Below are 62,061 nucleotides of genomic sequence, written 5' to 3'. Positions count from 1 at the left end.
TCTCAATATTCAATCATTGTAAGAACAACTTTAAGAGATTTATCAGCTTTTATAATGTGTTTCGTGCAGCTGATAAGCCTGTTTATAAGATTGAAACTGATTTTAATAAAACTCAACAGAATCCACATTTGGTGGGTTTATGCAGCAGCCTGTTTGAGGTAGGAATGAACAGAACAAGTTACATGGGTTTTATGAAATTAAGAGAGCTTTGAACACAGAACATTAGCTTGTTCTGTTAATACAGGACCCTTGGGGTACATACACAGATTCTCTTGAATCTCTCCGCACACAATAACACTCCCTGCAGATTTTCTTTCAGTTTCAATCCTTTGGTCTTGCTTACAATTTTAAAGAGCTCAGTCAAGTTAACATAACTGTGTTGAAATCAATGGGTATTCAAAAGCGATTTTTTTTTTTTCTCTTCCCACTGTGTTTTTCAGTTCTATGATCTTAGGTTATTTAGGCTGATAGCCACATAAGCTGTCACTAATCGTTGAAGGGCAACCTATCCTCCAGTAAGCGTATTACATCCAATTTCAGTGCAGATAAAATTAGATTCCTCTAATTCTAGGATTTCATTGTGAAAAAATGCTTAGCGTGTTGTAGAAAAAATCTACATATTCACTCAGTATCTCACCATCCTCCTCAAATGTGTCAACCTCCACTCAGAATTTACAGCTAAGCAAATCTTATTTCACAGGACCTCCGAGTGTCTGGTGCTCGGAAGCCGTGGCGAAACCAGGGCGACCAACTGCCCCGACGGGACCCGGGAGCCAGCGCCGGCGTGGCCTGCCCCCGGCAAAGCTCCCACCCGCCCCGAGCCTCACAAGCAGCCAGCGGGATCCGCCACGGGCCGCTGCCCTTCCCGTGGGGACCCCACCCCAGGCGCGCCCCGAAGCCAGAGCACGAACCCCGCCACTCGCAGCTGCCGTGGGCACGGCCACCGCACCCAACGGCCGTGATCGCTGCCCTCCCAACGCACCCAGACCGAGCAGGGGCGCCTGCTGACGCAGTGCAAGGGCCCCCCACTTTTGGATATTAATAATATACCCCCGAACTCCGCCACAGCCCCCGGGACGGGGCGGGGGGGGGGGGGAGGATCACAGCCGCAGCCATTCGCCGGGCCGGGGGCAGGCCTGTCCTCTGGAGCGGGTCCCCTCCGAGAGCACCGCAAACGCCCCCGCCGCGGCGGCTAGCCCGGCCCTCCCAGCCCAGGGCTCCCCATCGACGCCCCAGGCGGGGGACGCGCAGGCCCAACGCCCTGTCGGGGGCCGCCACGGGCGGGCGACCCCCGGCGGGGAGACGGTACCGGCCGCCCCAGCGCCCGCCGCGGTGTGGGGCGTGTTCCGCGTTGCCGTGACGACGGCCCCGCCCCCGCCGCCAGCTCTCGCGATAGCAGGGGCGGGGCTGGCGGCCCGCGCCCCTCCCCGGGGCGGTGGGAGGGCTCGGTGGTGACGGCGGTGGGAGGTGCGCGCCGCGCGGCGCTGCGAGGGAGGCGGCGCGGAGGCCTCCCTGGCCCCCCCAGCACCCCCCTCCCCACCCGGCTGCTGCTGGGTCGGCTCGGCGCGGCGCCGCCGGTGCGCTCCCGGGGCGTGCAGGGGGAGCGGTGCGGCGCTCCGCTGTGCTCTGCCGGCTCCTGAGGGGCGGCCTCCGCACCCGCCCGCCCGCCTCCCCTCGTCCGCCTCCCCTCGTCCGCCTCCCCTCGTCCGCCGCGCTGCCCCGGGGCCCGCCCGGGCCCGCCTCAGCCCGCCCCGGGGAGGGGCCTGTCCGCGGCGGCCCGGACGCGCTGCGCCGCCGCACGTCCGCGAAGCCCGCAGCTCTGCCTCGCCTCGGCCGCCGGAGCCCCGTGGCAGGTCGGAGGTGAGCCGCGCCCCGGCCCTCAGCCGGCGGGGTGACGCTGGGACCGCTGCCGTGCCGGGGGGGGCGGCCCGCCGCGCCGCCTGCTGTGCCGCCGGCGGGGTCCGGGGCGGGCGGCGGAGTCGCTCCGCGTCCCTCGGAGCGGCCGTTGCCTCCCGCCGCTGTCCCGCCCGCGGGGAGGGAGGGTGGGAGTAGCAGGGGCGGCTGAGGCGCTCGTGGCTCTGCCTGCCCGAGGTCTCCTGAAATCTCCTCGCCCTCCGAGCGCTGTTCGGCGCCAGAACGCTTTCGTTTGTCCCCAGGTAACATGACTGTTTTCTGCTCCGATGTGGAGCTCTTCCTGTTCCTCCGCTCGCGTATTTCATCACCTCTTCGATGTAAAAGTGGCAGAGGGTCAGGTCCCTGATACAGGGAGACAAAAGGCAGGAGACTGTTTTTTTCCGTCGCTGTTGAGGGTATTTTGTCAGTCTGGCAGGTTCTGTCAGTGTTGTGTTTCCTTCTTTTATGCTGTCTTTGCAGAATTGTGGCCTTGCAGTATAGAGGCCTCTGGGGCAGAAAACTTGGAACTACAGAAATGTTTGTACATTTTTTCCATAGAGCTGTTTAACTGTAAAACCTCTAAGGTTTAAGTGACATCTCAGTGGAAGTAACGCAGTTTGCTTTGATGCTAGCAGGGTACAAAACAACTTACTGGTAGCTTTTGTGTTTAAGGTAATTGTAGTGTCCTTATGGCAGGAATGAGGGGATGGAAATCTTCATCCAAAACATGAAAGTGTACGCTCGTGGCTCCTGTACTTGACTGTGATTTGCATGTCAAATTCAGTCAGCTGTATGCTTTGGAAGCCTTTGTCAAGGTTCGGAGCTTGCTGCTTTGTACGCACACACTTAAGTGCAACTGTTCAAATGACTAGAGTGCTGCAGGCACGCTCAGGCTGCCTGACTGGGAGCGGGAGGGTGTAAGAGCCTTCATCTTGCAGCAGTCCTTTCCATCTCCCCCTTGCCCCAGCAACTTCAGCCTTCTGTTTCGTAAGCAACTGTACGGTGAGAAAATCTTCAGGAAAGTAAATGAATTTTTTTCAGGGAAAATATGCCAAATTTAGTCCTAGAAACAATCCACACATCAGAATCATAAATTAATGTATTATCTCACTAGATAATTTGGTTTTATGTCAGAGTCCATTCCCAGTGCAAGTCAGAATGCATACTGCTTCACGCATTCATCCAGATGTGCGCATTGACTGTCTTCTGAAGTCCTTCTGAAGTTCCCTTGAGAGGAGGGAAGAACAAATAGGATGCTCTAAATACCTGATACAAAGTTAAGCTTCAGGCAGGCAAAAGCCTTCTTTTTTAACTGTTGTTTTAAACTGAGGCTAAAATTATTCTTGCGTTTCATCTCTTCAGGGTATCTGTCAAATCTGGTATGCATGCAGGTCGCACAAAACTAAAGGCTCTGTGTCAGTTCTGGATGAAAGAACACCCTCTTGGTTAATTTCTGTTTAACTTAAGAAATTCAAGCCATTTTAATCCTCCAGAGCTCTGAATCTTAGCAATGGTTTTTGTTACTATTAAAAATAAGAAAAGTTAATGAACGTACTTAATTGAAGTTGCTTAACTTTGCATGGACTTGAGGGCATTTATAAAAATTACCAAATTAAAAAAAAATCAATTCCTTCCAAGAAGGGAATATACTAAAATCTGAATTATGTTTTGTATTCACAAGGTAGTGCATGGGACACAGGAAGAGTCTGAATATAACTTAAGACCATGGCAGCACGCTGGAGAAGAATCCTGGTCATATTTGTGGCAGCTCAAGTACTATTTGTGGTAAATACCTTTGAGGAAGAGGAGGTACCCGAAGAATGGATTCTTCTTCATGTTGTTCAAGGTCAGATTGGAGCAGGAAACTACAGCTATTTGAGACTAAATCACGAGGGAAAGATAGTACTTCAGATGCAGAGTTTAAAAGGTGATGCGGACTTGTATGTATCTGACATGACGCTTCACCCCAGCTTTGACGAGTATGAGTTACAGTCTGTAACCTGCGGCCAAGATGTTGTCCACGTGCCCGCGCACTTCCGCCGCCCGGTGGGAATAGGGATTTACGGTCATCCCTCTCACCTGGAGAGTGAGTTTGAAATGAAAGTATACTACGATCGAACAGTTGTGCAGTATCCGTTTGGCGAGGCTTCCTACAACCCCGAGGAGATGGAGGCAAACCAGAAATACTCAGAGTCTGCAGAAGACGAATCTCAGGACAAGGAGTCTGTTTTCTGGACTATACTTATTGGAATCTTGAAATTAATACTTGAAATTCTTTTTTAAATTAATACACACTGGACTAAGTCACACTTCAGCCTGTGAAATTGAACATGGATGACTTGGTGTAATATTTAATACTCTTCGTTATGTTTCCTGAAGAAGTATTCAGGTTACTTTTCCTAAACCAGAAAGGAAGTGGGGGGAAAAAGCCATATTTAATTTTATAGTGTAAATCCTCCCCTATGTGTAAAATGAGCAGCGAGCACAGTATTTGCAGCGTTCTTCAAAGAACAGGGCTTAAAAATGAATGTACAGTTGGAATCTTGTTAAATTCACTTTAAACAGGTGCTTAGGAAAATCAACTCCAATTCAGTATTTTCTATTGTTTTTTATAAAGAAAAGTGAAATCAACTGCTGCACTTCAGTGCCCCCTCTCAATTTAGAGCATACTTAAAAATAAAATCTACTTCTTTTCTGAGCAAGTATCTCCAGTAAACTAATTAGCAATGGGTTTGGAGTGTATTCAAGTTGAGGAGCCTAGGGTGAAGGAAGGAAAAACAGATCAATCACCTAAGGGGATAGACGATCTATATTTTGACTGCTTGTGCTCTATGTTATGTCAACCATCTGTCAAGCAGAGGGCTGTCCAGTCACTCATCACCTCTGCAGATCCATGACCTGAATCAAGTGCATGTTACTCCTTCGCTGCCACTGCAGGGAGAGTAAGCCTTCAGCTGTTGTTACTTGTCAGTATGACATTTTCATTCCTCATTAAAAGCAATGCAGCATATAATATCTTGAACTTGAGAGGTGTTTTCTTACACCTCCCTTTATAGCTTTTTGTGATTGATTTTTTTTTTTTTTTAGTACATCTTTATGAATAAGTCATTAGCTTGCAAAGAAAACTTCTGCCGAAAGGAATTCACAGCATATTCTAAGAAGGTCAGGGCATGCCTACTCTTCCTTCAAAGTTAGTTTTTCCAGGAGTATTTTTTGCTTTGATTGAGACTTTCAAAATAACCAGCTGCTATGCAAATAGTGTATATTTAAATTGCTCTGTAATTTTCTTTTCACAGAGCTTACTGATGAGTGCACTGAAATAAACAAGTACATTACTATAATTTTATACAAATGGTGCATGTACAATTTAAATTTCATTACTGAAAGCCTTCTTGAGTGGGAATTTGGCTTCTCTATCTAGACACCTGACAGGACATGATTAGTGACTTGTATCAGAAAAAAATCATTATATAGCCAAAATTAAAAGTTTATTTGGTAAAAAGGAAATAAAAAGTGGTATTGTTCCTCTTAGAGTGGTTGGTTAAATAGCACCAAAGTATCACTTTAATTTGTGCAGTTAAGTTTTGGACAGCAAGTTTTTTGGGGTTTTTAGCCCTCCTTGCTGTTTTTCCCCCTTCTTCCTCCTCTTCTGGGTACGGGAGGGTCTTTCTGACAACAATCACAAATCCAGCGACCTAAGAAAAGAAAGTTATCAATTATTGGGAAACTAACTTCGCTACTCACTCACCTAGTTAGGCAGCTTTCACCATTCTAATAGGTGCTCATCTATTTGCAGTAACTTCCCTTAATGTAAACAACCAGTGCTCTTTAAAGTGTAAGCATCTTTTCTAAAAGGTATGGAAAGCAGCATATAAAATTCACCCTCTCTTGCAGACTCCTTACATGTAACAGCTGGCTACACTAACCCTTACGGACCTTAGGAAGTGCCAGCACTGCTAAGGAGGTGGTTATGGGAAGCGATGCTGGAGTTTGCAAGTTACATTTTCACGTGAATTATGACAGCTTGAGGTTATGGGCGGTTACTCGGAGCAGAAATGAACAGCTCTTCTGCCACAGGTGCAGGGTCCCATTCCCCAGAGCAGTGTCCGTTATTTTGGTGCAGTCAGGCAGCACAGATTAAACTGCTGGCAGGGGTTCCATCACCAGACCTTTCACTAAAACTCATTTACTGAGGGAACAATAAAGAGTTGAGCAAAGAGGAGAAGCATTTAACTGCTTATATTACAACAGCTGGAATCATAAAGGCTTCTTTGGTAATTTAATAGGTTTGTAGGCATATAATCTATTTTGTTTAGATTCTGTCCTTAGGTCAGCCTGAAAGTTAAATCTGCCCCAGAACCTGTACTAAAGTGACAGCTAGCACCAGCGCTTCCCCAAATGGGAATAAACAGTATCTCTGAAGTACTGTAATTAGAGGGAATACTGTCACTGCAGAACACGCAGCCTCTGAATACTTACTCATGAACTTGCTTAGCATGGATTTAGTATTACATGAAAAGCAACAGCACTACCAGTTATTTGCTTTACACTGCCATGAGTTGGCCAGGTGATACAAGTGACCAGGTAATTTAAAGGTGCAGGCTGCCTGACACTGAGGTACTTCACTTCCAGCTTTGACGTTTAAGAAAAAAATGGGAAGGTGTTTAAAAAGGTGTTTACAAATATTAAATTGAGCATACTTTTTAATTTAGAAACTGAAATAATAGCACAAACACTTTATTAATGTGAAAGCTATATTCCAGCAATATTCAGCAATACAGCCTCTTTACAAGTTTCTTTTATGAAAAGAGGTAATTATTCTCAGTATTCTATGGGTGTGGAAAAGAAAAACCACCTAGTTCTGAGTGAGCCTGTTCAGATTCTGTTGTAAAAGCCAATTATATTTCCTATACAGGAATTGCCAGGTTAAACTCTGCACAACCAAATATAGAGAAATAAAGCTTATTAAAAAAATGGGGTCCTACAGTGTGAATGCTTTCCTACTGTATTTCTTACTCCTACCCTTCACACTTGTTTTAAACTATTCTTTCAAAAGCAACGCATACATTAATTCTGACAGAAAGCCCAGGACTCAGAGGAGGTGGGAAGGGAACAATTAACTCTGATTTTATTACCTGAAGGGATAGCGTCAAGCCCCACACAAAAAGTGTGATAACCACGGTCACATACATCACAGAACATCATTTCTTCTTCATGGTGAGGCTGCCCACATATAATGCATGTTTTACACTCCATACATTGCCAAGGGTAAGTCTTAATCATAGCAACAAGCTCCGGGGTCATATCAAGGCAAGAAGGGTGGCCTAGATTAAAACCAATATTATTACTTTTATGTCTGAAAGGAAGTTTAAAGTTAGACTGTTTGCTTTTACAGAAGCTGAAGCTTAGCTTGCCTCCTGATGAGATCCCACAGTGCACTGAATGTGCTACTACATGTAAGATTAAATAGAGATGGACTTAATGAAGGACAGAAAAGGCAACTGAACTGTTGGTACACAAGTGTAGTACACTAAATATTTCCACAAAATGATCTGTCAGACAAACTCCCTTAGGAATCTGCCTAGTGTATGCAGATACTCACCACTGTTGTCACACTGGGAGCAACGTATAAGAGCTTCAGCTTTTCCTTTCTTGTTGGACTCCTTACCCTTCAGACAAATTCCACATATAGCATTTGGAATGACCTTTGGCTGGAAGGGTAGAAGAGGGCTATAAATTCATTCCAGAAGAATTTACAGGTTTAAAAGGAAATGGCATATATCTCCTTAACTCTTAAAATTAATGAACTATCTGTTTGTTATGATGTGTGAACCTTAAAACACATGACCATACCTGACAAGCAGCAGCACTGAAAGAAATTGTAGATTAACTGCATAAAATTTTGCATTTGACACATGTAGTGAGTTATACGTAAACCAAATTGGAGCAAAAGCGTGTATTTGCTTCTTCCTATGAGTTCATCGGCTAACGTTCCCCTCAATGTAAATTAAATGTGACCCAACATTAAAAATGTCAGTATTTTTTCAATATACTTCTTTATGAATCTTCATGCAGATTTCCTGTTTATCTAAGAAATTAAATACAGTTTTCCATTTGCATGACATTTGTCCCTAATATAGAAAATCAATTACAAAAGCAAAAAACTTCATTTTTGTATCTTTAGTTTCAAAATATTTGGTTAGGTAGGCTGTACGTGGCTGTTTTACCATGCTTTCTTGTATCCAGTCACGATGGCTGTAAGAAGTACATACCCTTGCATTTAACTACAGTTTTACATTCATCATCTTTCTAAGTGATCACCTGGAGTGTATCTGGGTCCATGAGATTCGTTTGAAAGGTAAGAGAGAAATAGCAGACTCTTACAGTGAGTAACATTTGTGTGTGTATGCTGTGTCCCAACCCAAGAGAGGCACCAACACAGTTTTATGCCAGCGAGGACCAAGGAAGAAGTAAGGCTTTAAGAACTTCAGAAACATATCAGTAGTTACATTGTTGATCTTTGACCACTTCATAATGAAATTAGTGAGAAATGTGGTTTAAAATTAATATACTACTCACTGATGTTAAATTGACCAGTGCAAGAGTTTTAAAAAAAATGTTGCTGCAAAGACGCAGCTAGTAACAGGAGTTCAAGGCATATCCTGTTTTCTAAGGAACTAAATGGCTTGTCAGGGAACAAGAAGAATCCCAATCAACTACCAACCCATGTGGCAAGAAGAATTAAGTTTAATTTTAAAAGTGAAAACAGAACTATATATATATATATATATATAAAAAAATTACCGAGACCTTGTGCAATACAACTTATCTTTAAGTTTGTCTACTTCCCCAGCCAGTTTTTTCTACCACCTAGCAAGATAATTAATAACTCATTTTTAGGGTAGTCAGGATGCATTGCTTAAAGTTTTCTCAAGTCTTCAATCTGCTTTTTAAGTTAAAACATGGCTACAGTCTGCTTCAAATTGTCTGGTCTAAAGAGTTTTATTTCAGAAAAGAAAACACCATACCGGATGTTTATAGGTAACTTCCTTCAAAAGATGACAGAGGCATTCATACAGACTTTTTTTTGCTTATTTATTTTAAAAAAGCAGAGTCAACCTGTTTTATACATAAATATAATAAAACAATAAGTCTAACATTCACAAACATCTCTACAAAATAATAAATATAATGAAAGCAAAACCACACATAAACTCTTTTACTGTTAACTATACTAGGTGTCCTACATGTATACCTTTATACCCTGCTCCTCCCAACAAAAGTGGCACATGCTTAAACCTCGTCAGTGTTGCAGCATTTACCCTTCCGTTGTTTAGGCTACATTCTAACCTTTTTTTTTTTTTTATTGTGTTTTTATCTATTTCTAAGTAAACCAAGCCTTTCTAGAATAGCAAGTGCACTTTTCTAATCAGACTTCTAGTTTGTTATGGATTTGTGGTTTACTGCCTTTAATGTACAGCAGCATACTCCCTGGTCCTTCACCAAAACTAAAGTGAGCTGCTTCTCAGTGAGTGTATCTGCCTTAGGGTATGTGTGCGGTTAACACTCTGATACACATTAACTCTGAAGTTAGACATGGATATAGATGCATTTATTAACAATGCTTCCATCTAGTCTTATTTCACTAAATTGTGTTCATTAGAAATCGTGCATGCTGGGGGGATGAGAATCACAGCGTATTAATAATAAAGTTCCAACAGTATGGAAGTATTTTTACAAAAATGAAAAAAAAAAGAAAATGCAGGACTATTCACATTTCAAATCAGTTCAAGTTCTACCACCATAAATGGCTTTTAGAAATGCTATGAAAAAAGCCTATCAAATCCAAATGGGAAGTCACAATATCCCATCTGATTAGAGTAAATTTTGCTTTCTACATCCTCATCTTATTGGCATGAGGAATGGAGAGAAAATGAATGCAGGGTCAAAACGATGACTGCCTGCTCTGTAGGTCTGCACATCCATGCTGCTGTGCTGCAGCTCTCAAAGTAAGCATTCCAACTACACCATTTTTATCAGGTCCTATTCTGAATGCAAAGCAGCCCATTTCCATATAGTGATCTGAAACAGAAGTGTTGTAAAATATAGTTTCTCAATACATTTCAGTTTTATGTGCAAAAAAATCTCCTGTACTTTTAACAGTACCCTGTGTGTGCAACTGTAGTAGCCAGTCCTGCAGCAACAAAGAGTCGCTACTTGTAACATGACAAAGTGTAAAACACGCTAACTGTTCTTTGTTAAAGAACTGACAATAAAAATGGCTCCATATAAAATACATTATTTCTTTTACTCAAAAATAACTCAGCGGAAATGTGTGAATCCTGTAATACTCATACTGTGGCTATAACTATACATTTGCATGTTGATGCCATAGCAATTATCCTTCAGTTTTAACTACATGTAACCAAAAGATTACTGTCCTACAAAAATAGTCAAATATTAGAGAACAATACAGAACAAAAGTATTACAAAGATTTGGAATTCACAGGGACAACATTTTAAATCAGTTAAGCCTTCAGCTCAAAGTGCCTTACCATTTAGGCACATATGGTATATCATTATCTGGTGTTTTTATAGACTAAAAACAAGAACCTTTCCATCTTACCAGTTAAAACCACTCGTGTTATTGGGTTTACTGAAAGCGTTTAAATGTTCCCACAAACAAGCAAGCCAATCCTCTCTCTCACCCTCCCAACACAACATCACCACCTGTGACTTATTAATGGCCTGATGGCTGATGCAGGCAGGGTACGCTGACATTGCAAAGATGTGGCACTGTAAGTTTACAGTAATACCTCGTAACTAACACAATCCATGATTTTGAACCAGTAAGTAATTGCTATGGGAATCCATTTTCAAAATGCAATGCTGTAGACTACCATTCTACAGTTAGAAGTTCAGAACTTTGCAGAAAGTTCTGCTCCATCAGTTCTCTCTCTATGCATTCACAGGGCCATTCAATAGATTGGACTAAGCAAACACTCAGGCATCTCATAGCTAAGTTAAACTGTAAACCAGTGGCACACGATCTCTAAAGTCAAGTTAAACAAAGCTAAAAAAAAGATTTCAAGCTCCATCTTTGGATTTCATGTTCATGGGAATATTGGTATGCATTCTGTGCCTACAACAATTTGCAAAGTTACATATAAAAAAATATACATATGGTACCACAGTCTAAATCTCCATAGTTTGCATATTTCTTAGTAAGTTCCTGAAAACAGAAAACGCAACTGGAACCTGCTATCTGTTATGAACTTGTACAGATACTGTATGTAGAGAAAATTTATCAAAACTGTCCAATTCTTGCTGGAAATTAGCTTCTTAACATAAGTTATAGTTTATCTACTATTAACTTGGTAAATACAGGTAGTAAGTATTTATGAATATAAAATGCAAGCCATCAACAGCTCACTTTTGCTGAGACATTTTCTCAGTATGTACGATCTAGTCACTGACAAAAGTCTTCCTTTTTCCATAACCTCTCTTCACAAGCATTCCTGATTGCTAAATACTAAGCCCTATCTGAATGTAGTGTTTTCCCTCTTTATGGGTCTGCTCCTGCTCCCACGTAAGTCAATGTAAAATTCTCATTGTTTTCAGTGGAATGGGACTAGGCAATAATGTGCTTTAGAAGTGTACATTATATTCAGATCCTCTGTCAGTATGCAGAATAACACCACATAAATAATGCATGTCAATTCCCATTTCTTCTGAAATGTATTTTAATCTTAATCTTATTTTTACCTTAATTTTTGAAATTATTATACAGTAATACTGAAGATTTGGGTCTTCGGTTTGCCAATCACTGCTTGACTGCTGCAATGTCTTAACATCCTCACCAAGTTTTTAGCTTGAATAAAAGCATATTGCCCACAAACATTTCTACATAGTATGAACTACATAAAAAGCTTTTTTCCATATACTGTTAAAGTGGTTACGTAGTGTTGCCTGTACAACTGCAGTAAGCTTCTTGCCTTCCATCCTATACATCATAACATTTCAGGATGAAAGGCTGTATTTAAAATGAACGTCATAACAATATGTTCCGCCACACAGCTGTACTTTACAGCACTGATCTCTTGGTATGCTGCCATACTAAATAGTAGAAAAAAAATAATGGATTCTGAAAGCTAATTTTGAACTGGCAGTTCTGACTGCTATGTTAAGGCAGATAGAAAGATGTAGAGTTCCAGTGATAAATCCACAATGGATTTTTCTGGTGTTACTGCCTGGAAATCTGAGAAGTTAACAGAAACAGAGGCCACTGTATAGGCTAGGGTAAAGGAAAGCCCCACATGAAATAAAAGCAAAAAGGAAGCAAGGAAGCAAACAGATGGAGCACACAACAGGAGAGCAGCTAGTGAAGTACAGCAAGCAGAAGTTCCATATTATTGAAAAACCAAGTATTTCAGGGAGAGGCTGGTCAGTAAAGTTCAGTCAGGGGCTTTTTTCTTCTACCTTGTACCCAGGAACTGATTTGGATAATACAGAACGTTTGGAAGCATCTTTTCGTGGAGTAGCACTTTTGTCTCTTGTTTTTTGTCTTCCCTGAAAAGAATCCTCCTGGTTGTCTGTGGCGCAATCACCTTCAGATACATTGCCAGATGAATTGTCCTATAATAAAAATACCATAGCTATATTTTTTATTTTTTGGATAGACAGACAAGTCTTTCCTATGCCCCTTAGAGCCAGCTAAGGTAAGAGAAGGATACATCCTTCCTCCTGCAAAAGCATGGGGTACATCACAATCTAGAACACCTTTGCTCATAACCTTCATTATCTTTTTTTTCTCTTGCTAGGAGACTGGCATCAACAATTGCAGTCATGTTTTCCAGTTGGTCTTGATACCAGAGTGGGGAGCACAACAGCATAATTCTTTGAACCGTTTTCCTTTAAAAGTCAGCAAGAAATTCACTATATGCAACTATAAAGATGTTGTTTACAAAGTAGAGGGCCAGCAAAAAGTTAAAGTGCCCTTGCCACGCATTTAAAGTCTCCTACCAGATAGTACTGCCTTGAATTAAATATGTGAAGGTTTTTTTCTGCCACCCTCATCTACTGTTTTCACCAGGAGCAATCTAAATATTTAATTTGGATTGCAGCAGAATGCCATCAAAGGCAAAACACACTTCAATATTTAATACAGAACCAAGCAACAGAATTTATGCTGCAGTTAAAGTTGGGGGGGTTTTTTGACGAATGAGGAGGCAAGAAAGAGGGAAGAGGTTCAAAGAGGCTGAGAGATCAACATAAGCATAATTAAGAACAGCAGCACAAGATTTTCCTCAGGAAAGTGTTAATAAAGGCCTCCAGAAACTCCAGAAGAAAGCAATATGATTAATCACATTTATTACAATAAAAACCAAAAGGCCAAATAACAATGATGCCCTACAGTAAAAGGCACTCTGTACAAACATAACAGTAATCAGCCTACGGTCCAGAGCCTGAAATCAAAACAGACAAAACAAACAGGGCAAAGGGAGGAGTATAACACAAAAGCAAAGCAAACTATGCAGCAACAAGAAATGGTATGTTTCACCGCTATTTTAGGGGAAGGGTTATTTAGGACAGGCCCATTAAAACACTACAGAACAGGAAAACTGCTACCTGACTCCAACAATGGGGAGGGTGAAAAAGGAAAAAGCATAAAGCATATTGTAGGACTCACCAGGGAGATCTGACAAATGGTAGGTAGTCCAAAACTAAGGGAAAGAGGCCTGACAACTGTCCAACTCTGTGTTCAACAGTTATTTTTCCCCCAACAACATGCCCCAATGAGTAGCAAAGAATCCCTGCTCCCATAGCCAAACCCACTGCACAGGAATCTCATTTTAAATTTTCCCTACGCTTTTTCCAACACAATGACATTTTCCCTTCTGCATTCTGTCATCAAAGACTTCTGAACTTCTGTGAAAAATAAAAGGATAGTCTGCTTGGTCCAGTTACTTTACCATTACGGGGAATGGAAGTCAGTGGACTGGGAAGACATGGTTAAAGACCAACTGTAAAAAAGCTGGAGCGTGATTAAATGGAAACTAAGTTGACATTTAGCACACTAAATTTATATGATTTCTTTTTCTCCAAAAAAATGCAAGCAGAAAGGGTGTACTAACAGTTAATTCTCCCTTGTTAGCCTACAAGCTGACCCTGTCCTTTTGTCTTCAGTTATGAATATTCAAACAAATGTTTAGGTGTCAAAATTTAGCATTACATATATCCACCATCTAGCATGTTTGTCAACTGAACTAGAAACTGTTAAATGCACCTGTGATTTTACATACTATTTCTCTTAAAATTAGGGTTAAATTTCTGGAAAGTGGTTGTCACCATACTAGCTACACCAATATACCAGTGGTTCAGTTGCACTCAGACAGCTCATCTGAAGCTCAGCTGCTCTTGAGCACTTAAAACACTATCAAGGTAGGTATCTGAAAGTTTCCCTTAACTTTCAGTAACAGTTAACTGTGTTTTCATAGAGTGAACATAACCATCTTTTTAAAGATGTATTGTAAAGCAAAAAAAACCCAGTGCTTTTTCCCTTCTCTTCAAATTGGAATAAAGTAACTGTTTCTGTATTGAATACTTCCTGTTCGATGTCACAAGAATAAAAAGTTATCAGGCTATCAACACCTTTGCTTTAGTGACAGATTCTGTGGGACTTAAATAGCAAAATATGCTGTGACCTGAACTACAATGTTCCTTCCCCTCGGAAATGCTAGCAACTTCCCCTGGGGGAAAAGGACATAATGAAGAGCTGTGGTTGGGAAGATTCTTCAAGATTTCTTTAAAAAGAAGGAAGAACAGGCCTGAAATTTCAAATATTTGATTGTTTTACTTTAAAAATGGATCAAAATGGAAAGCTGAAGAGCAGTGTTATAAAATTAAAGAGAAACACTAAAAAAGGGAGTACACTTTATGATTCTCCTTCATTTTGCAAATGTTAAAGATTCTACTAAGAAACTACTGAAACTAACAGAAGTGAAGGGAAAGGATTTTTTTGTTGAAGAATATTTTCAATTTGTCTCACCGAATTGCCTTTGGTTTTCCGTTTTTCATCACCTCGCCCTTCATCTGCATCATCTGAATCTCCATCACTGTCTAACGCAGGCAGCTCTGGATCCAAAGGAGGTTCATAAAGAGCTGTGTTTAATGGCAAGTAACGAAGTTCATCTGGAGAGTATCTAAAGTTAACAAATAAATAAAATTAATTCATATGTACTTTATGCATAAATATTAAGTCACACAGCATACAAGGACTTCAATGAGGAAAAAGTAAAAGCTCCCTTTTTTTCAGGCAGGCACATAAAAACATGCAGTTCTGAAAACATAGGAAACATATTTATTTCTCCTCCCAAATTTGATACCAGCTAGTAATTGTCTTCTTTGTATAGCAAGTATTTGTGGAACACAGGAGGAGTGTATTTGCAATGTTCCAAACCTACATCATCATAAAAGATACAGAACCCTGAAAAATTTTTAGCCAATCCACACTACTATGCGCAGCAGCCTATACGCTTTGTTTATAAATGTACAGTGCCCCACATAGCTTGTGCACAATAATTCTAACCCAGGGCACACAAACAGTTAAGAGTCCAAAGCAAAGTAAGTAAAGAATCTAGCTCTATGTCTGAGGTCCTTGATTACTGAAGGAGAACAAAAAATGCATATTAAAATATAATTTCAGAAGAATGTGAAGATCTAATCACATTGCTTATAGACAGATACAGCTGAACATGGGAGATCTACCCTTTTTTTTCTAAACCTTAAATACTAAGAACAAAGTGAAAGTCCTCTTACTGTTAACAACAAGCATTGTAAGGAATAGAATATTACTTTGATGCATATTTGAAAGGTTGTGTCCTTCATTAAGAAGAAGAATCAGCTTCACTTGCAGCTTATAAGTGCAAAATAAACAAGATATCTAGCATTTTAAATTCAATTAATGTAATAAAATTCAAGTCATTCAAGAACGTCCTGTAACATGCAAATTTGCGGTGGGCTGTATGCACACACACTGGAATGAGCAAGGCATATGCAGATAAAGGCCTTCTCTAAAGAAAACTGTGCATGTATAGGATGAGTACCATCTCTGTTGTACAGATGATAAGGCTTAGGCAACAATTTTCAAATCAGTATGTATTTGTCAAATGGGAGCATGTCACTGGTAATAAGTCTTAAATGCGTATAGACAGTCAAGTACACATTTTTCACGAAATATAAAGATCCAACTAGCAATATCTTTCTCACTTACAAATCCAACATTAAACTTAACCCACAAGACCAATCCATTTTTTTTTTTTTAAATTAAAAGCTTTCTAAAAATTTAACAAAGGACAGTTAGAATGTCACAGAGAAAACATGTGATCACAAGCCAGCATTACAACACTGTGATATAGCAACATTAATCTTAGCACACATGCAGAGGCAGATGATAAGTAAACACATGAGGGTGGCAGGAGTGGAATCAATGTCTCCTTTTACCACAGTAAATATCTGAGCAGGCCAAATCTCAGGCACAGCAGTACATCAGTAAAGACAATACTCTTGCAGCCAGTACTGTTTTGTTGACAAAAGCTGTCGTGCTATGCATCGATTAGACTAGCAAGTGTCTCAAACATAAAATGATTTCAAAATACACTGAAATGTTTTCCATCTGTTAGAAGCAGAAAAGTAGATCAGTGCAACAGAATCAGCAGCTGGGATGCTTTTAAAATACCTTTTGTAGTACTCCTGGAACTGGCCGGGTATGAGAGCCACTGGATAAGGACTAACCTTTGTTCTCTCTGTAGGTAAGATTTTGTATTTTCCTTGAGGCACCTGGATAATCTGTATTGTTTAATACAAAACAATGCCATTTTTGTTTCAAGTACAAACTTTTGATCCTCCCTCACCATCTACCCTCCCAAATATTTTTTAACTAGCCAGTTTTATTAGGTTGGAACAGCCACCTGAGTTCTCCCCTGAGTAATCCAAATAATTAAGACAGTAAGAGATCCCACTCACAAAATAGTATTATCAATTAAGTCGAATCACTAAACATCCAGTGAACTGAATATTAGGTAAGACTACTTCTAACAGTATATTATGTAACATAATTGAAAAATTAAAACCTAACAATCAAAACAGTAAACGTTAACTTTTGTGACTGGCATCTTTAGCATGAATTATTATTGTTGGTTCATACTGGTGGAAGGTAGCAAGAACATGTCCATGTAATTCTGAAACCAGACTGAACTATAAAAAAATTCCCATTTAATAATACAAATATATGGAAAGGAGAAACTTGCACAGAAGCCCTCTTTCCCTTAGAAAGAAATAAAACTAATTATGTACTACCTTGACTCTAACATGCATCAATACCAGAAAAATGTAAACTCTCCATAATAGACTGTCATGTAATAATTCGCAGAGAAAATTTTTGCTTTCCCGTCTTTGCACAAGCAGAACAGTCCTGCTCCAAAATGCCGGGGGGTTTTTTGCCTTTTTTTTTTTTTTTAAATCAGGCACAGAAACATGAAATATATCTAATACAAAAATAATGTAACACCTAACAAAAACAAGGGCACCACACTGACAGGCAGCACTCTTTTAGAGGATAATTTACTTTTTTACTCTAGTTACTGCTCATGCAAAATTTTGGAGGTATTCCAAAAGAGAATCAGGCATTTATGTGAACAGATACAATAGCAACAGAAGCTTCTTAACCTAAATCCCTCTTAGTTTTATGCTACTACCAGCAGATTAAAGACATTAGAATGAAGTAGCACTGCAATTTTTAAAGCTTCCTAAGACAAGTATTTTCAAGTTAAAATAAGTTTTCACCTTAAAGATATTTGATATTATTATTTTTACCAGTATTACTCATTTAACAGCAAAACTGTTTAAGTCCCTACATGACTGAAACAAGACTAATCAAAACTCTTGACAATAAATTAGTTAAAATGGTACCAAAGCCAACTTTACTAAAACAAGCAAGGAGCTACCTATTGACATTGATAAGAAATTTAAATCTGCCTACATGTGTCTGTAGATCGAAATAGGCTCTTCTTTCTTCCATCCGCTCTCGGTTTAAATTGCTGTTGAATTCTGCAGCTTTCTTGGCAGCCTTTTTTATATATTCTGGAACTTTACTTGCTTCTACTTTTTGTGTGTTCTGCTGCTGCATTTGCTGGAACAAAAACAATTTTATTAATTCACATACATTTCACTATAGTTTGAGAACAGCCTTTTCTTATACTCCACAGAGTTACAGATCTCGTTCACTTATATGCTAGTTACTTACAGAGTACTCTTTATAATGATCTGTTATTCGCTGACGTTCTTTCTCTTGCAGTATAACGGAATACTCAGCATGTTTGGCAGGGTATTCTTTAATCATAAGATCAATTACTTCATCACTACGCAAAGCTGTTAGACCTAAAATAGATAAAAGCAATAATGATGCTATCTGGCAAAATTAACTGTAGGTTGTTTATATCCCACAATGATCAACTCAAGTTTTTGAGCAGCTAAAGACAACAACCTGCTGTGCACAATGCTTCTCTCTCAAGTAGAAGTGAACTTGTGCTGTTTAGCTTGCAAGGCTGATTAGGAGTTTGCTTCTACACAAGGAGGCAAGGCTCATTTCTTCCTTACAGCTACAGACCCCTTCACATTAACTCAGCCACCTACGAAACTCCCCTGTGAGGCAGAACCTTTGTTCTAAACGGGACCTGGTGAACCGTCGGTTTCAGTTTCCAATATTGGTGAAGTGTTAGTTTCATTAACTTGCAGAAACTTAACTGAAATTACAAAGTTTACATAGCCTCTCTATACAAATCAAGAAAGAATCACTGTGATGGCAATTCAGAGCAGCAAACTGCACACAGACTCCTGGCTCATAATTAAAGCATTTGAAGTTCAGAAGTCAGACTGCCTCTGTTTGCAGCTACAATGCAGAACTCCTCATTTAAAGGTTTCAACACAACTAATCTCCAAACATTGACAAGAGAATGGAGGTTGATTTATGCTACTACCACTGATAATAAATATAACCTCAAAAAACAGCGATAGTTAACTCAGCACACATCTCTACTGGATATATGAAGCAGAATATAGCATTTTGCTTCTATTGATAAGAATTAGGTACTGTCCTCTCCCACATATTTAAGTTTAAAAAAAAATAATCAAGAGTGCTGACAGGTGAGAAATAAAAGTGGTATACCAAAAATTGTTAGCATATAAAATGACATTACATTTGCACAGACCCACGATGTACAGAAAAAAATGCAACAGGAATCATTTAATCTCCAACATGTTCCAAGTCACATGTATTAGCAGAGGAAGAAAACAAATACTTCAAGCTCTTTCAATACAAGTCACATCAATGACATCATTCCATTTCAAGTACATTAAAGTGCTCTAGTACACACCCCTCTAACTTCTAAAACGTTAAACTGTGTCAGATACACTAACGTTTGCCGAGTTCCAACTAACTTGCACAACAAGACTGATGTACATTTTAATTTGAAAAATTATGTTCTCTTTTCTAGAGGAAGAAGGTTCTAAAAGTTAATTTACAACATAGAAGGGATTTTGCTAAGTAATTAGAAAAGATCAAAATTATTCTTTTTTTTTTACAACAAATCTGGAATACTCATACCTCACCGTTAATTTACACAAATTAATAACAAACTGGTTTTCATTTCAGAACGTATGTTTTTAGTTGAGAGTGATGCAATTCTCTATCAAACTGAATCACATTTTCAGTGTGTCATATTTTTAATACTGTAACAAGGAATCTAACAATTTGTCTCCTTACCTAGTGTGCACTGAGTCTCTGTGATAACATTTAGTTCTCTGAGGTAGAGTTTCTCCTTGTGAGATAGATCTCGTCTTTCTAAATCTCCAAAGAAAACAAAAAAGAGCAATAAAAATGTGTGCAGTTACTCAAACTCCCCCATAAACAGTGTCAAAGCATTCTGACAATTTTATTTCCAGGTAGTGAGAGTCTGTATTATTTTACTGTTCTTACAAACATGGTAATTTTATAAATTAATTTTAATATAGACTGTAGGGACATGGTCAGTTTTTCTGAGTATTCTGCCTGTAGTTATGATTTACAGAAATACTGAAGAAACTTGACATATGAGCTCAGATGCAGAAAGCACTATTAAGCACTTTTTTCTTTTAATATGCCTTTTAAAAATAAATTCTGTGACAGAAGAACCAGATTTGACAATTCTGAATAATGAAGGCTCAAATCCTAGAACCTCCCCAACTCATTTTTTAAAATTCTTCCACAGCGTAGAAATGTGGCCCCAATTCAGGGACAAAGAATACAGAAATATATCTATATAGTAAGAAATCACCAACAAAATACTTAAAAATAAAATTGAGGTCAATTTTCAAAAGGTACTTGCTGATCTAACCCCCAAATCAGACTTGTTTACAGATTTTCAGTAGCAATAACACAAAGTCTTAAGTTACTTTTAAAACCATAGGATACATTTTTAATACGTCAGTAACAAAAATAAAGTACAACATACATAATTCAGGCCTGCCTTTTCCAGAGTCTTTTTTTAATCAGTTGGCTCATGCTATAGTCAAAGAGACGCAGATTACATCCAAACTGTACGAAGACAAAGATTTTTAGAAGAAAAATTTTAAAAATAAATACCTGGATATTTTCTTTTAAAGGAAGTCACACCCAAATATTCACTGACTTGCTCCTGAAGCATATAGTACTCTCCTGTTTCATCCGGCGGCCACTTGTATTCTATCAAGTTTTCAGCAGGAAAATAGCTGTATCTAAGAACAATGTTAGAACAAATGAAAGAATCCCGAAGAGGGATACTTACATTTCTAGAAATTCAAATTCCTATTTATATGTCAATGAACAACATTTATGAAGTTGGACAAGCACTTTACAAGACTGCATCCTGTTAACCCATTTCAGAGTCACCTTGTTACACTCCACTTCACACATATTTCTTCAAACCAGCATTAATCAATATGAACATGAACATGAAGAAAGGGATATCCATGATAGCGGGCAGGACACCAGGAAAAGCAGGTACTACAGTGTCAGAATTAATTCAAACAATATGTAATGTTTTAAAAACATGTAAGCTGTGCTTCTGATTGTAAATTAGTTGCAGCACATTTTGTGTCATTTTAAAATAAAATGTCTTAAAATGTGCTGAGAGAAAATGACAGCTAGATACTCATGGGACATTGCCTCAATTTAGAAAGATACGTGAAGAATACACAAGCAAAGAAAAAAGATCTAATACTTAAGCATATCAAACAATACAGTAAGACTAGCAATGAGAAAGTGGGAACTGTAAAAAATGGTATTACCCAAGGTCTTGACTAGAAGTTTCACAGCTCCTAGAGCTGTCCCCTGAGCCCATACGTCGTCTTTTGGATGGCTGGCTGCCGTCATTGGAGTTTTCTTCTGTGTCATCCTGAAATGAAGATGAATGTTTTAAAAATTAAGAGTATTCAGCAGATAACATAAAACATCAAAAAATATTGCAAGGCAATCCACAATTTAAAAGTACCTGAACTACTGAGCTATTTAATAACACTCTTCACAAAAACTCATAGGACAGTTTACGTAGCAAGTAACTCTTTGCTATAAACTAGCTGCATGACACACAGTGGCACAGGGCGCGAACTGGGTCATTTCTCACCTGTTGCATAGGTGGAGCACTGAACAGACAGAGCTGTGGCTCTGACCACCAAGTTCATCATTCTTGATGTAAACTACCTATGGCATCGGCAGGGCTAGACAGCTGCAGACACAGCAAACTTCCCTCACTGGTGACAGTCAGGGACAAGACTAATTCACTTAATCAGCCTAGCTCTCAAAAGCAAAAGCAAGGGCAGAGCAAAAACACCAAGCCCTTGCTGAGAGCTGATGCTTATAAAATCAAGGATAGTATTACCAAAAGCAACACAGGAGTTTACAGACATAGTTAAAATAAAAGTAATGGTATACAGTTTACAAAAATATACAATTACAGCAAGTAAGAAAGACTTGTCTTTTGTGGGGAAAAAAATAATTAAAAGAAAAAAAACCTGAAGTTGTATTGCAACAGATACAGAAGAGAACAAAGCTATTATAAGGGAACATTTACAAGTTAATTGACAGGTGTCACTATTCAGATTTCGTGAGATGTATATAAAGAAAGGGAATAAAGGGTGAAGAGGAGGGGAAAAAAAACAGTGCCATAAAATCTAGCACACCAACGATTCAGTTGGATTTTTGTGTTTTTCACTGCTTTGTTGTCCAGTAATGCTATACAACTCTTACCTACTCATGAACAACTCTCAAAGCAATTAGTGACCACCCTTGCATGATTACAGAGAAACAGAAGGCAGAAGTGTTCAAGTGAATCGCCTACTGTCACCAGTAGTAGAGCCAAGAATAAGACAGCTCTGTAAGTAATCGAAACTCTGGAGTAGTATGAAAGAATCGCGTTTCATAACTTTTGTGAAAAGTTTAAGAAAGAATAATTAACCTGTCAGAAATAAACGGATCAAGCCCAACTATACTTATTAAATAATTACAAGAACTACCTGAACTAATGCCTTTCATTCTAGTATGTTTTACATACCATATCACTTGAAATACCATTAAAAAAGATTCCAACAAATGAGAATACATTACTTGTGTTATATAACATTTCACAGCACTATAATCAAGACAGGCCACAGGGAAAAAGCATTTGTCTCCTGTATTTTTGGTTTATTTCATGTTTCTCACAATTCTCTACACTTTTTTTGTTCTTTCTTGTAGAGTCACAAGAACAGTATCTATCATACAGTAACAAAAACTGAAGAGCAAATTTAATGAAACTGTGCTTTCTTAATGCAGCTATGCTTAAAGAATCAGGTAAAGCAGCATCTCCGCTAGCATTACTAGTAACACTACTTCCTAGTATTGCTGAGAATACCCTGTATAAACTCAATTAGATAAAACAAATAGCAGTCCCCAATCAAAACATCACACTATTTTGTAACACAACTATGTCTCATCACTACTTCATCCCTACTTCCCACACGGAACATTAATGCACTCCAAACCTTTTCAACTACTAGACAAAAACATAAACAGGGCCAAAGCCAAGCTACCAAGAGACTTCAAAACATTTTAAAAAGATAGATCTCAACCTGACAGTTAAGAGAAAGTGCCTCACATCAGTTTCTCCTTTTGAGATTTTCTTTTATTATAAAAAAATCCAGTACTGTTAAAAAATATGAGCACCTATACCACAGCAGAAATGAATGTCCCCCATTTCCATCGTTGCGTTCTTATTTGCTGAAAACTTCAGCAAATTCAATCACAGAGGCTCACAGCCTAAAATGCTCCAGGAAATGAGAGCATGTTGCAGAGAGCTTTGAAGAAAAAAGTGAAAACATTTGCAGGGCAATTTAAGACAAGCTGTAGTTCAACCACTGTTACTGTACCAAAAATGATAATCAGGGACAGTCTTGTGGCTTTCTTTACATGGAAAGTCAAACATTGCCAAAACCAGCCCCTTCTTCCCTTGAAAACGCACGTTTCTGTAAAACGCTTGCTAGTCCTTACAAAGTAAGGTTACATTACGAATTCCTGGTACGTCTATCAGTTATAAGATCTACGTAACGATCCTTTATTATGTAATCGGAAAGCCTAAATTACCAAGATGTCTTTCAAAAAGTAACTGCCACTCTGCATCCGAGCGTGGGTGCCGAACCCGCAGCACGCACCCGGTGCCACCAGCCCGGGCAGCGCGGGGGAGGCGCGGGCACAGCCCGGCCGGCCTTGGCGCAGCAGCCTGCCGCTCCCGCCAAACTTTGCCGGAACGAGCCGCCGAACCGCGCCCGGGAAGGCGCCTCAGGACTTTCAGGAAGGAGGACGGCCCCCGGGCACCCAGCGGGGCCTCGCTCCCCCTCCTCTCCCAGCTCCGCACCCGAAGTTCGGCGCGGGGCGCCGGAGGGCGCCAACTCCCCGCCAAGAGGCCGCCCGCCGCCGCCCGGCTCCCCCGGGGGGGTGGGGTGGGGTCACGGCGCCCACGCCCGGGGGGGGGGACGGGACAGGCGAGGCCTCCCGCCGAGGCGGCTGTTGCGCCGCAGCCCCAGGCCGCCGCGCTGGGCCCGCAGCCCCACGGCCGCCGCCCGCTCTCACCTTCAAGGATTGGGCGCCGGGCGTGGCCGGGTCGCTGTCGCAGAGGCGCGGGGACAGGACGGCCGCCATGACGGCCGCGGGGGCCGCCGCCGCCGCCGCCGGCTGGGCGAGGAGAAGCGCCGCCGCGCGACCCGGCCTCGCGCCGCGCCCGGCTCCGCCCCCCCTCCCCCTGCGGGGGGTGGCAACGGCCCCTACCGGCCAGCTCGCGCACGAGCGCGGCAGCTCGCGCAGCTCCTGCTCCGCCCCCCTCCGGGCAGCCCGCGGCGACCCCGGCCCGCGCCGCCGGACCGGCACCCGGCCCGCCCCGCCAACGCCGCCGCGCGGGCCCGGCGCCGGCGCCCCGCCGCCACCGCTGCTGCTGCTGCTGCCGCCGCCGCCGCCGCCGCGCCCTCCTCCTCCTCCCCCTGCCGCCGCCGCTCGGGCGGCCGCGCGGCCCGGCCGCGAGCGCGGAGCCGAGCCGCCTCGGTAGCGCTTGGGCAGCAGCGCGGGGCGGAGGGGCAGCATCCCCCCGCGGAGGTTGGCGCCGAGCGCCGCCGCCGCCGCCCGGCGCGGGAGCTGGCACCCAGCAGGGCTGGGCTGCTCCGCCGCCAGGCTCCCGTCTCCGGGAACGTCAGCCGGGGACGAGCTACGTTTGTGAACCATCAGCCCCCGCAGGAGGGGGGTACGGGGGGCGGGGGGCGCACTCGGAGGAGCCGGCACGAGCGCGCTCGCCCCTCCGAGGAGGGCGCTGGAAGCCGGCCCCGCCGCTGCGCCGAAGCGCCCAGACCGCTGCGCGCCGGGAGCCGCCGCCGCCGCGTCCCGCTCGCTCCCGCCGCGTCCCGCTCCCGCCGTTAGGGCCGGGCGAAGGCGGAGCGCGGCCCTCCCCGCCAGGAGAGACCCTCGTCCCGCCGCCGCCGGGCCCGGGGCGGCGCGCGCGCCCGCACGCGCGCCGCCGGGCCCCACGGCCGCGCGCTGCCCCCGCGCCGGAGAACAAAGCACGAAGCCGCGCCCCGGCGGGGGGGGGAAGGAGGAGGCCCGGCCGCCCCCCGGGCCGCGGGCTTTGCCCGGACGCGGCTCCCAACGGTCCGCGGACCGAGCAGCCGCCGGGGCGTTGGGTAGCAGCACCCACCCCGCCGGCCGCGTGCTCGCACACGTTCATTGTCAGCTGTGAACAATACCGCGGGCATGGCGAAGGCATCAGCGCTCCCTTCCCACACACGGCAGTTCCCACAGCAGATGTCCACGCGCTTCACGCCTCAGCCAGAGCCCTATTTTTCAAGATACACCATTGCTGTCCTTGCCTCAGTAGCCTCGTTACCGACCCCATCGTCCTCCTGCGTCAGAGGCCACCCGCCTGAAATGCTGACCCTCGCCCAAGGCCGGGCTTGGCCACCAGCCAGAATGCAGTTGGCATTTAACAGGAGTGTAAGGCCCGGGGAAGCTCATGACTGAACTCACACTTCAGTCAAGGCCCACGACTGGAAATTTGCAGAGATTCCTAAGAGCGCAAAGCACGGCTTCCCACCTGGCCAGGTTGCTACATGGACTGGCATTTTATCAAAGATACAACTAGGAAAAACCGAACACCACCTTTTCTTACAAAGCACGATACCTGCAATTTATTGTAAACATTCATTAACAACTCTAGGCATGCAACAGACAAGAACATTCAAAATTTTGCAAAGTTTGGCCTTACACCAGCTGCTTCAACTTCCACAGCAGAGCGTTACGACAGATGAAGCCCATATGTACTCAACCATACACATTTCAAAAGCGTTTTTTTGGGTTTGGGTTTTTTTTAACAGAGAAAAATGAGCAAAGTTATCTCAACTATACGTGCCAGGACAAAAATTAGTACTAAAATAATGACATTCTGAAAATTTTAAAATATACCACGTACTGTGATGCACAAAACCAGGTGTGGCTTTGAGAGTATTAATCGTAATAACAAGCCATTACCAAAGCCAGTGCAATAAATGTTTCAGTTTCATATTTAGCTGAAACCCAAGTGTCTCTTTGAGCATCCCAGACCCATCTGCTGGCAACCTAAAGGAAAGAAAAGAAAAAGCCATTTGTGAATCTATAAACAACACAGTTTGTATAATTTTTCTTAAAAGAACACACAGCATTATATAAATACTGATATAATTGCACTACGAGAATTACAAGTAGTAACATCTGCAAAATTACAGTGAAAATGAACAAGCCGTGTTCAATGTTAAAATACGTGTTCTTGCTCCCGTCCCATCAGGTCCAAAACCTCAATTCTCTGTCATAGTCACTTGTTGGCACTTTAGCGTATTGTAACAGCACCCCTTCAAAAGCAAGGTGAATAGACATCACTTTGGGGAGGCAACTAAGTAGTCACGTCCCCTGCCCCTCCACCTCCAGCTTATTCCAGTCTACTTGTGAGCATTACCAGGCTCTCAGCTTTTTTGGTAAGACTGTTTTCAAAGATAAAATGTGTGAATTGACTGCTGGAATAAATGTACCTCAGGAGAAAAAAGTCCATTTCAGTCATCCGTTCTAACCTACGGCCCCACAGCCAAAGTACAACCTCAGAGGCAGCGGACTGGGAGATAGCACGAGAAAAGCGGGTGGATGCAGGCCCCTCAGAGTGGCTTCATTTCTGAAGCCAACAACCTTCACCGTTTCACATAACCCACTAAAAACAGGTATGGTTTCGTCAGGTTTTAAGAGCTGATGATCAACAGTCCTAAATAGAAGTGCTCTCTGACACTCGGCAAGATACCTAAAAGTGTTCTGAATGCCAACGGCAGGTTGCATTACATGTAAATTTATATACAACACAGGAAAGTCTAGAATACTTTTCTTTGGGATGTGACAAGTTCAGCTCACTAATGTTAATTTGTAGTCCCAGGAGCATGGTCGGTGGCAGCTACAGTTGAAACGGTTTCCATCCCTTTCCCTGCCACCCATTCCTTCCCATGTCACCCCACACTATAACTGCACAGTATTTAGCGCCAAATGTGACAACCCGACTGGAGATCAAAATACACTGGAAAAAGAAAATTCACTTCAGTGCACAGCACACAGCGGAAATAACTGGTTGACAGGGAAGAGCAGCATGGGCTGCTTACTCGTTATTGACCTCAAAAAGACGACAGCCTTCACAGGGTTAAGTAGAATCACAGCAGTACCTTAAACTGTCACCTGGCATTCTACTCCCCATAAAGAACCTAAAGGCTTCAAGACCACCTCAAAGTAGTTAAGCTGATGAATGCAGAGGAATGCCTTGGAGACAACATACAGTTCTAAAAATTATTTTCCATTTACAAAAGATATTATGAATAATTTGTTTGCTCACATTTATTGCCTGACCTGCCTTTTCCACAATTAGTACTGATACCACGTACTTATAACGGTCAAAGTCCAATTCCTTCACAGCCTTTAATATTTCTTCAGAGATTGAAGCACACAAGGAGGGACTGGAAACTCCATCATATTTGTCTTGCTGAAGTTTATTCTATCAAAAATAATTTTGAGAGATCTTAGTTTTCATCCTGGTAGTCTTTTGCCAAAAGTTAAACAGTCATTTTCATCACAAGAACATTAGAAGAACCAATGAGTAGAACAGTCAATATAGATGATGCTTTCAAACACCAAAGGCTGCTCTATTTTTACTCTAAAATGTTTTATCTGTATTTTGAAAGTGACAAACATGTCCAGCTAATCTCCATTTAACAAACAGGAGTGTATTCTCATTCATTTGGGCTCAGTTCACTGGAAAATAGTGCTACAAACACCTGCTCCAAATATCCAAGGCACGTCTTCCAGGCAGCAGAATTACAAGAGTTGGTTGTAACTATTCAAGGTATCACTAACGGCTACATATTATCTCAACAGATTATTTTCCTTCATTTTTGCCTAATTTTTGTATATGGCAGTCAGACTGTCAAGAACACCATGTATATTTTATGCAGGTCATGTGATGTTAGTAGAACTAATTGAAGGAGTACTTTGCGAAACAGAGCACACTCTCATTACATTTGTGCGCCAAAACCCGAAGTCTGCAAAAATTTATCATGTTTAGTTTATGCAACCTACACTGTTCACTGTTCAATTAATAAAGTCTTTGCAAGACAAGCTACTTTTGCAATAAAATTAGACAATTAATTGTAAAAAATACTATACCATTAGTATCGCTTGAGCTCTGTCTCTTACTAAATAATCCCGAAATTTATTATGTGACTCTAGTCTGTATGTATTGGCATATCTTATCTTCGCCCTATTAGCTTTGAATGCCAGTTGCTTAGCTTTCACTGAATCAGTAAAATACTCTTCTTCCACTGGAGCCATACCTAAAGCTTCGTAATTTGATTGAGTCCTTTTTCCTTTCATCTGTGCAAAATAATAAAAAGTAGTTCAAATCGCAGGTCAGTATTTTAGCATTTAACAGTCTCTAAATAATACTTTTGAGTGTACAGTTAAGAGGAAAAAAACAATTAGTATAGGAACATGTTACGAAAAAAGCAGAAAAGCTAGAAAATCAGTATCTTTCCTTGCGGCTGTTTTGACACTACCACTTTGACTGAAAAAGAGAACAGTTGTTAACTTCCACTCAATTTTAATTTCTTTTCCACCGAAATCCAAATGAAATGATTCTGTGATTCTATGATGATTCTAAGTTCGCATTCAAACTCAGTCAGACACACCATATTAGCACTCTGAATCCACTCCATTTTCCAAGTAAAAACACACCGATATTAACACATGCCCAAGATTGTTAACCACAACTTCAAGCTTTTCATTCAAACAGCCTACACAAACCCAAAATATATGCTTGGTTCATTTACTATGTAATTTTACTTGTCCCCATTCCTTGTGAAGCTACTAAACAAATGCCTTATGTATTAATGACTTAATTTGCTCGTTAATAAAAAAAGAAAAAATACGCTCCAATCTGCAAGCTTTGTATTTTTGCTTGGAACTTAAAAATAGGGTAGTACTTCTTATTGGTCATCAGAACTCCGAAGATCCAAGTTTTCTCCCCCTCCAGCTTGTGTGCTATCATTCTCTTCAACACACATCACAAAATTTGGCCCTCTGTGAATGCAAGCAGCAAGTCTGATGATGCACATAAAAATGTCACCTGCTGTCCTCCATAGTTGACTTACAATAGAACTGTAAAATGATAACGAAACAATATGGAAAAGCACGTGGAACCCATGAGATCATAACAAATGCTACAGACAGTGGTCTTCCATTCCAGCTACCTCCTAACGAACCACTTTGAGGTTTTGCTGACTCTTCAGTCCCTTGCTCCGCTTCCTGACTACAGCTAGAACTTAGGTGAGAGAAAATCATCAGTTCCTTCTCAGAAGAGCACAAAGGTGATATAACACCACAGCGCAAGGCTTACACTAAAAAGTATAGAAAAAGATAATACACTTCAGAGATAATACAAAAGTCTAATGAGAATTAGTTGGAAAGATGTGCTACTCAGGCACTCACAAATATTTCAGTCAGAGGAGTTTGAGAATAAGGGAAGCAATGCAGTTTCTTCTCTATGAAATCACTTACATGTTGGCCCTGTCAACACTGCGGATGTTACCTGCACCTCACCTCTGGTTCCTTACTGTTAGATAATTCTGTTAAAAAACAGGGATGTTGGTAGCCCTAGTGCAAGTTGGTAGCAGGTGTTTGCTGATACCATGTCAACAATGCAAACTCTAAATAATACTTAAACACACTAAAAACGCAAGGAGCAAACACATTTGCACTTAGGCTGTGGACACTCACTATCATCTAACTGAAACTCAGATCTATAACGACTATAGCCCCTACCTCCTCATCCCAGGTCTCCTAACAGAATAAAACCCACCTCAAGTCTGCCAGCTGAGCTGCTCAAATGAGCATCCCAGTCCATGTCTGTGGAAATGAACCTGTGAAAAATGTCACAATCCAGAGAGCAATTCTTTGCTAACACGGTTCAACGCGAGTCACAACACCTTCAGCCTGTACCATTACATATGGAAGAAAATTCACATCTATAGCATGACTTCTAACAATGCTATTATTTACAAGTTTAACTAGTGTTATTAGTGACAGAAGTTTTCATAATCATTTCCTCATGTGAAAGAAGCCATTTACTAACCTTACTGATATCTCTACACAAACAGCTAATAAATAAACCTACTTCGGTATTTCACAATACAAATACTGTGATTCCAAGTTTTAGCACAATGTTGCAATTATGTTTCTGTATAACATTTGCATCCTTTGTAAAAGAATCTCTCAAAAATTCAAGAGCTGACTTTGCATTTGACTATACAAAAGCCCGTTCTTATGTTACTGAACTCTACTACATTGGCTTAACCTTGGACACATGGAAGCAAGTATGCTGAGAGAAGAACACTTCAGCTATTTGGAAGAAACACTGTTTGTTAATACATTTGTTTTAACAGCCAATAGTTGCTTTAAAGAAACAGTTCTTGTTTATTTCTTCAAAAGAGGGCACACCTCCTAACTTAGAGGAGTTACAGTAGCACCTCAAGTTGGAAAGACTGCACCCCCAAAGGGAGGAGCACCCTTGCTTTCTTTTTACCTTCCCAAGGCTTTAACAACTTTGCCTCCCAGTGCCTAAGGTGGCACACCAGCCGCAAGGTGGATGTCAAAGTGACACCTGACCAAGTAGCAAGAGGACAAGCTGCCCCAAACCGGATGCAAAACAGATGGGAACAGCATTTCCGATACATGTTTTCACAAGATGACACTCACCGTTTAATCACACACCGAGGCCCACGTCCTTCTGCACCCTACACCGCCCTCCCTAAGGGCCTGAGCCCCATCGCTCCCTCCTTCCCTCACCAGCTGAAACGCTGCAGTCCCAGCCCGGCACCCCCTCAGCTCTCGGGTGAGGGCCACGCCCGTTGCCGCCGCCCTCACGCCCATTGCCTCCCCGCGCCGCCGGCCCCGGCCGCCCAACCACCCCCGGGGCTGCAGTCCCGCCCAGGCGGCTGCTCACGGTCTCTTTATCACGCTTTCCTCCCTCCGGGGGGGCGGCGGCAGCGGGCTTCGACATCTTAGAGCGCCACTTTCCCCATGGGCAGGGGCAGGCGCAGCTGCCTCTTCTCGTCTCTCCTCCCGCTCCCGGCGACGGGCCGCGGGGAGAAGCCGCCTTCGCGCTCGGCGGCGTGGAGCAGCCCCGTGCCAGGGCGGGGCTCTTCCCGCGCGAGCCAGGCGTGACGCCACACGCTAGCGCAGCGTCGTGACGTGAGCGGGCGGGCCCGGAGGTAACGGCCGCAGGGCGCCATGGCGGGGTGGGGCGGCGGCCTCCGTGAACGACAGCGGGGGATCGGGGGCTTTGGGCCGGGGCTTGCTGCCGCCCTCGCTTCCCGCGTGGTTGCGGGGCCCCGGGGAAATGCGGGTGCTGCGGCCGGAGGGCGGCGGGGCGGGGCTGCCGTACCAGGGCGGCGCAGCGATGTCCCCCGGGGAAACCCGGGTCTTGGTCACGTTACAGTCCCGGAGAGCTCCAGCGACCTGCCCGTGACCTGCCGGGTGTGCTTCAGGCGATAAGGGGCGGCTGTGGTAGTTCAAGGTCTGCACGGGCCTCCTATCTCTGACAGTGAAACGTGGGGGGCCTCAAAATAAGGTGAAGGACTGAATTATATGTTTAATGAGCATTTTAGATTTTTTTTTTTAATAGCAGATAGGATACTCCTGATGGCAGCTGATACCTGCTGTACCTGCTCTGTGCTGTTACCCATATAAAGATGTAGTCTCTCCTCACAGCCCTGAATTCAGAAATTATGTACTGTATTCCACTACCTAATTAATAAGGAAAAAAAGTTTTTAATTTGAACTTTAATGGAATCTTTTTATAGTTGCTGTGATACTTCATTTTCAAACAGTTTGTCTGTCTTCTGTTTGATTAATGAGGAACCATGACTTTTTTTACTAAATCAGCAGCATTTTCCTTCTTGATAACATGAGCAGGTCTATCTTGGCAAATTCTTTAAGTTAAATGTGTGCTTCTGAATCAGTCCATCATTCTGTTTAGACTAATGTTCAAATAACATTTATGCTTAAATTGTTCTACCATTACTACCAGTTCATACAAAATTTACACGTGCCTTCCGCCTTCCCGCCTTCCCCGCTCTCCGCAATGATTTGCTGGTCATAAGGGCTGAAGCCCTTGGTTTCCCTTGAAGTAGCATCAGGTTCCCTGCAAACTCAGAGATTAGACAGAACAGTTACATATAAACTGGGGTATTTTGCTTCAGTCTCTCTTGGCATCAGTTCAGTAGATATAACCATTCAGAAATATACCATCCTGGCATTATGCAAATAGAGCAATTCTTCCTCAAAGAAATTGGGGAAGTTTTCCACAAAGTGGTTCTGCTCTAGAGGGTTCCTTTCATAATATGCATAGATGAAAGTTGCATGGCAAACCTCACCAACTTCTTTACAGGTGCTGCATTCTATTTGTATATCTGTGCTTGTGGGTATGCTTTAATAATAATTTTCTTTGTTCTCATGTACTTTCTTAATGCAAGGACTCTTTTTTGTGTGTGTGTGTTCTAGATGGCGTTGTCACACTCTGTCACTACTTGTCTTTCTCCACCTGTGCATTACGTGATTTGCAAACTTGGATTTGAGAAGAAAGACGCCTATGATATTAATAATATTTTATCTGAAAATGGTGAAGTATGTTGGCAAACTCTTACAGAGCATGTGTGTTACCTTGAATCAGGTTGGTGTTTAACTCCTATAGTAGTGATACATTTAAGACTGATGCAGAATCTCAGTACAGTTCATAGCAAGTTCAGCTTAGTTATAACATTTTATTACAATACAGCGTTAGCTTTGCTGCAGATTAGAGTATGTCCAGTTCATATGTGCAAGGAGCTTTAAATTTTTCATCTACGTTTGGTATTTGGTTATTGCTGGCTCCTATGATTCACGTAACTATGCTATATAAGTAGCTGCTCCTTTGCTTCCTCATTCATCTTGGTTCCCACCTTCATGTGCCTGTACATATGGGGTTCAGTTCTGCTTCTCTCCTACCTCGTCATTGCTTTCTTCTATGTTGTTTATATCCCTTTTGCAGTAAATTTAAAACACTGGGGCTATCAGTATTCCTACTGTTGCTTCTGTTTTTGTTTCCCCAACTTTAGCACGTACAGAAGTACTGTTTGGTTTCCCTTCTGTATGTAGAACAGATTATAATTGTTTTTTAACCAAAACAAAGTATTTATGCCCAGATGAACTTGTTGAATCATCATGCAAGCTCTGTTATTAATTTCCAGAGATCTTAAAAATTATACATGTTTCTGCCTCAAGCAATATCTTTCAGTAAATGAGAAGAATTTATTTTCCTATAAAAGTGTTCCACCAAAGAGGAGCAGTGATACCACTCTGTAAGGTACCACATCCATCTGCATTCTTTAAAGGGTGTAAATTGTGCAGCTTGACTGATCCCTCTGAGCCTGCACTAACTGTTGCATTTAGGGTGAGAATAAATTTGGTAAAAGATAAATCCCCTTGCGTTCTAGCCGGTCCTCAGAGATTAGAGGGGCTAGGGGCGGCTGGACTTATCCCTCAATAGGTATGCCAGTTGGGGCTGTAACTATCGGTCTGACCCGGACGCCTGAACAGCCCGTATGCTGTAGGTCCGGTTGCGTTCAAAACAAGCCGTCAGATTCACAAATAGTGCGGATTAGTGGCCGTCACTATAGGTCTGACCCAGGCCAAACAGCCCATACACTGTAAGTCTGGTTACATTCAAGAGAAGCAGATTCATGAATAGTACAGTTTATTTTCATGCAACATCTACAGATTCTTTAAGATTACCTACGATACATGCACAAACTGCAGGTTGGCTATATAGCACTACACAAAAGAAAAAGGATTGCAATCACACACACGCAGTTCCTGGGTATACACTCGGTGTAGCTGAGGAAATCTTACCAAAAGGCGTCCCTTCTGGGGAGGGTGTGGGGGTGTGAGAGCCCAAACCCGTCAATCTGTCCCTCCGATTTGGCGTTGGATTATCGTCCCTCCAAGTTAGGTACAAACTTGGGGTACTATTTATCTTGGTAGGTATGAGTGAGTGGGTGGGACTGTAGTCAAGTCATTATTTTTTGAGTAATGACATAATTCATTTTGTGGTGCCAAGGGGTACAGCTGGTTTTTGTGGGAAAAAAGAGGGAGGACGGGAAGCAAGGTCGACTTGGTGCGAGGGGTGCAGCTGGGTTGTGTGAGAAAAAAGGGAGGATGAGGCACAACGTTGGAAGGTTGTACAAAAAATCATATTTTGAGAGAAACGAGTAGAACTTTCTTGAAGTGAAAGAATGGGACTGTGCGGCCTGCACCCTGCTTCGCATTCCTCCTTGGCGCCACATCAAACACAAATCACTGGACCTTCATCCCGTCCTGTGTTTATTCTGGGGACTCTGTGTCAAGGAAAATGTATGTTTTTGCAGATTTCTCACTGTTTTGCCTTCCTCACACTTCCAACACCTAACACTAACTTCCAGCTTGATTATGTGGAATTTGCATACTCTAGTAGGTTCTTCCCATTTCAACAAACCCTGAACATAATAATCCTCTTGACTTCCATATTTTCTTGCATTAGAGTGTTGGCGGTTTTTTTATTTGGAGAAGGTACTTGATCTTATCTGGTTTCACACTGCACTTTTCTATATCTTATCTGTGTGGTCTTTTGGACAATAAACTGTAGTGTATTAGGTGTGCTAAAATAGTCTGGATAAAATTCTCTGTGCTAAATATGTATACAAGCTGTAGCAGGTTTTACTCCTTGTGAGTTTTAAAATATTGGACCTTCAGGAAGTTTGGTATTCTAATCACCTTCTGTTTTTTGGTTTAAGATCAAAGTGTGGATTATATCAAAAGCATACAATCATTAGGACCTGTGTGTGAATCTGTTAATTTGCACTTCAAATCTCTGACCAAGGAGAAATTTGTAATTCAGTATGCATTATGGTTCCACTGGACAAACTGCACAGAGGTATGGAAATGTCTGTTGACAATTTGTATTTTGGCACATGAACCCTTTGTGGAAGTTTAATGTAAGGACACACAAGAGATATCAATGAACCAAAATGCTTAGAATTTGTAATTAATTGTCCCTATCTGATACATAGTTGCTTCTAATTTTCCTGACTTTGTAATTAGACTTTATATAAGTTATCACAAAGAGAACATGAGGTGCTTTGGGCCTCTTCTGACCTAAGATGGTAGGATTTTGTTTTTCTAATACTCTGTGCTTAATATCAAGTAAGTTATTGTTGATAATTTTTATAGATATAAGGCCCTAGATACATTGCAACTAAAAATACAAGAGGTGCTCTAGGGCAGTTTCTTTCCAGGCATCTGGAAGGATGTCATGGTTTTCTTTCTACATTTGCATAGTGACCATCACAGAGGAATATTTAGGTTTCTCAGTGCTTTTGACAATTTGATTCTTCCTTCTGAATATTTAAGACAACATTCTTCCTCTTCCCCATCATACAGTTATTTCTTGAAGTATTTGATGTTCTACAACATACACAAACTACAGAAGTTGCTCTTGGCTTAATGAAACTAACGTCATGCTTGGAGCGAGCCTTGGGTGATGTAAGTGCCAGCATGAAGAGTCTATTGCAGATTTGGTTTTGTAAGATGGGAATGAGCTCTTGGATTTAATTACATGTTGTAAAAGTGAGATTACCCTGTAGTGTAGTAGTACACTAGTAGCCCAGCTGCATTTTGAGTTGGACAGATGTTATCTTCTGGATCCAGCTGTGCAAATGGAACCATCATCTGGGGTTTCTTCACCTGTGCTGGTAGAATTGCTTGTGTGAGTGCTGTTACTAACCAGTTTCATTAAAAAAATAACAGTTTGCTTAATCAGTGTACATATAGTAGGTCGTTGTTACTCTGATTTATTTAACTGAAACATGGAGCAGCATACCTTCCACAGAAGATCTGATGAGGTAGCATCTGTGAGGAGAGGCAGGAGCATACAGCTAGAAATGCATGACTAGATAACTTCTTTCCTCAGAGCTCTGTTTGCAGAGTGTACATCTGTTTAATGTACAAGTCTTGTGCTGCAAAAACATCTAGAAGTCAGTTTAAATTCTTGACCTAACTGATCAGCTGGATAGATCTGGGATCCGTATTGTGGTCCTGAACATTTGTCTTGTTAACATATTCCCTCTTTCCTTTACCCTATAGCAGTTAGTAAAGGTATGCACTCTTGGTCAGTTTAAAGAGTAATGCTGCAGGAGTTCCTTGACCAGCATGAGGCAAGGATATGAGATATGACTTAGACTTAGGAATGCTGACTGTATTAAGGAACTTGTATTTTGCATCCTTTTTGATGGAATGTGAATTAAGCTATGGTTCAACATTTGGTGATGACACTGTATAAGTTTATTCAATCAGTCTTCACAGCTGTGTTTGCTGGTGTTCTATATGTTATGTGAGTGCAAATATTTGAAGGCCTAGTAGCAAGCCAGATTGATGAACTGGTCCAGGTACCTTTCCACCTTTTACCCCTACCCCCATTTTTGTTTTTCATCTGGATCAGTTCCTTGATCTGCTTCACTGCATGACTACACAAACAGGTGCCACCACTACTTATGGGTATGTGCAGGTTAGGGGGAAGGGAGCAACAGCTGTTTTAAGAGGCTTTGCTGCTGGGGTATATTGTCCACAGATAAGATAAAATAGGTGGGTGTTAAATCTCTATGAGGAGCACTGGAGAAGGAAATGCCAGAGAAAGAACAACGGGCTAATTCACACATAGACAAACCAGTTTACCCAAGTATGGGGGGTGGTAAATTCTGAAGTAATGAAAAATTACCAAAACTGGAAAAAACCCAACAGGGAGGATACAAAGAATGGAAGGCTTCATAGTGATGGAGAGTAAAGATGCTGAGATTGCCCAACTAGGATATAATCTAGTTTAAGGAACAGCCAGAATCAGAAGACAAACCACAAGTCTCCTTCCTTTGACAATGACAGGCCCTATAGACTTCTAGGGTAAGAATGAAGTATGGTGTCCTGCGTAGAGTTTATTCCCTTAATTATGAGTTCTTGTTGTGCTTTACTTTTTTTTTTTCTTCCTTTTTTGAAAAGAAGAGCAGTAAGTGTACAGACAATGTGAAAAGCTTAACTATGGAAACATTAAGTAGGATATCCACTCTTTCCTGATCTGTGCCATAAATTTTAATTTGTCGTGAAATTATGCAATTTAAAGCCTTTTTAAGGATTTGGTGGGTTTTGTTTGATTAGTGTTTTTACAATAATGAAAATGCTTACTGGATGAAATAGTCAAGTTGTATGTTTGAAATAGAAAGAAGTATACTGAATTACTTATCTGATTTGCTTTTTTTTAATAGGTATATTTACTGATCGGTAAAGATTGCCCTTTCCTTTTAAGAGACTTGCTTGCTTCTGAGCAGCTTGCAGTTATCTTTGGACAAGCTGTAGTAAGTGCATAGTTTTGAAATAAGTAACAAATACTGAGCTGGTTTTCTTCTTACTAAATGGCACGTTTCCAAGCGTAGCCTTTGCTTGCACTGGAGAAGAGTTTGCAAATTTTGTAATATATTGGAAAAACTTTCATTTTATACATGTTACAGTCTGGGGGATATATGCCAAAATCAGTGAATGTTGTAAATGGAAATATATTTAAAGGCAAGCTCATAAGTTCTTATTTGCTTTTCTACATGAAAAACCTACTTACGTAAAATTCCACATATCTGTCAAGGGGGTGAGCAAGCTGCAGACTTGTCTGCTTCTTTCTGAATTGTACTACTTGAAAATAGACATCCTGCACTCGCTGTTTCTGATGAGCTGTCTTCCCCTTCACCACCACTGTAGTAAGATGTTTTATAATGTTACCAACACTAGAATTTTTCAAAACAGAGGAAACTAATTCATTCATCCCCATGTGCAAAAGAATAATAATAACAAAATTCTGATGACATTTACACTCTTGTGTAAACAAAGTAGGTGGTCTTTCTCATACAGTTTTACAAACATAAATTCTTTGTTAGGACAGAATATTGGATGTGAACTGTAGAAGCTTGTATTGTTAGTCAGTCCAGTAGTGTTATAAGGATTATTTCTTGAATTTTGATGGCATGTGGAATACTTCAGTTCTTACAGTTAAAAAATAAAAACAAAGTTTCCCTTTTTGTGGGATAGTGATCTGGCAATACAGCTTTGAATACCAATTCTGTATTTTATGTTAATTTCTATTAAATTATGGTGGATTTATACTAAAAGAAGTAAGAGCTAAGCTTGATCTCATTTGTTTGCCTGTCATAGTTTTGTTCTTCCCATATTATGCTCTACAGCATGTACAAGTAAACTGAAAGCTTTCCTTTCAGAGAATACTGGGAATTGCAAATAATGAGTTACTGTTACTGTGACAAGCTGTGGCCAGTCATCTTGACAGTTAGACGTTGTAGTTTCTGAATAACTTCTGAAATTTTCTTAGGGAAAGATTCAAGGTAATAAATAATAGATTTTTTTCATGCAGTAATCACTTTATTTATTAATTAGATGGATGTACTGAGGGTATTCATTGGATCTCCGTATGGTCTGAATCTTCGTAATGTGTTGTGGCATGGGTTTGCATCCCCACAAGAAATTCCTGCAAAGTAAGTTACCAAAAAGAATCTCATTTTCTTACCAGTCAGACTTGAGAGTGCTTGAAAAGCCATTAGTAAAACTTACAGCTCTTATTGAAAAAAATTAAAAAAAAAAAAGTCCAAAGGTCTCTGGCATTATCCTGACAGTTTTCCTCTGCTGCTGCTTCTTTTGGAAAGGGATTTCCATAGAATACTTGAGCCACATCAGTTTTAGGACCAGTGCATTTTTTAGTAGCAGGAAAAGCAAGAAAGCTTATTGTTTTGAAACCTGGTTCCTTGTCTGTCAGGGCAGTCAGGAATTACACGTAACAAAAGGCAGAGGAATGGGGTAAGAGGAGGGGCAACAGCAGCCAGTGTAGAATACACTGACACTTTTTTCCTAATTCTGCATTGTTTTTTCATGTTTGTGAGTGCAATTAATTATGAAGTGCCCCTATTCAAAAGAGGTGGGGAGCGTAGGTTTTGGATGTTCTTTGAAAGAGCAAAAAAGCCCTTTGTCCCCAACCCACAGAAGTTGATTCTTTGCAAAAGATTTAGTTGTATAAGCTTTTCTAATATATGTTGGTATTCTCCCTAGATATTGTGCTATGCTGCTTTTTTTAACTGCAGGATTGGGTCAGTTGTTACAGATGTATCTTCTGCAAACTAAATGCATTTTAGTACATCGACCTTATGTGATCTTCGTTAGCTCTGAGGAGCTTGATGTATTTCCAGGCAAGTATTAGCAAGTTTTTATTATGCTATATTTGCTATTGTTTCATTGTCCAGAAGTGCTGTTGAAAATAATGCATTTTCCACAGTTCTAACATTGAATCATAACTAAGGTACCTGTATACGCTGTCATTAGATGAATCAGTCATGCTTATAGGGCAACTTTTTAATATGTAGGCAGTTCCACTGTCAATTGAACCTAAAAATACTGCATTCTAAAATAATTGTAACATATTGAAACATCTAACATTACTGCTTCTAAAAGACTTCAACTGTATGTCCCAGTTTTTTGATGATGAGAGTTCATTTAATGCAACAGTCATCTTGTTTTCCTTTAGAAAATCTAATTCTTTCCAGAATCAGTGGGTTCCAGCTGTAAGTGTCCCAGCAGAAGTGCCCTGCATCTTGAAACAGTGAAGGATGGTGACACATCTTCAGTATACTGATGCTTTTCTCAGGGAAGGACCTGAAGTGTCAGATTAAAATTTTCTAATCTCCCTGGCTACAGACCTCATTTGGTTTATTCCTACTATTTTTAAAGCAAAAACAGCATATGGGGAATCTTGGTGTCAGTGGTGGTCATGGTCAGTTTGTGCAACGTGATCAGTTTGCTGGTGGAACATCTGTGCACGGAACTGAGACAGGGCTTTTGGGAAACAGCTCAAGCTGATAGCATTCCAGTCATGTAGTGTAAACCCTATAGCTGTTGATTTGCTTAGGAAAAACACCTACTGCAATCAAGTTGCACTTGCCATTTTAAGCTTGGGTAAGATATTTATAATGTGAATTCATAAGTGTGAGTTTCATTATATGGTAGCATTGAAGTATGAAGTGTTAATTTATTATGCTAAATGTCAGTGTGGAAAATTGATAAATAAGAACAATGTCCTTATGTTCAAGTGTTCATACTGCCGCACTGATTCTTACTGAATTAAAATGATTAATATACATTACGCTGTTTTAAAGTATTTGAAGTAGGTGGAGAATAACTCAACAGAGAAGCTGGGTCCAGTTGCTGTGTAGGCTTTTAGTCTCAGTAAAAAGCAGCCATGACTTTTAAACTGGTTTTACTGTGTAATTTTATATTATCACTAAAATCGCAATCTTACAAACTCAATTTCTGATCTTATATATGACTACCATTGTACTTGCATAGTTAAAATAAATTGGATAACTTTTAAGTCTCCCTTTACAAATGCTGAAATAATCTTATATTTTCAGTGAAATATTAAGAATGATTTAGTAAATTGTAGATTGTATGTAGTTTATCAATGGGTTTTTTTGCTAACTTGCAGATCTTAGTCATGAAACACTTGCCATAGCTGAAGAGCTAGTAAAACTGTCGAGTTTTGTATTACAAACAATGATACCATTTTGGATGGCTGCTTTAACAGCATTCAAGCAAAGCAGGTAACTGTTGATCATTTTTTAATTGTTTTTTTTAATAGAATATAAAAAGAATATATTCTATATTTATAGAATAATAGCAGCATTTGTAGATTCCAAAGCTTTTTGCTATATCTGTTGCTTAGCAACATATAGTTATGCATTGTTATGGTGGTCTCTCAGAAAGTTTGTGGACTTACTACTTTATTTTGTGCCAACTAGGATTATAAACTATGTTTTGAAACCTAAAAGAGCTATTGCAGATGTAGCCAAAATGGAGAGTTTTACAAAGCAAGTGGAAACAAATCTTCAGATGTTAACATTTTTAATTTAAAAAAAGTACAGTGTTTTGTTTTCCTCTCCCATGCTCCACCTTTTTGTATGTTATTCTCATCTCTAAGCTGGTTTGAATTCTGTGATCAGCTTCTGTTGGGCACAGGTAGTCACTTATTTTTTGTTTATAAAGTGCATTACAAAAGAATTTTGGTCTGGGTTGTTTAGCCAGAGAGTGTAACTCTGACATGGCTCGAATTTCCATCTGAATTATATTTATAAGGGGAGAAAACCCCTTTGGATATCTTTGTTATTTTTTCAGGTATGCTGACTGTGTGATTCTCTTACTTCCTCAGCTGGAAGTTGGACTTAGATTGCTCTTCACTACAACTAATAAATGTCCAAATCGATTGCTAACAGCTGAGGTAAAATTTCTGTCTAAAGTCAGTTATGATTTACTGCTAACAATATTTGCAGAATAGTTATTCTAGAAGCATAGTTTCTAAACATTTACAGATTATCCCCCAAAATTTTCGATCAATTGTGGAACATTGTTTACAAATCTCCAGTAGAGTTTCATGAATGCCTTATTTTTTTTGTAAAGAAGTCTGCCAGTAAAAGAGGTCTGAACGTACTTGAACATTAGTGTTCAGGAACAGTAGTTTAGGATGGAAAGTAGATCATGTTATATTTATTTTAAAAAACTTGAGACAAAATGCCAAAGTTCCTTTTTTCATTTGTAAGGGTTTGTGGTTATTTTGCTATTCATGCACCTCTAGTATGTCATGCAAATGAATAAATACAAATTTGGTATGTGTCTAGTTAATTGTTTTAATTTGAAAATCAAATAATATTGTCCTTTGTTCTAGCCTTCTGCTCTCTACACCACTTTTGATGAGGTACTTGTGATCTTTTTATTTTTTTTAAATATATATCAATGTCAGAATTTAAACACATGCATGTTTCCCATCACTAGAGACCAGAAAGCGCTTTCTTGTGTTGGGTAAGACATTGTTTCTAATTTTTTTCCAAATAGAAGATGATGAACAGTAAACATTTTAAATTTGGAATCCCCCATAAAGTATAAAAATTAATACAAATTTTAATAAACAGACTTTAATTTATTCGAAATGTTTTTATCTTGAAATTCTTCATCTCACAGAAACATTCTGTCATTTTCCTAGATTCAGTTATTCAAAATAAATACAAATAAACATTGTAGACAGAAATCCTCAATTTTTGCAACTCTCTTCTTAATCTGAATTAACTCAAATTGTCTGTCAGTAATAATTAGGCACCTTGATTCTTGAGTGGCAGAAGTAATTAAAGTTAGGGAAAAAGTTAGGGAAACTAATTACGTTTGTTAGTATTTTGTCTTTGATTTTTTGACTTTCAATAATAAGTTTCCATTCAAGTTACTTTTTTCTAGATGCTAGCAAAACATTTGGATAATGAAGAAGTCAACCAGCTTCCTGCAGTCCTTGAGGAACCTGCAATGGTAAGTGTTTTGTGGGGTTTTTTTCCTTGTTTTTGCTTTGTTTTCTTTTGTTTGTTTTTAAATTTAGTAATATATTTATGATCATGCCTAATACTCACTTATTTCACATAGTTTATCTCCAGCAGCTGTGAAACTTGAACCAGAAGCTTGTTACCCTTTTTCATTTTGAAGGATACAAAGCAGTACCTGACAAGCTATATTGGGTTAGGATATAAGACTGTCTTTCTTTCTGAAATACAGAAGTCTCAGGGATATTTGTCTTCAGACTTCTGAAGATCAGCTGAGTGGAGCAAAAGAAAAACTGATGCCTCAGACAGGGAAAATTAAAATTTATTTCTGATCACTTCTGGGATGCATCTTATACTACCTGGGCAGATGGCACAAAAACATAGCTGCAAACCTACCAACAGCACATCCTGCATCTTGCCACCCAAACAGATAATGAACAGGAAAACTGGAGGTGTTGAATTTAGAGGCCTTTTGAGACTGTAGGGGACACCTGAGTTGATTATCCTGTTGCCAGAGGCAGTGGGGCTGTGGACAACTTGGGACACAAAGCTGAAGGAAATCTGTTGTTACCTCTCACAAAATACCACGTATGTTAGTTTTTCGTTTCCTCAGAAGGTACCAAGATGGATGAGTTGCCCTTTTTTTTTTTTTTGCTATGAACATAGTTTGCATTGTTTTTTCTGACCATGTAAATGCCCCTTTCCTATAGACATGATCACATACTTATCTTTCAGAAGTATTCTATACACTGAATATATTCTATTCTATGTGAATACATATTGCTTCTACTCTATGTGAATACACACAGAATTCTATACACTTGGTGTATGTTTCCACAGGAATTTCTTTGGGATTTCTTGAACCACCAGGAGGGTCCACGTATAAGAGATCGTTTAAGCCATGGAGAGATCAATCTAGAAGCATTTCCTAGAGAAGTAGCTAATCCGATAGTTGCATTTGCAATTACTCTTCTCTGTAGATTCTCAGATGAGGACGTGTTTGCTTTTAAGGTAGGGATCAATATTATGCTCTCAGAAGATTTTTTCAGTTGTTTTGGATGCTAAATCTGATTTTAGAGAGTCTTATGACTGAATCTTTTTTGACAGCAGATTTTTGTGGAAATGAAGTATTCCTCCAAGTAAAAAATTGTGAAAGTATTTTTCTTCTAGTTTTGTAGTGAATAAGTGAAATTAATTTTATTTGTCAAATTGTGTCGATACCTAGCCTGTTTATCTGCTGAATTATCTGAAAGGTATGTAGAACAGCTGTAGCTCAGCCACTGAGGTATGTAATATTTGAGATTTTCTTTCTCTGAGACACTATAAATAATGTTGGCTCACTAATGGAGGTGTGATTTGTGTCTGCACTCTACACTGTAAATTTGTGAACACTTTCTGTCTAGCAATACATGTTTATAATTAGCAATTATTATATTTGCTGCCCCCAATTTCCTGTTAATATTTGGGATTACTTCTTTCAGTATCATACAGCAACCTGTGAGATAAATCTTCCATTTTTTAGTTGCAGCTCTTTTTAATTTCTCAAGATACATTGCATGCTGCTGCATTAAGAGAATACTTGGTTGCTTTTCTGTCAGCTGCTGTCAGGTTTCATAGTTAAAATGTGTCAAAGAAATTAAGCTTTAAACACTCACTGTGCTGATTACTGCTTTCAGCCCTCAGACATTTGGAAGTCTTTATTGACTTCAGTACTATAGGTGGCTTGCATAAAATTAAGTCTAGGTCTGCATATGATTAGGACAGTTTAAAGAAACTGTTGTGTATTGTCTATGATTTTGTAAATCAGGAACACATGGTCATAAAACCACTGATGAATTGTGCAAGTTGCTACCGTTCTCAATTTCATCCAATTTCCCGACTCAAGAAACAGGTAGGTACTTCCAGCTGTGAAAGCATTTTGGTCCTTAAAATTGTGAATCCTTAAAATTGGGCTAATTGTTGTCTTCATGCTTCAACTGTCCTAAAAAGTTAAAATCTGACATATTTTAATGAGCTTTTTAGTTTTATCTTTCAGAATTTACTGGAATTTACAGTTGATAAAATGAAATGTAATTAAGCACACTTCTGTTGATGCAGTTGGTGCTGTGTTTGTGCTCTAGATCACTGAATAGCTTTATCCTTACCTGGATGTTTGCTGTTCTGTAGTTTTCTTAATCTCCTTGTGCTTTCTTATGTCAGGAACACTCTGGTCATGTTTCTAGGAATCTTAGATTAGGCTATAACTAAGGTTTTTATTGTATGAAAGCCAGCTGATTAAGATTCCATCGTTGTAGCAAAATCTGCTTTCAAGTGTTGTGGTAGTTCTCTGACGATCAGTTTATGAATTACTGAACTGCTTGAAGATGTTCCTCGATTGATTTGAGATTGCAGTAGACATACTTAGTACTTTCATTTTCAACAGCATTCAAACCATATGTTAGAAAAGTCATGTTAGTTATTTTTCATATTAAAAAAAATGGAAGAAAGAATAGTAGATTAGTTTACTCAGATGATGTTTTAGCATGTACATCAGGAATTTTTGCCCTGACAAACCTTAACAATTGATGTCAACTTACATAATTATGACTACTGAACAAGGAACTTCTCACTCGTTGCAGTTTTTTCTAAAATAGCTACTAAGAAGAGTAAAATATGTTGTCCTGTCCAAAAGCTACACTTTACATAACATTTTTCATGATACATTTTTGAGGTGCTGGAATGTATGAAGAGCATTCACTTATGGCCTGAATTGCCAGTAGTGCCTGAGGAACATGTTCAAACGAATAAAGGGTATGTATATGCTATTAAAAAAAGATAGTTCTCAAAATAGTTATGAAGAATGGAATTTGAGATGGTGAAATGTCTCTTCAAATACATTACTAGTAAGATGATAGACACCAGAGGGGTTGTGACAAGACCCGTTTGTTCTTTTTAGCTTAATCTGTGCTATACACATCAGTACAGATACTATAAAAACTATAAACAGTGCGCTAACTTGAAGGGAATGAGAAGACAACTGAAACTTACAGAGGTGTTGGTGACTCCATGTTCTGTTTCTGAAGAGATGCTGAAGGGGCTGTTAGGAAGTTAAACTAGAGCTTGAGTCCGTTACAATTTAAAAAAAAAAAAAAAAAAGATGGCTCACCAGATGTAAAACAAAATAATTACTTATTCTGAAAAGGGCTTGGTGACCAAATCAGTGGAAGACTTTACATGAGATATTACTTAGAAAAAGAATGTAACATTCTCTTGTTATTTGAGAAGGAGGAAGTCATTATTAATATCACTGGAGGAGATTGTATTTGTTTAGAGCTGAGAGCTGAAAATTCAATGCATCTAGCACATACTCAGTGTGCTGCAGAATTTTGATGAATGGAGGGTTAAGGGGGTTCAGAAGACTGTTGAGACTGAGAGAAGGTTGACTTTAGTTGGAGAAAGAAAATCATGCTTATAAGGTGGAGGAAAAAGAACCATGATGTCAGAGAGTGAGAGTGGACATTGAAGACAGTGTTATCCAAAAAGTCTGCATCTTGATCTATGCCATTTGAGAAAGAACAAGTGCTACACAGTTTTACCATCTCAAATCTTTTTTTTTTTCTTTTGTTTTTAAGGTTGGAAGGAGATACTGAAGCTAGTACTTTAATTTTGGTGATATCTGAAATTGTATCGCAGTTGCAGCAATATATGCCCCAGAACTGCTATAGTTCAGATGATCCAATCAATAGTATCCTAACAGAGAGGTGAGTTTGATATCCTCCGAGTTCCTGCTCTCAGCTTCTACATGCAGCCCAACACAAGAACTCTCAAACCTAAGTTACTAATTTCCCTGGTTTTAGAACAGTGCTTGAAATGTTTAATGCACTTTTCTAATGCTGCTGCTGATTTAATCTAAAAATCTGAAGAATGCAGCTGAACATCACTTTCAAAATGAAGATGAGACATTGTAGATGTGGGACATTATTACAGTAGAGATTTTACTTGGAAAGTAGTATGAAAAAAACATTTTTCTTTCAGACTGGGGAAGCAAAATGTTTTAAATATTTATGTACTGACTAGATTAAGTTGACTTTAATCTGGTTTGTGTGCTAAAACTGCATCAGATTTTTGTTTTAATGGGCTTGGTGTCACAGCTGTGCATGGCATTTAAATAGTAATATGCTGCTACATAGTTCTGTTCTTACATGCTTACATGCAGAATAGAAGGTATCTTGTTATATTTGTTGTCAGACTTGGAGGTATGTTAGTTCCAATTATACCTGACTTGGAATAATGATCAAAACATGACATGCTAATTGACTTTCATTTAGCACTCTTATAGCAGTCTTAAGAGTCCCATGACTGAATGGTTTGGAACAAAACTCTCCTATCAAACCCAGTCATCATGGGCAAGAGAGTGCAAGTGGATTTTACCTGTGTGCCTTCTGTTTTCTACCCGCCAATCTGCACTTTTCTCATTTATGAAAAAGAAGCCTGATTACTAAAGTGTTAAACCATTTTTAGAGTTTTCTGCCTGTATCACTTTTAGTCATTAATTTTTTGCTGTCTCAGAGATAATTTGAGCATGGGGGAGATTAGAAAACATTTTTATAAGAACAGTGTGTTAAAGTGATAACACATTAGGTTACCAGATTATAATATAACAGGGAGTGTAGTGATAGAACAAGGGGTAATGGTTTTAAACTGAAAGAGGACAGATTTAGATTAGATATAAGGAAGAAATTCTTTCCTGTGAGGGTGGTGCGACACTGGCACAAGTTGCCCAGAGAAGTTGTGGCTGCCCCCCCCCCCCCCCCCCCCCCCGGAAATGTTCAAGGCCAGGTTGGACGGGGCTTTGAGCAACCTGGTCTAGCGGAAGCTGTCCCTGCCGATGGCAGGGGGGTTGGAACTAGATGGTCTTTAAGGTCCCTTCCAACCCAAACCAATCTATGATTTTATGACAGCAGAAAGGTATTTGGGTGCTTTAACAAATCATGATCTGGTGTGGTGGTGATTAAAACACTGGCCTCACCACCTGCCTTTTATGAAATGTTAAGTCTGCTTGTTGTTCTGCCAGGAAGAAAGACCACACACTAATGGGAGTGCTAATTAATACCATTTGTTTGAGTGAGTTTTATTATGGTGCATGTTAATTCATTATGAATTGAACTATGGTGGGAAGGCTTCAACCACAACCCTGCTGTGATTTGATGTGTTCAGTGTATCATTTCAGCCAGGCAGTTTTGATTATTGTGGTTGTATTTCTTTGATCTGAAATGGGAAACGTATACATCACCAGCAGTTTTGCATTTATATTCAGTTAAGTCATAGAGAACACCGTCACTACCCCTACTATAGATCCTTGCTTTTCTTCAGTTATGAGGTCAGGGTAATCTGTTTCCAGGTTTTCTGAGTTAAAACATTGTGAATCAAAGCACACCAAACATGAAATGTATCTCATGTCAAATCCAGCTAACAAAAGATTGAAGTTAACAGTTCCTTCCTGGTTTGCAGGCTGTTGATTGAACTTTGTGATACGCGCGTGTGCACGCTTTATTCTCCCAGGCCTGTTCTGGAAATACTGGTGGTACTCCGTAAAATAAGCGCACAGTGCCATCAAGTGTCTGAACAAGTTATTGCCAGCACTGAGTTGAGATACAAACAGTGGATGAACAGGACTCTACGTTCTCGCCAGAGGCATAACTATCTACGGATGTTGAACAGGTTGGCTGGTGGTTTTTCTTTACTTTGTGGTTAGGTTTATGAGAAAGTGGCTGCATGCTGCTGTTGCTAGTTTTCAGTGGTTTGTCTAAGACGTTTAAAGTCAACAGTGTTCTAGTGTTCTTGTTAACCATTTCAGAGTTGCCAACCCAGATTTCTATTATGTAGTAATATTGAAATAGCAAGCAAATCTCAAATTGGAGAATAATTTCATGAGTATTTTTAGCATGGCTACATTACTTCACTGTAAATTATAAGATTTCAAATAAAATTCTCATTTAAATGTTACATAGTATTTTTTAGTTGCTAGCTTTTCCTATTTAAGCATATAAATGCTATTCAAGTTTTATCTGAATGCAATAGGTTAAACTGATTTCAAGACTCTACCCACTTTAGTTCTGCTGCTTTTTATCGTTATACTGGGTCAGCATCTTTATAGATAGAAGAGAGATTGTTTAGTATTCCATTAATTTTGTTCCTATTCAGAAGTGCTTTCCAGGGATTTGTGATATACTTGGAAAACTGTAAATATTGTCTTCTCGGCCAGGTTATGTTCCTAAAAATGTTAACAATGTTATTTCAGAAACATAGCTTAAACGGACAACTGATGATACATATTTGCAATTCAGTTGAACAGTATTTTATGGAATAATGGATGCTGGTGAGGTTTCCTTTGGAAGCTTAACTATATATGTTTCTCTTTTTTTCTTCATTTTGAGGTTTCATAATTTATAGTCTTTGTTTATAGTTTTGATATTTGTTCTGCTCTTTGCTGAAGGACACTTCATAGTCTTCGGCCACACACCCTATGCAATATCCAGCTATTTAGGATGGATGCAGAAGTCTGAAGAATCTTTTATATTAATGATTTTTATTTACTTTTGTTTTAGTTTGTGTATTTTAAAATATTTTTGCTTATTTCTAGCATTAAATTTTTGTCTCCGGTGTTGCGGCTCATCTTAGTGTTGATTACTCTAGAACTAGTCAATGTTCATTTGGTTTGTAAGAAGAATCAGTTTGATTATCAGCAGTATCTAAAGTGAGTATATAAGATTTACTTTATGAAAATAGGAAGTTGTACATATTCTTTTTTGATCTGTAACAAATCCTGTAGAGAAAAAAATAAAAAGGAACAGCATGACTTTTAGTACATTGTCATCCTTCTTTCTATCATTATAGTCATAATTATATCTCAGACATTGTTCACTCAGTTGAAAATATATGGTCCAGTTATTCACATTTTTAATTTTTATTAGACTTTTCCTTAGTATAGATAGAGAACAATCACACCCTCAAAAAATATTAATACATAAAAGCTGTATTTAATATGTTAGTAATTTTACTCCTTGTGTGTCAATTAACAGCTGGCTGGATATCATAGACATTGTGAAACATTTGACTGAGGAAGGAAAGGAAGCCATTTGGGGAAAATTCTATCACACATTTTATCACCATATTCTTTCTGTGGCATGTTTAATTGTAGTTCTGAGAATCATCACTTCTCACTGTGAGAATGAGGGAGTGGTTCTCTTCCAGAAGTAGAAGAAACCTTAATGCATTGATCATCTTGAGGCAGATTTGGAAATTTGGAGACAGTAGCATCTTTACATCAGGCATTGAGATATTTTTCTTTATTTCTTTTTTTAAAAAAATCCTTTAATGAGTTTTTCTTCTTTGGTTTTATTTTTCATAGGTTTTTGAAGTCAGTTTTGCAGTATACGGAGAACTTGGTGACATACACAAGCCTCGAGAAAAACAAATGGGATGAAACCACGGAGCTGACAAACAAGGCTTTGATAAAAATAAGGAAAATCAGTGACAGAAAGCTAATGTTAATGCAACTAGCTACATAAATTAAATGGGTTTAAGATTATTTGGACATTGGTATATTTTAAGAGTTCTGGAGTCCTCAGATTTAATAAATCTAATTCAAACTTCATCAGTCATTGTCAAATTTTGGATGCAAAATTTACTCTTTTTATTAGACAGTGGCTGTTGAGACTGGAGTTGAATGGTCAAGCTTCCAAAGAATGGACTGTTTGCCAAATCCAGTGAAAAAGATTTACTGTGAGCTAAACCAGGATGATGCAAGTTCTACTTTAAGTGTATTATGTGTTTTGTAGCTTGATTTTATTTTGTTTGTAGTTTTCTATTATACTGAAAATATCAAAGAAAAGAATGTGAATAAAAGCTCTGGAAAATTTTAAATCCCGAAAATATACTGGAAATAATGTCAGACACTGTGATCAACAGATGAAGAAATTGTGAACATTTAGCATAAAGTAGTGCTCATTGGCAGCTGTGGTTGTTGTTATTAGTTAAAACAGAGTCAGATCTTGCACTGAAGTAGAGCTGATAACACAGTAACCAGTTGTTTATATACCAGGATTTAAAACAGACAGGGTGGAATAACTTTTACACAATATGTGAGGTTTTTTGTTTAATTTCATCTGCTCATTCCCAATACATATCTAGTTAGTGAGTTAATTTCATGCAGATTAAATATGAGCACTCATATTGAAGTGCTAAGGCTTGGACAACAGGCCCAAGCCAGAGTTGACCTGTAGATGAATCCTGTATATTTTATAACTGATAATCATTGTGCTAGTAGGTATTGTACTAAGTTATAACAACCCACTTGTGCTGATGTAAAAAGTGCTAAAGCATTGAAATACTGAAGCCTGAACAACAAGCCCCAAGCCGAAGCTGCTAACTCAGTATGTAATCATTAACAGAGTATGTAAGCTCACTAGTGAAAGATGCAGCTTAGAATATAATCAGTAGTGAGGACAAAATGCTGAGAGAATGTATCCAGCTTCACTTGTTTAGCCTTGTTTAAGGCTGAGAACCCACATATTTGGCCTTGTTAGAAACTCCCTTGGTTTCCCCCTCCCCGAGCCCTGGCCAGGCTTTGGGTGGAATCCAACAGGAGAATGAAACCAGAAATTTTCCGCTCAAAACAAAGATGCCAGGTGTTCTGGCTTCTGATCTCTAGTATATAAGGCTGGACCCGCTCACAGCAACTTTGGAAGCCTCACCTACGGATGGACGCATCGCGTAGAACTTCCCACTTGCCAGGACAGGCTCTCCAAATCCTCGCTGTAACCGGGGCTCCCCAGCGCCTTTGGATCTGGATGATGGTAGCATATGCAAGTAGTGATGTATCTTTCTTAATCACTATTCTCTCTCTCAGGTAGTAATGATTTGATGCATTACCCTGTATTTTCCTATTTGTTGCTTTAGGTGCATTATTCTGCCTTTTCTTACTGCATGTTTTCTGTATTACTCTGTTACATTATTTGGTTATCACTAGTGAAATACACCTACTCTTTTCACTCTGGTGTCCGAGTTTAACTGGTATCCTTAATCAGCAAAACACATATGCACACACTCACAGACACATATTTATTGTAGTTCAAAAAGTTATCCTCTTGTTGCATACAACATTAATTTGCATAATTTATTTTTTCCAAATAAATTCTCCCCTTTTCTCATCCCCAAAGAATAGAATTTCAAAGGAATTCATCAGTTGAAGAACAGATTCACAGAAGGCCACCAATCTCTATCCATTTGCCTTCTCCTATGGAGTGTAAAATCAGAGGGTAATGTCTGGAGAATGTTTGGCTCTACAAAGGATTAGAGATTCAAGTTACACTTTAATAAGATTCTTTGCCATGTTTCTTGACTGGAAATCACAGTGAGAGAATGACTAGTTTGGTTTATGTGGTGTGGGGGATGGATATAAACTAAGATCATATTGCTTCCTTTATGCTACTCTAGCAATATGTTGTGTGTGTTTGAAATTTAACTAGGACACTTTTCAAGGGTTTTTTGTTACTATGGAACTAAATGATGTGACAAGGTGTGAACTAGATAAAAAAGGTTAAAACTAGAAATAGAGAATAATGTATCAAATGTAGTGTATGAGCCACAGTCTGAAATGTCAGCATTTTCTAACACCTGAGTTGGCAAATCCTAATTATATTTTTGAAGGCTTATGTTGTACCCATTGACTTTGCTCAGACATGTTAACTTCTGCTAAGGGTAGCTTGGTAGTGACATTTATGACGACTCTTGATTTGATGGTGATAAGTATTGTAAGGGGGTGCTTGATTTGATGGTGATAAATATTGTAAGGGGGTGAGTGATAAGTATTGTAAGGCAAAAAATTATTTAAGCTTTACATATTTATTGTAGGAAAGAGATGAAGAAATTAAAACACAATCATGGTTTAAAAGTACATGCTTTCTCCTTTTGAAAGTATATTCATGCACTGAAAAGTACCTTACAGACCACAGATGTATGTTTTCAACAACATAAGTTCTCCTTTTGTTCCCGTATTTAAACTTTGCTAAAATTATCTTGCATGCTATTCTTTTCATATTCTTTTACCTAAGATGGAGCACACTGACAGTTTCTCCTGGAATTAGTGCCATAGATGTGATTTGCTGCTTTAAATCTACAGTAAGAAACATGATAGGCTTCTGGCAATATTGTCAAAGATGCTTTTCCAGTTTGTTTTCCTACATCTGAAGCTCTTTGGTGGGAACGCTGCTACCGTCTATTGTTAAACAAATCTAGAACAGACTGGGAAAATCCAATTTATTCTGACTTAATGCTGTCATTTACCAGTAGAGCTGCATGCGGGGCTTATGGTTTCTTCCTGCTGTTAAAGGACTTGCAGAACAGAGCCACAGAATAAGCGTGTATTCTACAATACACATTGAAGAGCAAATGACAAGAGACATGGTAAAGATCATGGGGTTTGTGCTTTATCAGTTGCTTGAAATGACTTCTCCACTTCAGTTGTTCATCTTTGCCATCTGTTTGGAGTCACTGATTTTTAAGATATTAGAAAAAATCTTGACTCTGAAAACTCAGTGTTCCTGAGAGCAAAAGAAGCTTGGAATAACCAAAGACACCCAGTGGGTACACAAATGAGTAATGCTGACAAAACACATAATGTTTAAATGCAAGTGTTCTGATTTCTGTTGTCCTAAAGGGAATTCATTCTGAAGCTGAGCTGTCCAAAACTGCATAGTCATCCATTAGACATGCAATTCGTTGTTCAGTCTTGTTTCAGAATTCTTTCATTCTTGAAATTTCAAATATCTAGAATTGTACCCAGAGAATGTTTTCTTGTAAGTGTGGTATTTCATCCAAGCATTACTTTGCATCTGTTTTAATTGTTGGCATTACTCCCTGAGTTCTGCATTTAGCTAGTATTCTTTCAATGAATCTATACAGACATAGATGTGGAATCTGCAGCATCCTCTCTGGAAGGTGGTTGAAATATTTTGTTTACCAGGATAATGCTGATGGGGAAATGATGATTCTTCAGTCAGTTCTTCTGAGTTCGGTGATTAATTGATTAAATTTATATGTGTGTGTGCATATATGTTAATTAAAAATAGCTGAGAATTTGTTGCTAATACTTCCTGATCTTACAAGTTAACGTTAGGCATTCCAGCTCAAAGAATTTATGACAAAAGTTTTGAAAGCATGGAAGAAAATCAGGTATCCATCTTTTTTGCTAAGTCATTGGAATTCCTTCGCATCTTCTTGAATATCCCATCTAAATGAGAAGAGCATCTCTAATCATTTTACCCTTTTAGTAGTGAGATGCAGTTATTCTGCTTGCCTTCCACCTCAAGGGGAGTCTTCAGGTGAGAGATTGTATTAAATAATAAGAAATTAAATGGTCTTAATTCAAATTGGAATGGATAGTTTTCAAGTAAGAGTAGAGATCCTTTGCTGCTTACATTAGAACTAGTAAAAATTAATGTAGGAAGTCCTCTGAATCCATTGCCTCTATTATTTGTCAATCTCTGAAATAATTTGTTTGTAGTTCTGTGGACATTTGTGGATCTTGGTACATTCTAGGGACCATCAAGATGAACTAGAAGTTTACTGAGGTGGCACTGCACAAACACAATGAAATATGAATTATGGTAGGCATCTGTGTGTGGAAACAAAGCTTGTCCATTATTTTCTCTCTGTCATTCGTTAGTGCTCTCCACAATGATGGTAGGAGGGGTTAGAAACAGAACCATGTGTTCTTATACAAATGTAACACAAGTGTCTAAAAAAACTTAAAATCTTTTTGGGGTTGTCGTCACTATTGCATTATACAAAAACATTTTAGACAAGAGAGCAACAAATTTGATTTACTTTATCTTTTAATACTTATAATCTAGCTGTTTTCAAGCAGCCTGATAGTCTTTGAAGTGAACACATGGTGGCAATGTTTGGTAATTCAAAATAGCATTGCATCCTGACATTTACTTTCTTATCTCTTTTCTTAGAATGTATATAAAGAAATCAAGTTTTCTTCTGATTTCATCAGCTTTGTTATCTGTGCCTTTAACTGTGTCGCTTCTGGTGAAACTTCTCTCATTTGTTTCAGATCACTTTTGGAGAGATTGAACACCTCTGAAAAAATGTTTTGCAAACAGCATTTTAATTATTAGATAGAGGTTCATCACATTCACCACATTACTTGCTGAGGACTTTTCAGATTTTCTAGAAGTTCACAGCTCCCCCTCTCCTCAGGTAGTTTAAGAGAATTAGTTATTTGAACTTAATTAGTTTATTTTAACGTTATTGTTTATTACAAACGTAAGAGGATATCGACATTCCTAAAAGAAAAAATTCCAGATTGTCCTTTGTTAATTGCTGTGATATCACAAAAGATCTTATCTCAAAAGCAAAATATATATTTTGAACAAAAATCATGATTGTCAAGGAATGTGTTTATTGAGAAAATTGCTCTGAGGTCTCAGCCTTATTTCTGTGGTAATGATTTTTCAGTCTGTTAAAACTGAAATGTGCTATTCATATGCCACCCTGTGAAGAAGATATAGTTGAGCATTGCTTGTTGGGTGGCCTTTGAAAACCTTGTCCACAGTAGCACTTTCAAACCATGCAGTGTGGTTGCAGTTAAAAAAGATTTTCATTCACATGAAGTAATTTTTGTACACTGTGAAATCTTGTGTAGAAATGTTGGAACATCCCCAGCAGAGCTTGTTTTTGCCTTATACTACATTAGTGCATCTGGTCCATGTATGGTGTATCACCTTTTTTTCATAAATTGGTCTGCAGATGCAGAGCAGATTCCTGGCTGGCATAAACTGTTCCTGTCCCATCTACTTCAGTGCAGATCCTTTACTCCACTAAGGATCTGCCCCATGCTGTTTGGGTTTCCCTTGAAGTGGATTGGTTCCTATCTGTGCTTCTTTTTCAGGCTTGTGTATTTTCAGGGGGCTGGAAAAGAGAGCTATGTATTTCAGATAAAATTGCTGTGTAGCAAAGCTTAATTAATTTAGTGGTTTACTTCACAGGGAAGTGAGGATCATGTGTGGGACTTCCCATCTATACACCGAATTCTTAATTCTTTAATATTTTTGTGTTTCAGAACTTCATCTAGAATAGAAATCAGTTTTCTTTTTGAGGCTTTTTTAGGGGCAATGCTATAGGTCAGATCACCTGATTTTTGCTTTTTTAAAATTTTTAAAGGATAAATGCAGATCTTTTACTTAAGTCTTTTAAGCCATATAGATTTTCAGCTACAAATTGACTGAAAGGAAAATGTCTGTTGTTTGCCTTCCCTGGGCCTCAGGCAATAGGATGTAAATATGGGTAGTGAAAACCGTGTGAGATCAAACTGGCATTTTTTCTAAAGGTGAGAATCCAAGACAATATATACAATTAAAGCCAACAGCCTTGCCTACGAAAAGGAGTCCATGCCTTCTGGCATTCTCCACTGAATACCTCCTCTGTTCCTCTCCCATGTATATGCATCTCACAGTTTCTCTACAAAAAAAAAAAAAAAAAAGCGTAGTAGAACCAGCCAGCGCCAGTTTGTTTTCCATGTTTTCTTTTCTCTGTAAGGGATTAGTTGTAGTAACAGATTTCATGTGCCAGAAAGTGGGTGAACATTAACTATTTTGTCAGGCACTGATCCTTCCCACAGCCCTGCAAAATTTGAAATGCAGGCATGGTTATTCATTAACATTTCTTTGTGTCTACAGGAAGTACATTTACTATGTAAACATGTTTTATATAGAACATACAGCTGTTTTGAACGAGCACTCAATGAAACATAAGAGTACAGTGCCTACACTGCCACTTCAGAAACTCTGAGATACCACAGCATCGTTTTGGAAGAACAAACACACAAAGACTTTGCCTGGAAAAATTAATGGTGGAAGTTTCTTTAAAAAAAAAAGTCTTTAATTTGTTTGATTGTTTTGTATCTGAAATGCCTGGACACTGAACTATTGACATGCAGTCAATATTTAGAAGTGGGGTGGATGGGGGTGTGTTTCTGAAGTTCCTTATGTTGATCTTAGTAGAGATCCCACTAGAGAATGAAAATTCAAGCACCATCAGATAGTCCACTTTTAATAGACTATGAAGTATATTGCCACTGGAAGAAAACTTATGGTGTGGAGAAAATGTGCTTAGAATAGCTAAAAGAATCAGGGGCCTTTTGTCCTGAGAATGTCAATCTCAAATCTGGGAGGAGCTTTACTAGTAATGCTACTTCCTTGTGCAGTAGGTGGAATTGTGTCTGATACACCTCTCTGCAAGCAGCTCCACTAGCTAAACTCCACCGTACATGCATTTTGTGGAGTGGGATGTTTTTTGAAAAGGTGAGGAATGTTTCTGCTTCCCAGAAACAGCAGTCAAATAGAGTGCTTTGGCTGGGGCTGTTTCCTCTTGGTGACTGAAGCTGTTTTGCCTCTTCAGAGCTGTAGGTGCATTTACCAAGGTACTTCTCAAACAGGCTGTACACTGTAGGCCCCCCCATGTAAAGTTTACTGTTCCTAAGGACAACAGGACCAAGTAGCGTAGGTGTGCTGTGGAGAGGGTTTATGTACAGGGTTACGTACAGCATACATAACCCTTGGACTGCTCTCCACTGCACAAGGGGGCAGATACTGAGGTACTGAGTTAGCCAGCATTTGGACCATGGACTGGTATGCTGTGGGTTTGTGTTTGACCTTTAGCTGAGATAATCCTTGCTCAGAAAAGCCCCAGATGAGAGAAGGGGGTCTTGGTTGTCTAACCAGTCCTACGTGCACCTTCTAGGCGTAACTTCTATTAAACGTTAAGGAAGGGGGAGGGTTTCTAGTTGTTTTAATGGGAAAATAATAATACTTTTAAACCGGCAAGATAGTACAATGATAGGAGATGACAATTAGATGAGCTCATAAATTTTGGACCAATGGCATCTGTGCAAAAATGGAAGCTTAATTCTACACAGTTGGTAAAGAAAAAGTAACCAAAAAATAAAAGCTGCAGTTGACCCTTCAGGATATAATGCACTTGTGTCAACATGGACTCTGCCCAAACATTGTTCTGCTGTGGAAGCAGCTGGATGCCCTGCCCTCTGGTTTACATAGCGCCAAAGGGAAGGGATAAGGAGAGATGAGGTGAGGGAAGAGGGAGGGGAAAAAGAGGTTGGACGAAAGATAAACACAGCTCACCTCTTCAACACTGTGCTCTGAACTGAAAATGTCCTGCGGCTGACCCTCTCGGCACTTATTTCTTGATATTTAGGGACCTACATCAGCAGAGAAAGAGTGTCTACCTCAAAGCCACAGACGTTGTTACAAAGAAGCAATTTTTCTGCTTCCTTTACAACTATTTTTCTTTGGGAGAAAGGTGGAGGTGGGAAAAGTGGGGCAGGGGAGAGAGTCTTAGCTATTTCTGTCTGGCCTGTTGTATTCGAGGTCTAATTTATAGTATTCCATGTAGCATGATGGTGTCATTTTAATGGTGTATTAACACTGAAGTCTGGAATATTTATTTGGTTGAAAAATGCATCTGATACTAAATACATCTCTGGGGAGATGGCTGTGGGATGATTACAGAACTGATGGCCATCAAATTGATAGCATTTCTCTGTCCTCCTGAGTCTTTTGCTGTAAAAGTGGGACAGGGCGTTTTCTGGTTAAGAATAATGGTCTCTGTGCTATCCTCAGGGGCAGATGTGGCCCAGCACCTGCGCTCTGGATCCAGGATAGACAGAGCTGCTACACAATTATCTTGCAGTTTGCTGTTAATTTCTATTCAGATTAATCAGTAGTTGTTTGACATGAGGAATCACATTGTGAGCTTTAAAGCTTTACCACACATCATCATTGTTTATTTATTTACAGTGTGTCATTCATGCTAGAAATACTGGCCAATTTAACCTGATTTGTAATCTTCCTTCCTTTTTTTTTTTTTTTTGGCTGGAGTCTCCCATGTGATTTGCATATGTATAAAGTCAGGGAGGTTTGTTGTTGAGGGGTTTTTTTTTCAGTAGACTATCTGTACCAGGTAATATGAGACAGTGCCCAACAGAGATCCATAGTATCCCTTACCTTAAACCAGGTTAATGTACTGAAGCAAGAGAGACATTACTGATCTCAGGAAAGGGACCTTTCCTGAGCATTACAACGGCATTTTGTTTATTATTTGCACAGTGACTGTGACTGGATATCCTAAGTGAGATTGTAAATCATCTGAACTGAACTAGATTTCTCAGTTTCATTGTGTGATGCTATGTACAGATCAGGAGTTAGCAACCACCTCTGCAAATACATGTACTTGATTCATGGAGATTAATTTAAAATGTCAAACCTATGCTGTGGATATTTTGATAGTTTGTTTTCATTAACATTCAAGCAAGGTGCAGTCCTGTCTGTGGGAAAGACAGGGTGCGTGATGGAGGGAGCCCTGCATCCCTGCATCTGCAGCATGATGATCTATAGCTGTGGCTTCTGCAGGCTCACAGCAAACGGGGCGTGAGCGTGAGTGCACTTGTCATGTACGTCGGTGGGTCTGTGACGCTGGGGATTCACTTGCCAACACCCTTGGTGGATGGCAGGGATTGCAGCTGTTAGCAGTCAAGAGGAAGCTATCATTTCCTTTTGACTTTTACAAACTGGCCTAATATAAGTTCTATTTATTCAGGTGCTTTTATACAAAATTTCCAAAGATCCTGAGTTTGACCTTTGTATATGTAGTTTCCCCTCCAATTAGTGAAAAGTATTTAGAAATGTCAAGGATGTCAAGGATGGGATAGAAGGGGCTCCTAGGTGCTGTATGCTGCAGTTACAGCCAACCAGACTGCACACTATCTTTTTCAGCTATATCAAATATCAGAAATAATTTTTGTCTCCCACTCTTCTGTTTGCTGTACTGCAGTATCAGAACCTTGTTCAGGTTGCTTAGAAACCCTCCAATTTTTTTCACGGCCCATTCATATTCATTTGTTCCAGTATTGTCCCGTAGTTGGGTAGCTCTTCTCTCTGTCTAATGTTTACATATCACTTTGATGTATTTATAATAAGGAACCATATCCGTTCTCAGTCTTCATATTTTTAGGCTAAACAAGCCCAGCTTTTTTATAGTGTCCACTCATAAAATAGGTTTGTTATTTCCTGGATATATCCAGTAGCCTTTCCCTGCACCTGTTCTGGTTTCAGTTCCTCATCTGTGGGACCAGCCTTGCACAACCCTCACAGTCTTGCAGAGGAGGTAGCACCACCATCTAGTATAACAGCAGAAATATCTGCCAGCCTGCACTGGCTTTACTTCACATGTTACACACTAAGACCACATCTGCCTTTGCAACATCTTGTTGATGTGTCCTGGTCATTCTATGATCATCTAAAAAATAAAGATCTTTTTCCTCTTGGTCTTCCTTAAGAAGGCATGCAGGTTTGTTTTTTTTCTCTGGAACAATGCCATGCACTTATTAGATCTCCCTTGCCCCTTCCTCACTTGAAATATTTGTTAAAAATATCACCACTGATCTTACAGCTTCCCATGATGCTTTTTTTTTTTTTCTTCCCAGGCTCCTACTCAGTCCCTTTCTTAGTGTACAGCTTTTTAGGATGTGGTGGCTTCCATCTCCACAGCCTCCTTCCCATTAGCTATCCTACCTTTGCTTCTGTTTTTTACATCACCCTCCTTCACAAGACCTGGTGGTGAAGCCTTCATCTAGATTTCAGGTCAGGCTAGAAGACATTTGTGATGTCTTTAACTTCAGAAAAGCCTCATGTTCTGTGGTTTTCATTATATTTAATGCCTGATTTTTTTTTTTACTTTGTTTTGTTGGGTAAAGTCAAGGTCATATCAGCTGGAATAATTTCAAGTTTGGGGGCACACTTTGTCATCTCTAATGTGACTTCTTCAGAGCCCAATCCCAATTTCCAGTATTTATGTGATCTTTGCTCAATTTGATATACTTTTTAAGGTGATCATTCAACCACATGGCTTTGATGCCATCCTTACAGAGTTGTCTCTTTGGCCAGAGGTTTGGCATTTCACATAAATTTTACCTTGAAGGCATTCCAGGTTTCTTCTGAAATCCAGGTCAATGAGATTTTCAACCCAGTTCACTACACTAATGCATCCCATTAAATTCCTAAATTTAATTCTCATCACTTTATCCCATAGGGCAGAAGCACAAACAAGAAGTTCATGTTGCTTCTGTAAAAGCCTATAGAGCATCTTTGATTTTAGCCCAGCACTTTTCTCGTGGGTAATGAGAATGGGTAGCAGAGCTTGGCTGCTGCCGCCATGCGCTGGTGCCCCGAGCTGGGGCAGGTGTTCCTGCGCAAGTGAGGATGTGCAGATGCGGGGCCGGGTGCTCACTCAAAGAGGGATGGACACCCACCCTCGGCTCCGTTGCGCTCCTGCAGTGGCATGTTTGAACAAGAAACAATAACACACTCAGTAATGGCGCGAGTAAAGTTTTACAAGGAGAGCAGGTGTGCCTGCTTGAAAGATAAACTCTTCCCCCATGCGACGATAAGATAAATGATCCGAATCTTGTGATTTAGTTAATGTTTCAGTCTTTAGCCTGCTGTGTACACAGCACCCTGCTGGATAAGCTGCCCAGAACTGTGTGCCTCTGTATGCACAGAGCTATAATAGTCAGCAATATCATTCTCTCACCTGGTGTCCTTAACTAAACAGCCTTTAATCATTATACATCGTCAATATGTGTTCCTTATTGTACATGCAGCATTAAAAAAAGACCAGTGCCAATATTAAATAACATCATTGGCTGTGACTGGAGGATCTTGTTTCACTGCTATTTCAGGCTGTCGCATTTCTCTGGAGCAGTATTTAAATTATGCCTGAATTTAGGCAAATGTTTTTTGTTCAGTTGCCTTGAGAATTAGAGTTAATCCATCTTTCTCACCAAGGGAAAATTCCTCCAGAGGCATCTTGCTCTTGTTTCACTGCTTATTGATTATCACTCCCAGTTTGCACGTTACTGGCTGCAGCGTTCCAGCTGCATTTGAATGAGCAAAAGAAAAGCCAGCTGGTGCTCTGTTGTTCTGATTTTTATATCAGCATTTTGGTTTCAAAGACATTTATCTAATCTTATTAACTGGCTTTACCAAGAGGATTTCCTCACAGACTTAACTGGGAGAAAACAAATAGGCAGTGAGGAGGGGTGGTGGAGGATATCTTCTGTTACTCTGCACAGAAGCACATTCTTACCTACTGGGAGAAAAAATAAATCAGGTTTGCTATTGACTCAAATGTTGGCACGTCCTGAGTAAGGCAAAGCTCCTGAATTTCCTTTATGTGAATGGCCTGTAAGAAGGCAAGGTGATGGGCATTTTCCTTTCATGCAGGTGCAAAGAAAAGGCCAGAAAGCACGACCTGCTGCAGAGGGAAAGGCAGGCAGCGGGCCCATGCCCGCACTCGGGGAAATGCGGCCAGGGGGCTGGGGGCTGCAGCCGTGTGCCTAGCACCTCCCGTGCTCCCTTTCTAGTGAGAGCTCGCTTGTTATGT

At 40.0% G+C, this 62,061-nt stretch overlaps 4 protein-coding genes across 14 annotated transcripts; 2 read left to right on the top strand and 2 right to left on the bottom strand.

Moving 5' to 3' along the window:
- Positions 1–1,460: 1,460 nt before the first annotated feature.
- C3H6orf120 (chromosome 3 C6orf120 homolog) lies at positions 1,461–4,591 on the top strand. 3 transcript variants are annotated; one of them, XM_074818559.1, is made up of 2 exons: positions 1,461–1,853; positions 3,575–4,591. In XM_074818559.1, the coding sequence occupies exon 2, from the start codon at positions 3,619–3,621 to the stop codon at positions 4,174–4,176; it is 558 nt and encodes a 185-aa protein (XP_074674660.1). In that variant the 5' UTR covers positions 1,461–1,853; positions 3,575–3,618; the 3' UTR covers positions 4,177–4,591. The 3 variants fall into 3 exon arrangements, with proteins under 3 accessions (XP_074674660.1, XP_074674657.1, XP_074674658.1); XM_074818556.1 differs by having other exon boundaries at positions 1,462–1,860; XM_074818557.1 differs by lacking the exon at positions 1,461–1,853 and adding an exon at positions 1,945–2,156.
- Positions 4,592–5,423: 832 nt separating this feature from the next.
- Positions 5,424–24,712, bottom strand: PHF10 (PHD finger protein 10). 3 transcript variants are annotated; one of them, XM_074818554.1, is made up of 12 exons: positions 24,071–24,222; positions 21,256–21,362; positions 20,573–20,703; positions 19,715–19,798; positions 18,197–18,330; positions 17,933–18,082; positions 16,631–16,740; positions 14,942–15,095; positions 12,373–12,528; positions 7,496–7,604; positions 7,029–7,217; positions 5,424–5,588 (listed from the first exon to the last, which is right to left on the bottom strand). In XM_074818554.1, the coding sequence occupies exons 1-12, from the start codon at positions 24,137–24,139 to the stop codon at positions 5,503–5,505; spliced, it is 1,479 nt and encodes a 492-aa protein (XP_074674655.1). In that variant the 5' UTR covers positions 24,140–24,222; the 3' UTR covers positions 5,424–5,502. The 3 variants fall into 3 exon arrangements, with proteins under 3 accessions (XP_074674655.1, XP_074674656.1, XP_074674654.1); XM_074818555.1 differs by having other exon boundaries at positions 19,715–19,792; XM_074818553.1 differs by lacking the exon at positions 12,373–12,528 and having other exon boundaries at positions 24,071–24,712.
- Positions 24,713–25,640: 928 nt separating this feature from the next.
- DYNLT2 (dynein light chain Tctex-type 2) lies at positions 25,641–31,211 on the bottom strand. Of its 4 annotated transcripts, none has more exons than XR_012622769.1 (4): positions 31,038–31,053; positions 28,372–28,411; positions 27,427–27,536; positions 25,641–26,095 (listed from the first exon to the last, which is right to left on the bottom strand). XR_012622769.1 is itself a non-coding variant. In XM_074820679.1 (4 exons), exons 1-4 carry the CDS (start codon positions 31,092–31,094, stop codon positions 25,985–25,987), a joined length of 534 nt encoding a protein of 177 aa, XP_074676780.1. In that variant the 5' UTR covers positions 31,095–31,211; the 3' UTR covers positions 25,641–25,984. The 4 variants fall into 4 exon arrangements, 3 of the variants coding, with proteins under 3 accessions (XP_074676780.1, XP_074676782.1, XP_074676781.1); XM_074820679.1 differs by having other exon boundaries at positions 27,378–27,536; positions 28,205–28,411; positions 31,038–31,211; XM_074820681.1 differs by having other exon boundaries at positions 28,205–28,411; positions 31,038–31,211.
- Positions 31,212–31,270: 59 nt separating this feature from the next.
- ERMARD (ER membrane associated RNA degradation) lies at positions 31,271–51,587 on the top strand. Of its 4 annotated transcripts, none has more exons than XM_074818550.1 (18): positions 31,271–31,305; positions 32,597–32,765; positions 34,903–35,042; positions 35,549–35,650; positions 37,420–37,509; positions 38,591–38,688; positions 39,257–39,393; positions 40,686–40,800; positions 41,372–41,474; positions 41,919–41,948; positions 42,479–42,547; positions 43,396–43,566; positions 44,363–44,446; positions 45,266–45,345; positions 46,167–46,295; positions 48,046–48,255; positions 49,178–49,291; positions 49,946–51,587. In XM_074818550.1, exons 2-18 carry the CDS (start codon positions 32,597–32,599, stop codon positions 50,103–50,105), a joined length of 2,001 nt encoding a protein of 666 aa, XP_074674651.1. In that variant the 5' UTR covers positions 31,271–31,305; the 3' UTR covers positions 50,106–51,587. The 4 variants fall into 4 exon arrangements, with proteins under 4 accessions (XP_074674651.1, XP_074674653.1, XP_074674650.1 ...); XM_074818552.1 differs by lacking the exon at positions 31,271–31,305 and adding an exon at positions 31,327–31,664 and having other exon boundaries at positions 48,097–48,255; XM_074818549.1 differs by lacking the exon at positions 31,271–31,305 and adding an exon at positions 31,327–31,664.
- Positions 51,588–62,061: the final 10,474 nt, after the last annotated feature.

This window comes from Strix aluco, chromosome 3 (assembly GCF_031877795.1).
Source record: "Strix aluco isolate bStrAlu1 chromosome 3, bStrAlu1.hap1, whole genome shotgun sequence".
NCBI classification, from domain to species: domain Eukaryota; kingdom Metazoa; phylum Chordata; class Aves; order Strigiformes; family Strigidae; genus Strix; species Strix aluco.
The sequence above is the reverse complement of the archived record's forward strand: the minus strand, read 5'-3'. Positions and strand labels throughout refer to the sequence as shown.

Coding starts and splice junctions, on each gene's coding strand:
- C3H6orf120 (XM_074818559.1), top strand. CDS start 3,619: ATGGCAGCACGCTGGAGAAGAATCCTGGTCATATTTGTGGCAGCTCAA.
- PHF10 (XM_074818553.1), bottom strand. CDS start 24,712: ATGGTTCACAAACGTAGCTCGTCCCCGGCTGACGTTCCCGGAGACGGG. Junction 21,363..24,070: donor CCGGCGCCCAATCCTTGAAG/GTGAGAGCGGGC, acceptor TCTTCATTTCAG/GATGACACAGAAGAAAACTC. Junction 15,096..16,630: donor TTCCAGGAGTACTACAAAAG/GTATTTTAAAAG, acceptor TGTTAACTTTAG/ATACTCTCCAGATGAACTTC.
- DYNLT2 (XM_074820679.1), bottom strand. CDS start 31,094: ATGTCGAAGCCCGCTGCCGCCGCCCCCCCGGAGGGAGGAAAGCGTGAT. Junction 27,537..28,204: donor GAGCTCAAGCGATACTAATG/GTATAGTATTTT, acceptor TATTTTTGATAG/AATAAACTTCAGCAAGACAA. Junction 26,096..27,377: donor AGGCAGGTCAGGCAATAAAT/GTGAGCAAACAA, acceptor TCTTTCCTTTAG/GTTGCCAGCAGATGGGTCTG.
- ERMARD (XM_074818550.1), top strand. CDS start 32,597: ATGGCGTTGTCACACTCTGTCACTACTTGTCTTTCTCCACCTGTGCAT. Junction 40,801..41,371: donor ACAGCATTCAAGCAAAGCAG/GTAACTGTTGAT, acceptor TTATTTTTTCAG/GTATGCTGACTGTGTGATTC. Junction 46,296..48,045: donor AATAGTATCCTAACAGAGAG/GTGAGTTTGATA, acceptor CCTGGTTTGCAG/GCTGTTGATTGAACTTTGTG.